The 72,089-nt window shown below is 40.2% G+C and overlaps 4 protein-coding genes across 4 annotated transcripts; 1 reads left to right on the top strand and 3 right to left on the bottom strand.

Moving 5' to 3' along the window:
* Positions 1–16,426: 16,426 nt before the first annotated feature.
* On the bottom strand, positions 16,427–20,208 carry LOC138309463 (uncharacterized). Its single transcript, XM_069250664.1, has 3 exons — positions 19,969–20,208; positions 18,547–18,795; positions 16,427–17,373 (listed from the first exon to the last, which is right to left on the bottom strand). Exons 1-3 carry the CDS (start codon positions 20,191–20,193, stop codon positions 17,083–17,085), a joined length of 765 nt encoding a protein of 254 aa, XP_069106765.1. The 5' UTR covers positions 20,194–20,208; the 3' UTR covers positions 16,427–17,082.
* A 5,643-nt stretch (positions 20,209–25,851) lies between these two features.
* LOC138309758 (uncharacterized) lies at positions 25,852–28,743 on the bottom strand. Its single transcript, XM_069250971.1, has 2 exons — positions 28,514–28,743; positions 25,852–27,340 (listed from the first exon to the last, which is right to left on the bottom strand). The coding sequence occupies exons 1-2, from the start codon at positions 28,736–28,738 to the stop codon at positions 27,050–27,052; spliced, it is 516 nt and encodes a 171-aa protein (XP_069107072.1). The 5' UTR covers positions 28,739–28,743; the 3' UTR covers positions 25,852–27,049.
* Positions 28,744–40,014: 11,271 nt separating this feature from the next.
* LOC138308758 (leucine-rich repeat and coiled-coil domain-containing protein PF3D7_0703800-like) lies at positions 40,015–40,629 on the top strand. The gene has a single exon (XM_069249781.1). It carries the CDS (start codon positions 40,015–40,017, stop codon positions 40,627–40,629), a length of 615 nt encoding a protein of 204 aa, XP_069105882.1.
* A 23,219-nt stretch (positions 40,630–63,848) lies between these two features.
* LOC138308757 (E3 SUMO-protein ligase ZBED1-like) lies at positions 63,849–64,895 on the bottom strand. The gene has a single exon (XM_069249780.1). It carries the CDS (start codon positions 64,893–64,895, stop codon positions 63,849–63,851), a length of 1,047 nt encoding a protein of 348 aa, XP_069105881.1.
* Positions 64,896–72,089: the final 7,194 nt, after the last annotated feature.

Below are 72,089 nucleotides of genomic sequence, written 5' to 3'. Positions count from 1 at the left end.
CGGGGGCGTCTTAAATTAAGACTCCCACCTATTTTTCCGTTTACTGAATGACAGATTTGAGTTATTAACAAGAGATCCCAGAGGGATCTTGGCGCCCACCAAAGAATGATCTATATCTGACAAAGGAAAGATGGATCTTTTCTCTACTTTTTAAACTTTTACAAACATACTACATATAAAATTTGAGACAGATCGCTTCAGTAACTTTTGAGAAATAGCGGTAACAAACTTTGAATAAAACAAAATCCAAGACTGCCTGGCAGCCATCTTGTTGACCGAATGATCCCAAAATGCTATATGCACAACAAGGTCCCTAGGGAAACCTACATATGAAATTTGAGACAGATCCCTTAAGTACTATCTGAGAAAAAGCGGCCATCTTGTTTTTCCGATCAGCCTCAAAATCTGTATGGCACAACTAGAGACCAAGGGTAACCTCCATGTGAAGTTTGAACAAAATCCCTTCAGTAGTTCTCAAGAAATATCGATAACAAACTTCAACTGCCAAAATCAAAGATGGCTGCCTGGCGCAGAAAATCACGCATTGAATAAATCTCCGAAGTTTCTCTTCACTATCAGACGGTGTACTCGGACTTGAGAAAGTTTGTTTCAGCATGGAGTATAGAGAAAAGAGACTCTTAACTCATCACCAATTTCAGCAATCTAACCAAATTTGTCGGTAAAGATCTGCTACGACGACTACTACAATATAATGACATCAAACTTTCAATTCAGTCAGCCATCAAACTTTGTTAGCAACAAAGGTGGTCTACCGAAACAAATAATAAAGTGTTTAAAATGCACTTCATCCTAAACTTTCCAGTCGGAGTGACCGCAGAGAGGAAGTCCTTCATGCTATGTATGTGATTCTTCTATCACAGTGGAGCACATTTTAGTGCACTGTATTGATTTGAAATACATACGAGATAAGTATTACGATGTCCCCGACATGTATTCTTTGTTCCATGTTGTGAGACATTATCGTATCTTCAACTATCTCAAAGAAATCGGCATTTCAAACAAAATACGAACGTTTTCTGATCATACCATCGCACAAACTCAACATTTCATCGTTTCATCAACATTGTGCACGAGTTCTCTAATGTGTTTTAGCCAAAATTCTTTTATCCCATGTTTTTTTTTTTTTTTTTTTTTAATAAAATCAACATTTACAATCTGTTTAAGTTCTTTCTTGCCTTTTCTTATCCTGATCTTAGGATGCAATCATTATTTATATCGAGATATCCATGCCCGACTTACAGTTTGGCCCTAAATGACCTCGGTTGTCGATAGGCTATAAAACTAAATTTCAAACAAACAAACAAACCATAACAATCTGATTAAAAGACGGATCCTTATCATTTGATGTTGTGATAATAAGGATATATATTTTAATCAGACTGTTTCCATAAGCTGCCCCGTTTTTGTTAAAAAATTCAGTGCCTGGTGGTTATTGAGTTTAGCACAGTAGCAACATTCCAAACGTGAAGGAATATATACAGTGTAATGTCCAAACTGATCAGGATATTTGTCTCTAACTTTCCAAACACAACAGCTTGGACTCGCTCAAATATTCCTACACAAAAGCCTTCCTTGTTGCTAAAGAAGACACTACATGGATATACCGCAGTCTCCCAAAACACGCACCTCTCACAACATACACGCAACACACCGCATGCATGGGAGGCCGTCCTTACATGACCATAGGACGTTAATTATTCAAACAAACAAATGTTGCTTAAGTATGAATTGTGTGTAGGGAGCATGATGGCTGGCTTCATTGAAGTCGTTTAGTTCATCTACACCAAGGAACCATTTCTAAAGATTTTTTGTTTGTCTTAAGAGCCGTGCTAGGGCTAAAATAAAATACGGGTGTATCGAGATCCTAAATTGACACGAGTGAAGTAATACCATTGATTAGTCCCACCTTCTGACCGATGATTATGACATCACTAAATTCACATCAAAAGACGACATAACAATCACAGGAAGGTGAGACTAATCAACGTTAGTTGTCGCTTGCCTAAAACCTGTCATCAACGAAAGATGGGTGTTGTATCTTTTTTCTGCTGTTTAATCAATGTACTAATCGGAAAAAAAAGAATTTAAGATACAAATATAATGAAGAGAGTAGATATCGGGTATACGACGACGAATTGCCTTTTTATCTATTTTGAAATGTCACATTCCCATACAACAAGCAAAATAAGCATTTTCTCCTAATTACCTGGATGTATATTCTGATATCTTAGAACGATGACAACACAAAACAGACCTTTTGTCATCACTATTAGCATCGCTGTCATCGTCGGTGATTCGCTCATTATCGTCACTTTTTTGTTGTTTAATCAATGTACTAATCGAAAAAAAGAATTTAAGATACAAATATAATAAAGAGAGTAGATACAAGGTATACGACGACGAATTGCCTTTTTATCTATTTTGAAATGTCACATTCCCATGCAACAAGCAAATTATGCATTTTCTCCAAATTACCTGGATGTATATTCTGATATATTAGAACGATGACAACACAAAACAGACCTTCTGTCATCACTATTAGCATCGCTGTCATCGTCGGTGATTCTCTCATTATCGTCACTTTGATGATGACATCGTCTGTTATAAAAAGATTCAGTGTTCTAGAAAAGGGCAAGCAAAATATGTGTATCCTTTTCCACGGTTTTATGGGCCACTCTAAAAGGAATCTGGCTTGCAGTTTGTGAGATATTATTACCCGCGTTCCCCACATAAGATATCCCTGGTGTTCAGGGAGGTCTGTTGTTCCTACAAATTATGGTTTTAGATTTGGATATGACAGTTCTTGTCTCAGCCATTCATTATGTGCTATAGTACCAATCAGAGGATCAGGAGTCGTCATTTCATCGTTTCATCAACATTGTGCATGAGGTTTTCCATGTGATTTAGTCAAAAATATTATCCAATGCAATTTTCCAATGCAATTTTTATTTTATTAAATCAACATTTACAATCTGTGTTTTAGTTCTTACTTGCCTTGTCTTATCCTGATCTTTTAGATGCAATCGTTATTAATGCCTTACTTGTAGTTTGGCCCTAAATGACCTTAGTTGTAGAACGGCCGTAAAACTCTAAGCATAGGCAGCTTTGATAGAATATCCACGTCAACACACGCACGAATAGCGATATGATGCTTCTTTCTGAACTCGCAGAATGAGATAGCCCACTTAATATGAAATGGTCGTCTTAAATGAATGTATTGTTGAACTTGTTTATTGATAGGGTTGACGACACTTGTCATGGAAGAGATACCCTACAGTCGACTTCGCCGCCATTAATTGAAATGTGAAATGGTATGTTAAGAATTTTGATAGATCCCTGTGATATCGGTATAAGTGGTAATTTGCCAAATTTTATATCCGATATCAAGATTCAGAAACAATAAACCATTTTAATGCATTTAAAAAACCAGAGGGCCTGTATCGCTCACCTGGTTTTTTGTTAGTAATTATCACAAGACTCTGACAATTAGAAAAATAAGCAAAATTGACTCCCAAAGTTTAATTTTGAATCACAACCATACAATGGTGCTATTGATACCATACAAATATGCTATCCAATACATAGATTCAGAGACAAAGTAATTTATATGAAAATAGTAGCCTAATTGACCTTTTGACCTCGCATCTATTGCCGTCTAAGGCCCCGGGGGTCAGCCCTATCATTTGTACAATTTCAAATCCCAACCCTATAAGGATGCTACCATTGCACTATAAGTGCTCTTCCATTCTTAGTTGCAGAGAAGAAGTCGTTTATATGGAAATAGCTAAATTGACCCCTTTTGACCCCACCCTTCAGGCCCCCGGAGGGTCAGCCCAATCATTTGCAAAATTTTGAATCCAAACCCTATAAGGATGTAACCATTGCATTATGAGCGTAATCCCATGTTAAGTTGCAGAGAAAAAGTCATATATATATGGAAATTGACCACTTTTGACCCCGCCCCTCAGGCCCCCGGGGGGTCAGCCCTATCATTTGCACAATTTTGAATCCCCACACTATAAGGATACTACCATTGTATTATGGGTGCTATACCGTGCTTAGTTTCAGAGAAGAAGTCGTTTAAATGGAAATAGCCAAATTGGCCACTTTCGACCCCGCCCCTCAGGCCCCCTGGGGGACAGCCCCATCATTTGCACAATTTTGAATCCCCACCCTATAAAGATGCCACCATTGCATTATGGGTGCTATACCATGCTTAGTTTCAGAGAAGAAGTCGTTTATATGGAAATAGCCAAATTGGCCCCTTTTGACCCCGCCCCTCAGGCCCCCCGGGGGTCAGCCCCATCATTTGTACAATTTTGAATCCCCACCCTATAAGGATGCTACCATTGCATTATGGGTGCTATCCCATGCTTGGTTTCAGAGAAGAAGTCGTTTATATGGAAATAGCCAAATTGACCCCTTTTGACCCCGCCCCTGAGGCCCCCGGGGGGTCAGCCACATCATTTGTACAATTTTTTATCCCCACCCTATAACGATACTACCATTGCATTATGAGTGCTATCTCATGCTTAGTTTCAGAGAAGAAGTCGTTTATATGGAAATAGCCAAATTGACCCCATTTGACCCCGCCCCTCCGGCCCCCGGGGGGTCAGCCCCATCATTTGTACAATTTTGAATCCCCACCCTATAAGGATGCTACCATTGCATTATGGATGCTATCCCATGCTTGGTTTCAGAGAAATAGTCATATATATATGGAAATTGACCACTTTTGACCCCGCCCCTCAGGCCCCCGGGGGGTCAGCCCTTTCATTTGCACAATTTTGAATCCCCACACTATAAGGATACTACCATTGTATTATGGGTGCTATACCGTGCTTAGTTTCAGAGAAGAAGTCGTTTTAAATGGAAATAGCCAAATTGGCCACTTTCGACCCCGCCCCTCAGGCCCCCTGGGGGACAGCCCCATCATTTGCACAATTTTGAATCCCCACCCTATAAAGATGCCACCATTGCATTATGGGTGCTATACCATGCTTAGTTTCAGAGAAGAAGTCGTTTATATGGAAATAGCCAAATTGGCCCCTTTTGACCCCGCCCCTCAGGCCCCCCGGGGGTCAGCCATATCATTTGTACAGTTTTGAATCCCCAACCTATAAAGATACTACCATTGCATTATGAGTGCTATCTCATGCTTTAGTTTCAGAGAAGAAGTCGTTTATATGGAAATAGCCAAATTGACCCCGCCCCTCAGGCCCCCGGGGGGTCAGCCCCATCATTTGTACAATTTTGAATCCCCACCCTATAAGGATGCTACCATTGCATTATGGGTGCTATCCCATGCTTGGTTTCAGAGAAGAAGTCGTTTATATGGAAATAGCCAAATTGACCCCTTTTGACCCCGCCCCTCAGGCCCCCGGGGGGTCAGCCACATCATTTGTACAATTTTTTATCCCCACCCTATAACGATACTACCATTGCATTATGAGTGCTATCTCATGCTTAGTTTCAGAGAAGAAGTCGTTTATATGGAAATAGCCAAATTGACCCCATTTGACCCCGCCCCTCCGGCCCCCGGGGGGTCAGCCCCATCATTTGTACAATTTTGAATCCCCACCCTATAAGGATGCTACCATTGCATTATGGATGCTATCCCATGCTTGGTTTCAGAGAAATAGTCATATATATATGGAAATTGACCACTTTTGACCCCGCCCCTCAGGCCCCCGGGGGGTCAGCCCTATCATTTGCACAATTTTGAATCCCCACACTATAAGGATACTACCATTGTATTATGGGTGCTATACCGTGCTTAGTTTCAGAGAAGAAGTCGTTTAAATGGAAATAGCCAAATTGGCCACTTTCGACCCCGCCCCTCAGGCCCCCTGGGGGACAGCCCCATCATTTGCACAATTTTGAATCCCCACCCTATAAAGATGCCACCATTGCATTATGGGTGCTATACCATGCTTAGTTTCAGAGAAGAAGTCGTTTATATGGAAATAGCCAAATTGACCCCATTTGACCCCGCCCCTCAGGCCCCCGGGGGGTCAGCCCCATCATTTGTACAATTTTGAATCCCCACCCTATAAGGATGCTACCATTGCATTATGGGTGCTATCCCATGCTTGGTTTCAGAGAAGAAGTCGTTTATATGGAAATAGCCAAATTGACCCCTTTTGACCCCGCCCCTCAGGCCCCCGGGGGGTCAGCCACATCATTTGTACAATTTTTTATCCCCACCCTATAACGATACTACCATTGCATTATGAGTGCTATCTCATGCTTAGTTTCAGAGAAGAAGTCGTTTATATGGAAATAGCCAAATTGACCCCATTTGACCCCGCCCCTCCGGCCCCCGGGGGGTCAGCCCCATCATTTGTACAATTTTGAATCCCCACCCTATAAGGATGCTACCATTGCATTATGGATGCTATCCCATGCTTGGTTTCAGAGAAATAGTCATATATATATGGAAATTGACCACTTTGACCCCGCCCCTCAGGCCCCCGGGGGGTCAGCCCTATCATTTGCACAATTTTGAATCCCCCACACTATAAGGATACTACCATTGTATTATGGGTGCTATACCGTGCTTAGTTTCAGAGAAGAAGTCGTTTAAATGGAAATAGCCAAATTGGCCACTTTCGACCCCGCCCCTCAGGCCCCCGGGGGACAGCCCCATCATTTGCACAATTTTGAATCCCCACCCTATAAAGATGCCACCATTGCATTATGGGTGCTATACCATGCTTAGTTTCAGAGAAGAAGTCGATATATAAGGATACTAGGCGCCGTCAGGCCCATTTGTACAATTTTGAATCCCCACCCTATAAGGATGCTACCATTGCATTATGGGTGCTATCCCATGCTTGGTTTCAGAGAAGAAGTCGTTTATATGGAAATAGCCAAATTGACCCCTTTTGACCCCGCCCCTCAGGCCCCCGGGGGGTCAGCCACATCATTTGTACAATTTTTTATCCCCACCTATAACGATACTACCATTGCATTATGAGTGCTATCTCATGCTTAGTTTCAGAGAAGAAGTCGTTTATATGGAAATAGCCAAATTGACCCCATTTGACCCCGCCCCTCCGGCCCCCGGGGGGTCAGCCCCATCATTTGTACAATTTTGAATCCCCACCCTATAAGGATGCTACCATTGCATTATGGATGCTATCCCATGCTTGGTTTCAGAGAAATAGTCATATATATATGGAAATTGACCACTTTTGACCCCGCCCCTCAGGCCCCCGGGGGGTCAGCCCTATCATTTGCACAATTTTGAATCCCCACACTATAAGGATACTACCATTGTATTATGGGTGCTATACCGTGCTTAGTTTCAGAGAAGAAGTCGTTTAAATGGAAATAGCCAAATTGGCCACTTTCGACCCCGCCCCTCAGGCCTCCTGGGGGACAGCCCCATCATTTGCACAATTTTGAATCCCCACCCTATAAAGATGCCACCATTGCATTATGGGTGCATATACCATGCTTAGTTTCAGAGAAGAAGTCGTTTATATGGAAATAGCCAAATTGGCCCCTTTTGACCCCGCCCCTCAGGCCCCCCGGGGGTCAGCCATATCATTTGTACAGTTTTGAATCCCCAACCTATAAAGATACTACCATTGCATTATGAGTGCTATCTCATGCTTAGTTTCAGAGAAGAAGTCGTTTATATGGAAATAGCCAAATTGACCCCATTTGACCCCGCCCCTCAGGCCCCCGGGGGGTCAGCCCCATCATTTGTACAATTTTGAATCCCCACCCTATAAGGATGCTACCATTGCATTATGGATGCTATCCCATGCTTGGTTTCAGAGAAGAAGTCGTTTATATGGAAATAGCCAAATTGACCCCTTTTGGCCCCGCCCCTCAGGTCCCTGGGGGGTCAGCCATATCATTTGTACAATTTTGAATCCCCACCCTATAAGGATGCTACCATTGCATTATGGGTGCTATCCCATGCTTGGTTTCAGAGAAGAAGTCGTTTATATGGAAATAGCCAAATTGACCCCTTTTGGCCCCGCCCCTCAGGCCCCTGGGGGGTCAGCCCCATCATTTGTACAATTTTCAGTTAGTAGCCCATAAGGATGCTACCAGCCAAATTTTGTTGAAATCAGACCAGCGGTTATGGAGAAGAAGTCGATTGTTGACGGACGGACGGACGGACGGACGACGGACGACGGACGCCGGACGCCGGACGCCACGGTATGGCATAAGCTCACCTTGGTCCTTCGGACCAGGTGAGCTAAAAATTAGTATATTTCCTGGCTTTATCTGCCTCCGTGGTTTCCCACGAATTCCATGGTGTTTTTTTTTAAATTTGTATATTAATCAGCCTAAAAACCATGCGATTATATGTAAGTATATTCTTTTCATTTTATTACCTTTATATATGTTTTTCTTCTATCTTATCTTTGAAATCCTCATATAAATTAAGTTTAATTTAATATGTGGCATATCAAATATTCATTGACATACTTACTTCCATCCTGAATATGTGAGCGATCCATTTTGTTCCTTGGATACATATTTCCACATCAGGTTCACCTCTTCGATAAAAGTACAATTGCATTTCCCCTGGCAAATTGTATTGCAAAATGTTTTCTGAGTCACTTCGATTAGTGCCATCTTGTCCAAGCCTTGCCATTGCATAGCCTCCCTTGTATAGTTTCCATCTACCAAAGCAACAATAACGAAGTTAGTGGGGCGGGGTATACTGAAATCATCTTGTGGGTCTGTCTGTCTGTTCCTATTGCATGATCGTAAAAGGCGACTAAATTTAGGATCTTATCTTTTCTCTTCTTTCTAACTGACTTTATCTTTACTAATGCCCTAGTGTAAAATGAACATATTTGCAATAATAACATGAATAACAACATGAATATACCGCAGTCTCCCAAAACACGCACCTCCCACAGCATACACGCAACACATCTCATACATGGGAGGCCGTCCTTACATGACCATAGCTGTTTATAGGACGTTAATTAATCAAACAATCAATCAAAAAGTGTTGATTGGAAAATGAACCTAGACTTAAAATGTATGTACCACTTTTCATAACAGATTGAACAATACATTTCAATTAATCAGAAACTCCTTGTTACGTTGATGCTGTATTACACCTTTTAGAAACAAGAGATCCCAGAGGGATCTTGGCGCCCACCAAAGAAAGATCTATGTCTGACAATGGAAAGAGGGATCTTTTCCCTGCTTTTCAAACTTTTTCAAACACATGACATATAAAATTTGAGACAGATCGCTATAGTACTTCCTAAGAAATAGTGGTAACAAACTTCAACAATGAAATCTAAGATGGCGGCCGGTTGGCCATCTTGTTTACCGATCAGTCCCGAAAGGCATTATGCATCAGTCCTAAAAGGTAGTATGCACAACTAGGGTAGAAGGGGAACCTACGCATAAAATTTGAGAAAGATCCCTTCAGTACTTTCTGAGAAATAGCGGTAACAAACTTTAACAATCAAAATCCAATATGGCCGTCGGTCGGCCATCTTGTTTACCGATCGGTCCCAATTAACAATATGCACAACTAGGGTCCTTGGGGAACCTTCATATAAAATTTGTAAACGATACCTTCAGTACTTTTGGAGAAATAAGTACTGAAGGTATCGTTAACAAACTTTAACTATCAAAATCCAAGTCATCTTGTTGACCGATCGGTTCCAAAATGCAATATGCACAACTAGGGCCCTAGGGAAACCTATATATGAAATTTGAGAAAGATTCCGAAGCCCGGGAAGGGTGCTACTGATGCCAATAACTATCGTCCTATCTCACTGACGAGCTGCATTTGTAAAACTCTAGAACGTATGATAAATACTAGATTAGTTTGGTTCCTGGAATCTTTAGAAACCGCAGGGGAACGGTAGACCATTTAGTTAGACTGGAAACATTTTATACGAGAAGCCTTTGCCAAGAAAGAACATCTTGTGGCCGTATTCTTTGACCTTGAAAAGGCATACGACACAACTTGGCAATATGGAATCATGAACGATCTTCACGATATCGGCATACGTGGTAATTTGCCAAAGTTTATATCAAATTTTATATCTGACAGGCATTTCAAAGTTCGAACGGGTTCAACTTATTCAGAAACAGAAACACAGGAGATGGGCGTCCCTCAGGGTGGTATCTTGTCCGTCACACTTTTTGGACTAAAAATTAACAGCATAACCAAATGTCTTGGCCAATCTACGGAAGGGTCTCTATTTGTGGATGATTTCTTGATCTGTTACAGATCAAAAAAACATGCACACTATAGAACGACAACTACAACAATGTTTAGGCAAATTACAAAATTGGGCTGACGAAAATGGCTTTAGATTTTCAAGATCAAAAACTGTCTGTATGCACTTCTGTCAAAAACGAAAACCACACAATGATCCTGACCTCACACTCAATGGAATTAAAATTCCAGTAGTTGAACAAACTAAATTTCTTGGACTCATATTTGATTCGAAACTGTCCTTTGTTCCACATATAAAACATCTGAAGGATAAGTGCTCGAAGGCGCTGAACATTCTACGTGTTCTGTCCCATTCAGATTGGGGTGCAGACCGTGAAATGCTTCTGCGTATCTACCGTGCACTTATTAGATCAAAACTTGACTACGGCTCGATTGTCTATGGATCAGCTCGCAGCTCCTATCTACAGATGCTTGACCCTATCCAGAATCAGGGGACTGCGTCTGGCACTTGGAGCTTTTCGAACAACACCTGTGAAGAGTCTCCATGTGGAAGCTAATGAGCCATCTCTAGACGATCGACGTAAGAAATTATCCTTACAGTAAGCTGCTCAACTGAAATCCAATCCCAAAAACCCCGCATTCGATCTTGTATTTAATCCACAACACCAGGACATATTCGGACAAAATCAAAAGCTCATACCAACATTTGGCATAAGAATTTCAAAGTTTTTGCAGTATCTATATATAAATTTCGACACCATTGACGAGTACACCATATCGGATGTACCACCATGGCTCATTCAAACACCGAATATCAGTTTATCTTTGCATGAGAGGGCAAAGTCCAGTGCATTACCCGAAGAACATAAATCCTCCTTTCGGGAGTGCATCAGGACTTTCCCTGATCATGTTAAGATCTACACTGACGGCTCAAAAGATGGTGATAAAGTTGCGGCAGCATGCTGTACATCTAATCACTGTTCCTCTATCCGACTTCCAGATGTTGCCTCCATTTTCTCTGCGGAAGCTTGTGCTATCGGTCTGGCTCTTGACCACATCGAAGAACACCGCATTGAAAAGGCAATCATCTGTTCAGACTCTCTTTCGGTTCTTAAGGCTTTGAAATCAAGAAACCCTAGAAATACTCTAATCCAAAATCTTTAATCCGAACCTTTCGATTATCTTCTAAAACTCAAATTACTTATCTCTGGATTTCCAGTCATGTGGGTATAAAGGGGAATGAACAGGCTGATAAAGCAGCTAAGACTGCTCTTCGCCTAGCACAAACAGATTTGAAACTACCATACACCGACATCAAACCTTCAATTCAGTCAGCCATCAAACACCATTGGCAACAAAGGTGGTCTACCGAAACAAACAATAAACTGTTTAAAATTCAACCTACACTTAATCCTAAACTGTCCAGTCGGAGAGGCCGCAGAGAGGAAGTTGTTCTCTCTCGGCTCCGAACTGGACACACATATTTTACACATTCCTATCTATTGAGAGGGGAGGATCCTCCTACATGCCATGCATGTGATTCTCCTCTCACAGTGGAGCATATTTTATTGCATTGTATTGATTTTAAACACATACGAGATAAATACTACGATGTCTCCGACATGTACACTTTGTTTCATGCCGTGAGACATAATCGTATTTTAAAATATCTCAAAGAGATCGGTGTTTTGGGCAAAATATGAACGTTTTCTCATCATACATCGTATCAACTCAACATTTCATCGTTTCATCAACATTGTGCATGAGTTTTCTCATGTGTTTTAGCCAAATTTATTTTATCCCATGCAAACCTTTTTTATCAAATTAACGTTTACAATCTGTGTTTTAGTCCTTACTTGCTTTTTCTTACCCTGAACTTTTATCCTGATATTAATGCATGACTTGTAGTTTGGCCCTAAATGACCTTAGTTGTCGATGGGCCGTAAAACTCAAACAAACAAACAAACAAACACAACATACACGCAACACACCGCATACATGGGAGGCCGTCCTTACATGACCATAGCTGTTAATAGGACGTTAATAAATCAAACAAACAAACAAACAAAAATGTTAGACGAACCTAGTTGAAATAAAGTTTAAAGGAAATAACATAATAAAAGGAACTTCAGAATCAGATTAGAATTCATGAGGGAATAACCATGAAGATAGATACTTTACCACAGTTGCTGAAAACTGTCTTAAGCTTGTAGCCGACACTGGCTTCCTCCAGCAGACCAGCCGAAACATCCTTTCCAAATCCTGGCAAATAGTCGAGCTGGTCATGGACCGTCCACTACTTGCAAGGAAGAAGTTTTTCGCTTTGCTGGCTGGTCGCCAGCGAAGGAATTTCTCGAGGAACAGGCATAACTCATCCGATGCCACGATGAGGGCATCCCCATACATGGATGAAGTTTTGTGGCTCTTCACCTTCAAAATGAACATATTTGCAATAACAAGAACATAATAGATTTAGGATTTTATCTTTTCTCTTCTTCGTAACTGACTTTATCTTCCCTAATGCCTCCCTTGGCACCACCTCACTTTTGGCCTCGAGTTGAGCGTTCGCCCCTGTGAGGAAGGCTCTGGGTTCTGTCCCCTAGCCGAGACACACCAAAGTCTTTAAAAGTGGTAGTTTCTACTCCTGCTTAGCGCTCAGCATACAGGGATAGGGACGACTGGTTGGCCCGTTGTCAGTATAATGTGACCGGGTGGGGTGTGTTGCTTGGTGTCTTCGGCGGCATGCTTCAGTGGTATAGCACTATAAAAAGGGCAACAGTTCCACTATACAAGAAGACACTACATGAATATACCGCAGTCTCCAAAAACACGCACCTCGCACAACATGCACGCAACACACTGCATAAAAGGGGAGGCCGTCCTTACATGACCATAGCTGTTAATAGGACGTTAATTAATCAAACAAACAAACAAACAAAGATTATTTCATAGATGTAAATTTATACTTTATTAAGGTGCCTCAGAGAACAACGGATTACCATGCAGTGTTTCCATCGTCCATTATACTCGACAATACGTTCACTACTTTTCCTATCGTGAGTACGTCTGTGAGGAATGCTCTGGGTTCTGTCCCCTGGCCGAGACAGACCAAAGTCTATAAAAGTGGTAGTTTCTGCTCCTGCTTAGCGTTCAGCATACAGGGATAGGGACGACTGGTTGGCCCGTTGTCAGTATAATGTGACCGGGTTGAGTGTGTTGCTTTGTGTCTTCAGTTGCATGCTTCAGTGATATAGCACTTTAAAAAGGGCAACAGTTCCACTATACAAGAAGACACAACATGAATATACCGCAGTTCTCCCAAAACACGCACCTCCCACAGCATACACGCAACACACATCTCATACATGGGAGGCCGTCCTTACATGACCATAGCTGTTTATAGGACGTTAATTAATCAAACAAACAATCAAAAATTGTTGAATTGGAAAATGAACCTAGACTTAAAATGTATGTACCACTTTTCATAAGAGATTGAACAATACATATTTCAATTAATCAGAAACTCCTTGTTACGTTCATGCTGTATTACACCTTTTAGAAAAAATACACTGGTAAAAAAATGCAGCTGGTTTGACATAAAGAAAAAACACAAAATCTGAAGGATGTTTATCCCTATCGTATATGTTGCTCTCCTAAAATGTCACCATGGTGCAGCAATATATTAAGAAAGTATGAGGAATAGATAACGGACCAACCACGCAGATTTCCGAATAAAGCCTTTTGTATTACTGTTCATTTCACTAAATATGGTTAGCAACGACATTACTTATTTAATCTATCGTAGAGAAAGGTGGCGTTGACCTATATTATGATAATGGTGGAAAGTAGCAGTTTTCGAAATATCTCTATTCATTAAATCCAATTTTAAAAGCAAACGGTAAAAGTGGACTGTGACAGTTTTTCACGTCTCAATATCGAGGAGTGCTACTGCATCTAGGCCCACTTTTATGTTAGACGAACCTAGTTGAAATAAAGTTTAAAGGGAATAACATGATAAAAGGAACTTCAGAATAAGATTAGAATTCATGAGGGAATAACCATGAAGATAGATACTTTACCACAGTTGCTGAAAACTGTCTTAGGCTTGTAGCCGACACTGGCTTCCTCCAGCAGACCAGCCGAAACATCCTTTCCAAATCCTGGCAAATATACGAGCTGGTCATGGACCGTCCACTACTTGCAAGGAAGAAGTTTTTCGCTTTGCTGGCTGGTCGCCACCGAAGGAATTTCTCCAGGAGAAGGCATAACTCATCCGATGCCACGAGGAGGGCATCCCCATACATGGATGAAGTTTTGTGGCTCTTCACCTTCAAAATGAACATATTTGCAATAATAAGAACATAATAGATTATTTCATAGATGTAAATTTATACTTTATTAAGGTGCCTCAGAGAACAACGGATTACCATGCAGTGTTTCCATCGTCCATTATACTCGACAATACGTTCACTACTTTTCCTATCGTGAGTACGTCTGTGAGGAATGCTCTGGGTTCTGTCCCCTGGCCGAGACAGACCAAAGTCTATAAAAGTGGTAGTTTCTGCTCCTGCTTAGCGTTCAGCGTACAGGGATAGGGACGACTGGTTCGCCCGTTGTCAGTATAATGTGACCGGGTTGAGTGTGTTGCTTTGTGTCTTCAGTTGCATGCTTCAGTGATATAGCACTTTAAAAAGGGCAACAGTTCCACTATACAAGAAGACACAACATGAATATACCGCAGTCTCCCAAAACACGCACCTCCCACAACATACACGCAACACATCTCATACATGGGAGGCCGTCCTTACATGACCATAGCTGTTTATAGGACGTTAATTAATCAAACAAACAATCAAAAATTGTTGAATTGGAAAATGAACATAGACTTAAAATGTATGTACCACTTTTCATAACAGATTGAACAATACATTTCAATTAATCAGAAACTCCTTGTTACGTTCATGCTGTATTACACCTTTTAGAAAAAATACACTGGTAAAAAAATGCAGCTGGTTTTACATAAAGAAAAAACACAAATCTGAAGGATGTTTATCCCTATCGTATATGTTGCTCTCCTAAAATGTCACCATGGTGCAGCAATATATTAAGAAAGTATAAGGAATAAATAACGGACCAACCACGCAGATTTCCGAATAAAGCCTTTTGTATTACTGTTCATTTCACTAAATATGGTTAGCAATGACATAACTTATTTAATCTATCGTAGAGAAAGGTGGTGTTGACCTATTTTATGGTAATGGTGGAAAGTAGCAGTTTTGGAAATATCTCTATTCATTAAATCCAATTTTAACAGCAAACAGTAAAAGTGGACTGTGACAGTTTTTCACGTCTCAATATCGAGGAGTGCTACTGCATCTAGGCCCAGTTTTATGTTAGACGAACCTAGTTGAAATAAAGTTTAAAGGGAATAACATGATAAAAGGAACTTCAGAATAAGATTAGAATTCATGAGGGAATAACCATGAAGATAGATACTTTACCACAGTTGCTGAAAACTGTCTTAGGCTTGTAGCCGACACTGGCTTCCTCCAGCAGACCAGCCGAAACATCCTTTCCAAATCCTGGCATATAGTCGAGCTGGTCATGGACCGTCCACTACTTGCAAGGAAGAAGTTTTTCGCTTTGATGGCTGGTCGCCAGCGAAGGAATTTCTCCAGGAACAGGCATAACTCATCCGATGCCACGATGAGGGCATCCCCATACATGGATGAAGTTTTGTGGCTCTTCACCTTCAAAATGAACATATTTGCAATAACAAGAACATAATAGATTATTTCATAGATGTAAATTTATACTTTATTAAGGTGCCTCAGAGAACAACGGATTACCATGCAGTGTTTCCATCGTCCATTATACTCGACAATACGTTCACTACTTTTCCTATCGTGAGTACGTCTGTGAGGAATGCTCTGGGTTCTGTCCCCTGGCCGAGACAGACCAAAGTCTATAAAAGTGGTAGTTTCTGCTCCTGCTTAGCGTTCAGCGTACAGGGATAGGGACGACTGGTTCGCCCGTTGTCAGTATAATGTGACCGGGTTGAGTGTGTTGCTTTGTGTCTTCAGTTGCATGCTTCAGTGATATAGCACTTTAAAAAGGGCAACAGTTCCACTATACAAGAAGACACAACATGAATATACCGCAGTCTCCCAAAACACGCACCTCGCACAACATACACGCAACACATCGCATACATGGGAGGCCGTCCTTACATGACCATAGCTGTTTATAGGACGTTAATTAATCAAACAAACAATCAAAAATTGTTGAATTGGAAAATGAACATAGACTTAAAATGTATGTACCACTTTTCATAACAGATTGAACAATACATTTCAATTAATCAGAAACTCCTTGTTACGTTCATGCTGTATTACACCTTTTAGAAAAAATACACTGGTAAAAAAATGCAGCTGGTTTTACATAAAGAAAAAACACAAATCTGAAGGATGTTTATCCCTATCGTATATGTTGCTCTCCTAAAATGTCACCATGGTGCAGCAATATATTAAGAAAGTATAAGGAATAAATAACGGACCAACCACGCAGATTTCCGAATAAAGCCTTTTGTATTACTGTTCATTTCACTAAATATGGTTAGCAATGACATAACTTATTTAATATATCGTAGAGAAAGGTGGTGTTGACCTATTTTATGGTAATGGTGGAAAGTAGCAGTTTTGGAAATATCTCTATTCATTAAATCCAATTTTAACAGCAAACAGTAAAAGTGGACTGTGACAGTTTTTCACGTCTCAATATCGAGGAGTGCTACTGCATCTAGGCCCAGTTTTATGTTAGACGAACCTAGTTGAAATAAAGTTTAAAGGGAATAACATGATAAAAGGAACTTCAGAATAAGATTAGAATTCATGAGGGAATAACCATGAAGATAGATACTTTACCACAGTTGCTGAAAACTGTCTTAGGCTTGTAGCCGACACTGGCTTCCTCCAGCAGACAAGCCGAAACATCCTTTCCAAATCCTGGCATATAGTCGAGCTGGTCATGGACCGTCCACTACTTGCAAGGAAGAAGTTTTTCGCTTTGATGGCTGGTCGCCAGCGAAGGAATTTCTCCAGGAACAGGCATAACTCATCCGATGCCACGATGAGGGCATCCCCATACATGGATGAAGTTTTGTGGCTCTTCACCTTCAAAATGAACATATTTGCAATAACAAGAACATAATAGATTATTTCATAGATGTAAATTTATACTTTATTAAGGTGCCTCAGAGAACAACGGATTACCATGCAGTGTTTCCATCGTCCATTATACTCGACAATACGTTCACTACTTTTCCTATCGTGAGTACGTCTGTGAGGAATGCTCTGGGTTCTGTCCCCTGGCCGAGACAGACCAAAGTCTATAAAAGTGGTAGTTTCTGCTCCTGCTTAGCGTTCAGCGTACAGGGATAGGGACGACTGGTTCGCCCGTTGTCAGTATAATGTGACCGGGTTGAGTGTGTTGCTTTGTGTCTTCAGTTGCATGCTTCAGTGATATAGCACTTTAAAAAGGGCAACAGTTCCACTATACAAGAAGACACAACATGAATATACCGCAGTCTCCCAAAACACGCACCTCCCACAGCATACACGCAACACATCTCATACATGGGAGGCCGTCCTTACATGACCATAGCTGTTTATAGGACGTTAATTAATCAAACAAACAATCAAAAATTGTTGAATTGGAAAATGAACATAGACTTAAAATGTATGTACCACTTTTCATAACAGATTGAACAATACATTTCAATTAATCAGAAACTCCTTGTTACGTTCATGCTGTATTACACCTTTTAGAAAAAATACACTGGTAAAAAAATGCAGTTGGTTTTACATAAAGAAAAAACGCAAATCTGAAGGATGTTTATCCCTATCGTATATGTTGCTCTCCTAAAATGTCACCATGGTGCAGCAATATATTAAGAAAGTATAAGGAATAAATAACGGACCAACCACGCAGATTTCCGAATAAAGCCTTTTGTATTACTGTTCATTTCACTAAATATGGTTAGCAATGACATAACTTATTTAATCTATCGTAGAGAAAGGTGGTGTTGACCTATTTTATGGTAATGGTGGAAAGTAGCAGTTTTGGAAATATCTCTATTCATTAAATCCAATTTTAACAGCAAACAGTAAAAGTGGACTGTGACAGTTTTTCACGTCTCAATATCGAGGAGTGCTACTGCATCTAGGCCCAGTTTTATGTTAGACGAACCTAGTTGAAATAAAGTTTAAAGGGAATAACATGATAAAAGGAACTTCAGAATAAGATTAGAATTCATGAGGGAATAACCATGAAGATAGATACTTTACCACAGTTGCTGAAAACTGTCTTAGGCTTGTAGCCGACACTGGCTTCCTCCAGCAGACCAGCCGAAACATCCTTTCCAAATCCTGGCATATAGTCGAGCTGGTCATGGACCGTCCACTACTTGCAAGGAAGAAGTTTTTCGCTTTGCTGGCTGGTCGCCAGCGAAGGAATTTCTCCAGGAACAGGCATAACTCATCCGATGCCACGATGAGGGCATCCCCATACATGGATGAAGTTTTGTGGCTCTTCACCTTCAAAATGAACATATTTGCAATAACAAGAACATAATAGATTATTTCATAGATGTAAATTTATACTTTATTAAGGTGCCTCAGAGAACAACGGATTACCATGCAGTGTTTCCATCGTCCATTATACTCGACAATACGTTCACTACTTTTCCTATCGTGAGTACGTCTGTGAGGAATGCTCTGGGTTCTGTCCCCTGGCCGAGACAGACCAAAGTCTATAAAAGTGGTAGTTTCTGCTCCTGCTTAGCGTTCAGCGTACAGGGATAGGGACGACTGGTTCGCCCGTTGTCAGTATAATGTGACCGGGTTGAGTGTGTTGCTTTGTGTCTTCAGTTGCATGCTTCAGTGATATAGCACTTTAAAAAGGGCAACAGTTCCACTATACAAGAAGACACAACATGAATATACCGCAGTCTCCCAAAACACGCACCTCCCACAGCATACACGCAACACATCTCATACATGGGAGGCCGTCCTTACATGACCATAGCTGTTTATAGGACGTTAATTAATCAAACAAACAATCAAAAATTGTTGAATTGGAAAATGAACATAGACTTAAAATGTATGTACCACTTTTCATAACAGATTGAACAATACATTTCAATTAATCAGAAACTCCTTGTTACGTTCATGCTGTATTACACCTTTTAGAAAAAATACACTGGTAAAAAAATGCAGTTGGTTTTACATAAAGAAAAAACACAAATCTGAAGGATGTTTATCCCTATCGTATATGTTGCTCTCCTAAAATGTCACCATGGTGCAGCAATATATTAAGAAAGTATAAGGAATAAATAACGGACCAACCACGCAGATTTCCGAATAAAGCCTTTTGTATTACTGTTCATTTCACTAAATATGGTTAGCAATGACATAACTTATTTAATCTATCGTAGAGAAAGGTGGTGTTGACCTATTTTATGGTAATGGTGGAAAGTAGCAGTTTTGGAAATATCTCTATTCATTAAATCCAATTTTAACAGCAAACAGTAAAAGTGGACTGTGACAGTTTTTCACGTCTCAATATCGAGGAGTGCTACTGCATCTAGGCCCAGTTTTATGTTAGACGAACCTAGTTGAAATAAAGTTTAAAGGGAATAACATGATAAAAGGAACTTCAGAATAAGATTAGAATTCATGAGGGAATAACCATGAAGATAGATACTTTACCACAGTTGCTGAAAACTGTCTTAGGCTTGTAGCCGACACTGGCTTCCTCCAGCAGACCAGCCGAAACATCCTTTCCAAATCCTGGCATATAGTCGAGCTGGTCATGGACCGTCCACTACTTGCAAGGAAGAAGTTTTTCGCTTTGCTGGCTGGTCGCCAGCGAAGGAATTTCTCCAGGAACAGGCATAACTCATCCGATGCCACGATGAGGGCATCCCCATACATGGATGAAGTTTTGTGGCTCTTCACCTTCAAAATGAACATATTTGCAATAACAAGAACATAATAGATTATTTCATAGATGTAAATTTTATACTTTATTAAGGTGCCTCAGAGAACAACGGATTACCATGCAGTGTTTCCATCGTCCATTATACTCGACAATACGTTCACTACTTTTCCTATCGTGAGTACGTCTGTGAGGAATGCTCTGGGTTCTGTCCCCTGGCCGAGACAGACCAAAGTCTATAAAAGTGGTAGTTTCTGCTCCTGCTTAGCGTTCAGCGTACAGGGATAGGGACGACTGGTTCGCCCGTTGTCAGTATAATGTGACCGGGTTGAGTGTGTTGCTTTGTGTCTTCAGTTGCATGCTTCAGTGATATAGCACTTTAAAAAGGGCAAACAAACAAACAAACTATACAAGAAGACACAACATGAATATACCGCAGTCTCCCAAAACACGCACCTCCCACAGCATACACGCAACACATCTCATACATGGGAGGCCGTCCTTACATGACCATAGCTGTTTATAGGACGTTAATTAATCAAACAAACAATCAAAAATTGTTGAATTGGAAAATGAACATAGACTTAAAATGTATGTACCACTTTTCATAACAGATTGAACAATACATTTCAATTAATCAGAAACTCCTTGTTACGTTCATGCTGTATTACACCTTTTAGAAAAAATACACTGGTAAAAAAATGCAGCTGGTTTTACATAAAGAAAAAACACAAATCTGAAGGATGTTTATCCCTATCGTATATGTTGCTCTCCTAAAATGTCACCATGGTGCAGCAATATATTAAGAAAGTATAAGGAATAAATAACGGACCAACCACGCAGATTTCCGAATAAAGCCTTTTGTATTACTGTTCATTTCACTAAATATGGTTAGCAATGACATAACTTATTTAATATATCGTAGAGAAAGGTGGTGTTGACCTATTTTATGGTAATGGTGGAAAGTAGCAGTTTTGGAAATATCTCTATTCATTAAATCCAATTTTAACAGCAAACAGTAAAAGTGGACTGTGACAGTTTTTCACGTCTCAATATCGAGGAGTGCTACTGCATCTAGGCCCAGTTTTATGTTAGACGAACCTAGTTGAAATAAAGTTTAAAGGGAATAACATGATAAAAGGAACTTCAGAATAAGATTAGAATTCATGAGGGAATAACCATGAAGATAGATACTTTACCACAGTTGCTGAAAACTGTCTTAGGCTTGTAGCCGACACTGGCTTCCTCCAGCAGACAAGCCGAAACATCCTTTCCAAATCCTGGCATATAGTCGAGCTGGTCATGGACCGTCCACTACTTGCAAGGAAGAAGTTTTTCGCTTTGATGGCTGGTCGCCAGCGAAGGAATTTCTCAGAGAACAGGCATAACTCATCCGATGCCACGATGAGGGCATCCCCATACATGGATGAAGTTTTGTGGCTCTTCACCTTCAAAATGAACATATTTGCAATAACAAGAACATAATAGATTATTTCATAGATGTAAATTTATACTTTATTAAGGTGCCTCAGAGAACAACGGATTACCATGCAGTGTTTCCATCGTCCATTATACTCGACAATACGTTCACTACTTTTCCTATCGTGAGTACGTCTGTGAGGAATGCTCTGGGTTCTGTCCCCTGGCCGAGACAGACCAAAGTCTATAAAAGTGGTAGTTTCTGCTCCTGCTTAGCGTTCAGGGAATAACATGATAAAAGGAACTTTGGTTCGCCCGTTGTCAGTATAATGTGACCGGGTTGAGTGTGTTGCTTTGTGTCTTCAGTTGCATGCTTCAGTGATATAGCACTTTAAAAAGGGCAACAGTTCCACTATACAAGAAGACACAACATGAATATACCGCAGTCTCCCAAAACACGCACCTCCCACAGCATACACGCAACACATCTCATACATGGGAGGCCGTCCTTACATGACCATAGCTTGTTTATAGGACGTTAATTAATCAAACAAACAATCAAAAATTGTTGAATTGGAAAATGAACATAGACTTAAAATGTATGTACCACTTTTCATAACAGATTGAACAATACATTTCAATTAATCAGAAACTCCTTGTTACGTTCATGCTGTATTACACCTTTTAGAAAAAATACACTGGTAAAAAAATGCAGTTGGTTTTACATAAAGAAAAAACGCAAATCTGAAGGATGTTTATCCCTATCGTATATGTTGCTCTCCTAAAATGTCACCATGGTGCAGCAATATATTAAGAAAGTATAAGGAATAAATAACGGACCAACCACGCAGATTTCCGAATAAAGCCTTTTGTATTACTGTTCATTTCACTAAATATGGTTAGCAATGACATAACTTATTTAATCTATCGTAGAGAAAGGTGGTGTTGACCTATTTTATGGTAATGGTGGAAAGTAGCAGTTTTGGAAATATCTCTATTCATTAAATCCAATTTTAACAGCAAACAGTAAAAGTGGACTGTGACAGTTTTTCACGTCTCAATATCGAGGAGTGCTACTGCATCTAGGCCCAGTTTTATGTTAGACGAACCTAGTTGAAATAAAGTTTAAAGGGAATAACATGATAAAAGGAACTTCAGAATAAGATTAGAATTCATGAGGGAATAACCATGAAGATAGATACTTTACCACAGTTGCTGAAAACTGTCTTAGGCTTGTAGCCGACACTGGCTTCCTCCAGCAGACAAGCCGAAACATCCTTTCCAAATCCTGGCATATAGTCGAGCTGGTCATGGACCGTCCACTACTTGCAAGGAAGAAGTTTTTTCGCTTTGATGGCTGGTCGCCAGCGAAGGAATTTCTCCAGGAACAGGCATAACTCATCCGATGCCACGATGAGGGCATCCCCATACATGGATGAAGTTTTCTGGCTCTTCACCTTCAAAATGAACATATTTGCAATAACAAGAACATAATAGATTATTTCATAGATGTAAATTTATACTTTATTAAGGTGCCTCAGAGAACAACGGATTACCATGCAGTGTTTCCATCGTCCATTATACTCGACAATACGTTCACTACTTTTCCTATCGTGAGTACGTCTGTGAGGAATGCTCTGGGTTCTGTCCCCTGGCCGAGACAGACCAAAGTCTATAAAAGTGGTAGTTTCTGCTCCTGCTTAGCGTTCAGCGTACAGGGATAGGGACGACTGGTTCGCCCGTTGTCAGTATAATGTGACCGGGTTGAGTGTGTTGCTTTGTGTCTTCAGTTGCATGCTTCAGTGATATAGCACTTTAAAAAGGGCAACAGTTCCACTATACAAGAAGACACAACATGAATATACCGCAGTCTCCCAAAACACGCACCTCCCACAGCATACACGCAACACATCTCATACATGGGAGGCCGTCCTTACATGACCATAGCTGTTTATAGGACGTTAATTAATCAAACAAACAATCAAAAATTGTTGAATTGGAAAATGAACATAGACTTAAAATGTATGTACCACTTTTCATAACAGATTGAACAATACATTTCAATTAATCAGAAACTCCTTGTTACGTTCATGCTGTATTACACCTTTTAGAAAAAATACACTGGTAAAAAAATGCAGTTGGTTTTACATAAAGAAAAAACGCAAATCTGAAGGATGTTTATCCCTATCGTATATGTTGCTCTCCTAAAATGTCACCATGGTGCAGCAATATATTAAGAAAGTATAAGGAATAAATAACGGACCAACCACGCAGATTTCCGAATAAAGCCTTTTGTATTACTGTTCATTTCACTAAATATGGTTAGCAATGACATAACTTATTTAATATATCGTAGAGAAAGGTGGTGTTGACCTATTTTATGGTAATGGTGGAAAGTAGCAGTTTTGGAAATATCTCTATTCATTAAATCCAATTTTAACAGCAAACAGTAAAAGTGGACTGTGACAGTTTTTCACGTCTCAATATCGAGGAGTGCTACTGCATCTAGGCCCAGTTTTATGTTAGACGAACCTAGTTGAAATAAAGTTTAAAGGGAATAACATGATAAAAGGAACTTCAGAATAAGATTAGAATTCATGAGGGAATAACCATGAAGATAGATACTTTACCACAGTTGCTGAAAACTGTCTTAGGCTTGTAGCCGACACTGGCTTCCTCCAGCAGACAAGCCGAAACATCCTTTCCAAATCCTGGCATATAGTCGAGCTGGTCATGGACCGTCCACTACTTGCAAGGAAGAAGTTTTTCGCTTTGATGGCTGGTCGCCAGCGAAGGAATTTCTCCAGGAACAGGCATAACTCATCCGATGCCACGATGAGGGCATCCCCATACATGGATGAAGTTTTGTGGCTCTTCACCTTCAAAATGAACATATTTGCAATAACAAGAACATAATAGATTATTTCATAGATGTAAATTTATACTTTATTAAGGTGCCTCAGAGAACAACGGATTACCATGCAGTGTTTCCATCGTCCATTATACTCGACAATACGTTCACTACTTTTCCTATCGTGAGTACGTCTGTGAGGAATGCTCTGGGTTCTGTCCCCTGGCCGAGACAGACCAAAGTCTATAAAAGTGGTAGTTTCTGCTCCTGCTTAGCGTTCAGCGTACAGGGATAGGGACGACTGGTTCGCCCGTTGTCAGTATAATGTGACCGGGTTGAGTGTGTTGCTTTGTGTCTTCAGTTGCATGCTTCAGTGATATAGCACTTTAAAAAGGGCAACAGTTCCACTATACAAGAAGACACAACATGAATATACCGCAGTCTCCCAAAACACGCACCTCCCACAGCATACACGCAACACATCTCATACATGGGAGGCCGTCCTTACATGACCATAGCTGTTTATAGGACGTTAATTAATCAAACAAACAATCAAAAATTGTTGAATTGGAAAATGAACATAGACTTAAAATGTATGTACCACTTTTCATAACAGATTGAACAATACATTTCAATTAATCAGAAACTCCTTGTTACGTTCATGCTGTATTACACCTTTTAGAAAAAATACACTGGTAAAAAAATGCAGCTGGTTTTACATAAAGAAAAAAACACAAATCTGAAGGATGTTTATCCCTATCGTATATGTTGCTCTCCTAAAATGTCACCATGGTGCAGCAATATATTAAGAAAGTATAAGGAATAAATAACGGACCAACCACGCAGATTTCCGAATAAAGCCTTTTGTATTACTGTTCATTTCACTAAATATGGTTAGCAATGACATAACTTATTTAATCTATCGTAGAGAAAGGTGGTGTTGACCTATTTTATGGTAATGGTGGAAAGTAGCAGTTTTGGAAATATCTCTATTCATTAAATCCAATTTTAACAGCAAACAGTAAAAGTGGACTGTGACAGTTTTTCACGTCTCAATATCGAGGAGTGCTACTGCATCTAGGCCCAGTTTTATGTTAGACGAACCTAGTTGAAATAAAGTTTAAAGGGAATAACATGATAAAAGGAACTTCAGAATAAGATTAGAATTCATGAGGGAATAACCATGAAGATAGATACTTTACCACAGTTGCTGAAAACTGTCTTAGGCTTGTAGCCGACACTGGCTTCCTCCAGCAGACAGCCGAAACATCCTTTCCAAATCCTGGCATATAGTCGAGCTGGTCATGGACCGTCCACTACTTGCAAGGAAGAAGTTTTTCGCTTTGATGGCTGGTCGCCAGCGAAGGAATTTCTCCCAGGAACAGGCATAACTCATCCGATGCCACGATGAGGGCATCCCCATACATGGATGAAGTTTTGTGGCTCTTCACCTTCAAAATGAACATATTTGCAATAACAAGAACATAATAGATTATTTCATAGATGTAAATTTATACTTTATTAAGGTGCCTCAGAGAACAACGGATTACCATGCAGTGTTTCCATCGTCCATTATACTCGACAATACGTTCACTACTTTTCCTATCGTGAGTACGTCTGTGAGGAATGCTCTGGGTTCTGTCCCCTGGCCGAGACAGACCAAAGTCTATAAAAGTGGTAGTTTCTGCTCCTGCTTAGCGTTCAGCGTACAGGGATAGGGACGACTGGTTCGCCCGTTGTCAGTATAATGTGACCGGGTTGAGTGTGTTGCTTTGTGTCTTCAGTTGCATGCTTCAGTGATATAGCACTTTAAAAAGGGCAACAGTTCCACTATACAAGAAGACACAACATGAATATACCGCAGTCTCCCAAAACACGCACCTCCCACAGCATACACGCAACACATCTCATACATGGGAGGCCGTCCTTACATGACCATAGCTGTTTATAGGACGTTAATTAATCAAACAAACAATCAAAAATTGTTGAATTGGAAAATGAACATAGACTTAAAATGTATGTACCACTTTTCATAACAGATTGAACAATACATTTCAATTAATCAGAAACTCCTTGTTACGTTCATGCTGTATTACACCTTTTAGAAAAAATACACTGGTAAAAAAATGCAGCTGGTTTTACATAAAGAAAAAACACAAATCTGAAGGATGTTTATCCCTATCGTATATGTTGCTCTCCTAAAATGTCACCATGGTGCAGCAATATATTAAGAAAGTATAAGGAATAAATAACGGACCAACCACGCAGATTTCCGAATAAAGCCTTTTGTATTACTGTTCATTTCACTAAATATGGTTAGCAATGACATAACTTATTTAATATATCGTAGAGAAAGGTGGTGTTGACCTATTTTATGGTAATGGTGGAAAGTAGCAGTTTTGGAAATATCTCTATTCATTAAATCCAATTTTAACAGCAAACAGTAAAAGTGGACTGTGACAGTTTTTCACGTCTCAATATCGAGGAGTGCTACTGCATCTAGGCCCAGTTTTATGTTAGACGAACCTAGTTGAAATAAAGTTTAAAGGGAATAACATGATAAAAGGAACTTCAGAATAAGATTAGAATTCATGAGGGAATAACCATGAAGATAGATACTTTACCACAGTTGCTGAAAACTGTCTTAGGCTTGTAGCCGACACTGGCTTCCTCCAGCAGACAAGCCGAAACATCCTTTCCAAATCCTGGCATATAGTCGAGCTGGTCATGGACCGTCCACTACTTGCAAGGAAGAAGTTTTTCGCTTTGATGGCTGGTCGCCAGCGAAGGAATTTCTCCAGGAACAGGCATAACTCATCCGATGCCACGATGAGGGCATCCCCATACATGGATGAAGTTTTGTGGCTCTTCACCTTCAAAATGAACATATTTGCAATAACAAGAACATAATAGATTATTTCATAGATGTAAATTTATACTTTATTAAGGTGCCTCAGAGAACAACGGATTACCATGCAGTGTTTCCATCGTCCATTATACTCGACAATACGTTCACTACTTTTCCTATCGTGAGTACGTCTGTGAGGAATGCTCTGGGTTCTGTCCCCTGGCCGAGACAGACCAAAGTCTATAAAAGTGGTAGTTTCTGCTCCTGCTTAGCGTTCAGCGTACAGGGATAGGGACGACTGGTTCGCCCGTTGTCAGTATAATGTGACCGGGTTGAGTGTGTTGCTTTGTGTCTTCAGTTGCATGCTTCAGTGATATAGCACTTTAAAAAGGGCAACAGTTCCACTATACAAGAAGACACAACATGAATATACCGCAGTCTCCCAAAACACGCACCTCCCACAGCATACACGCAACACATCTCATACATGGGAGGCCGTCCTTACATGACCATAGCTGTTTATAGGACGTTAATTAATCAAACAAACAATCAAAAATTGTTGAATTGGAAAATGAACATAGACTTAAAATGTATGTACCACTTTTCATAACAGATTGAACAATACATTTCAATTAATCAGAAACTCCTTGTTACGTTCATGCTGTATTACACCTTTTAGAAAAAATACACTGGTAAAAAAATGCAGTTGGTTTTACATAAAGAAAAAACGCAAATCTGAAGGATGTTTATCCCTATCGTATATGTTGCTCTCCTAAAATGTCACCATGGTGCAGCAATATATTAAGAAAGTATAAGGAATAAATAACGGACCAACCACGCAGATTTCCGAATAAAGCCTTTTGTATTACTGTTCATTTCACTAAATATGGTTAGCAATGACATAACTTATTTAATCTATCGTAGAGAAAGGTGGTGTTGACCTATTTTATGGTAATGGTGGAAAGTAGCAGTTTTGGAAATATCTCTATTCATTAAATCCAATTTGAACAGCAAACAGTAAAAGTGGACTGTGACAGTTTTTCACGTCTCAATATCGAGGAGTGCTACTGCATCTAGGCCCAGTTTTATGTTAGACGAACCTAGTTGAAATAAAGTTTAAAGGGAATAACATGATAAAAGGAACTTCAGAATAAGATTAGAATTCATGAGGGAATAACCATGAAGATAGATACTTTACCACAGTTGCTGAAAACTGTCTTAGGCTTGTAGCCGACACTGGCTTCCTCCAGCAGACCAGCCGAAACATCCTTTCCAAATCCTGGCATATAGTCGAGCTGGTCATGGACCGTCCACTACTTGCAAGGAAGAAGTTTTTCGCTTTGCTGGCTGGTCGCCAGCGAAGGAATTTCTCCAGGAACAGGCATAACTCATCCGATGCCACGATGAGGGCATCCCCATACATGGATGAAGTTTTCTGGCTCTTCACCTTCAAAATGAACATATTTGCAATAACAAGAACATAATAGATTATTTCATAGATGTAAATTTATACTTTATTAAGGTGCCTCAGAGAACAACGGATTACCATGCAGTGTTTCCATCGTCCATTATACTCGACAATACGTTCACTACTTTTCCTATCGTGAGTACGTCTGTGAGGAATGCTCTGGGTTCTGTCCCCTGGCCGAGACAGACCAAAGTCTATAAAAGTGGTAGTTTCTGCTCCTGCTTAGCGTTCAGCGTACAGGGATAGGGACGACTGGTTCGCCCGTTGTCAGTATAATGTGACCGGGTTGAGTGTGTTGCTTTGTGTCTTCAGTTGCATGCTTCAGTGATATAGCACTTTAAAAAGGGCAACAGTTCCACTATACAAGAAGACACAACATGAATATACCGCAGTCTCCCAAAACACGCACCTCCCACAGCATACACGCAACACATCTCATACATGGGAGGCCGTCCTTACATGACCATAGCTGTTTATAGGACGTTAATTAATCAAACAAACAATCAAAAATTGTTGAATTGGAAAATGAACATAGACTTAAAATGTATGTACCACTTTTCATAACAGATTGAACAATACATTTCAATTAATCAGAAACTCCTTGTTACGTTCATGCTGTATTACACCTTTTAGAAACAAGAGATCCCAGAGGGATCTTGGCGCCCACCAAAGAAAGATCTATGTCTGACAATGGAAAGAGGGATCTTTTCCCTCCCTGCTTTTCAAACTTTTTCAAACACATGACATATAAAATTTGAGACAGATCGCTATAGTACTTCCTAAGAAATAGTGGTAACAAACTTCAACAATGAAATCTAAGATGGCGGCCGGTTGGCCATCTTGTTTACCGATCAGTCCCGAAAGGCATTATGCATCAGTCCTAAAAGGTAGTATGCACAACTAGGGTAGAAGGGGAACCTACGCATAAAATTTGAGAAAGATCCCTTCAGTACTTTCTGAGAAATAGCGGTAACAAACTTTAACAATAAAAATTCAATATGGCCGTCGGTCGGCCATCTTGTTTACCGATCGGTCCCAATTAACAATATGCACAACTAGGGTCCTTGGGGAACCTTCATATAAAATTTGTAAACGATACCTTCAGTACTTTTTAAGAAATAAGTACTGAAGGTATCGTTAACAAACTTTAACTATCAAAATCCAAGTCATCTTGTTGACCGATCGGTTCCAAAATGCAATATGCACAACTAGGGCCCTAGGGAAACCTATATATGAAATTTGAGAAAGATTCCGAAGCCCGGGAAGGGTGCTACTGATGCCAATAACTATCGTCCTATCTCACTGACGAGCTGCATTTGTAAAACTCTAGAACGTATGATAAATACTAGATTAGTTTGGTTCCTGGAATCAAACAATATTTTTAAGTCCTTTGCAAAGCGGCTTTAGAAACCGCAGGGGAACGGTAGACCATTTAGTTAGACTGGAAACATTTATACGAGAAGCCTTTGCCAAGAAAGAACATCTTGTGGCCGTATTCTTTGACCTTGAAAAGGCATACGACACAACTTGGCAATATGGAATCATGAACGATCTTCACGATATCGGCATACGTGGTAATTTGCCAAAGTTTATATCAAATTTTATATCTGACAGGCATTTCAAAGTTCGAACGGGTTCAACTTATTCAGAAACAGAAACACAGGAGATGGGCGTCCCTCAGGGTGGTATCTTGTCCGTCACACTTTTTGGACTAAAAATTAACAGCATAACCAAATGTCTTGGCCAATCTACGGAAGGGTCTCTATTTGTGGATGATTTCTTGATCTGTTACAGATCAAAAAACATGCACACTATAGAACGGCAACTACAACAATGTTTAGGCAAATTACAAAATTGGGCTGACGAAAATGGCTTAAGATTTTCAAGATCAAAAACTGTCTGTATGCACTTCTGTCAAAAACGAAAACCACACAATGATCCTGACCTCACACTCAATGGAATTAAAATTCCAGTAGTTGAACAAACTAAATTTCTTGGACTAATATTTGATTCGAAACTGTCCTTTGTTCCACACATAAAACATCTGAAGGATAAGTGCTCGAAGGCGCTGAACATTCTACGTGTTCTGTCCCATTCAGATTGGGGTGCAGACCGTGAAATGCTTCTGCGTATCTACCGTGCACTTATTAGATCAAAACTTGACTACGGCTCGATTGTCTATGGATCAGCTCGCAGCTCCTATCTACAGATGCTTGACCCTATCCAGAATCAGGGACTGCGTCTGGCACTTGGAGCTTTTCGAACAACACCTGTGAAGAGTCTCCATGTGGAAGCTAATGAGCCATCTCTAGACGATCGACGTAAGAAATTATCCTTACAGTAAGCTGCTCAACTGAAATCCAATCCCAAAAACCCCGCATTCGATCTTGTATTTAATCCACAACACCAGGACATATTCGGACAAAATCAAAAGCTCATACCAACATTTGGCATAAGAATTTCAAAGTTTTTGCAGTATCTAAATATAAATTTCGACACCATTGACGAGTACACCATATCGGATGTACCACCATGGCTCATTCAAACACCGGATATCAGTTTATCTTTGCATGAGAGGGCAAAGTCCAGTGCATTACCCGAAGAACATAAATCCTCCTTTCGGGAGTGCATCAGGACTTTCCCTGATCATGTTAAGATCTACACTGACGGCTCAAAAGATGGTGATAAAGTTGCGGCAGCATGCTGTACATCTAATCACTGTTCCTCTATCCGACTTCCAGATGTTGCCTCCATTTTCTCTGCGGAAGCTTGTGCTATCTGTCTGGCTCTTGACCACATCGAAGAACACCGCATCGAAAAGGCAATCATCTGTTCAGACTCTCTTTCGGTTCTTCAGGCTTTGAAATCAAGAAACCCTAGAAATACTCTAATCCAAAATCTTTTAATCCGAACCTTTCGATTATCTTCTAAAACTCAAATTACTTATCTCTGGATTCCCAGTCATGTGGGTATAAAGGGGAATGAACAGGCTGATAAAGCAGCTAAGACTGCTCTTCGCCTAGCACAAACAGATTTGAAACTACCATACACCGACATCAAACCTTCAATTCAGTCAGCCATCAAACACCATTGGCAACAAAGGTGGTCTACCGAAACAAACAATAAACTGTTTAAAATTCAACCTACACTTAATCCTAAACTGTCCAGTCGGAGAGGCCGCAGAGAGGAAGTTGTTCTCTCTCGGCTCCGAACTGGACACACATATTTTACACATTCCTATCTATTGAGAGGGGAGGATCCTCCCATATGCCATGCATGTGATTCTCCTCTCACAGTGGAACATATTTTAGTGCACTGTATTGATTTTAAGCACATACGAGATAAGTACTACGATGTCTCATACATGAACACTTTGTTTCATGCCGTGAGACATAATCGTATTTTTAATTATCTCAAAGAAATCGGTATTTTAAACAAAATATAAACGTTTTCTCATCATATCAACTCAACATTTCATCGTTTCATCAACTTTGTGCATAAGTTTTCTCATGTGTTTTAGCCAAAACTATTTTATCCAATGCAAACCTTTTTTTTTATCAAATAAACGTTTACAATCTGTGTTTTAGTCCTTACCTGCCTTTTCTTACCCTGATCTTTTATCCTGATATTAATGCATGACTTGTAGTTTGGCCCTAAATGACCTTAGTTGTCGATGGGCCGTAAAACTTAAACAAACAAACAAACAAAGAGAAAGATCCCTTCAGTACTTTTTTAGTAATAGCGGTAACAAACTTTAACTGTCAAAATCCAAGATGGCCACCTGTCGGCCATCTTGTTGACCGATCGGTCCCAAAATGCAATATGCACAAACAAGGGTCCTAGGGGAACCTACATATGAAATTTGAGAAAGATCCCTTCAGCACTTTTTGAGAAATAGCGGTAACAAACTTTAACTATCAAAATCCAAGATGGCCACCTGTCGGCCATCTTGTTGACCGATCGGTCCCAAAATGCAATATGCACAACTAGAGTCCTAGGGGAACCTACATATGAAATTTGAGAAAGATCCCTTCAGCACTTTTTGAGAAATAGCGGTAACAAACTTTAACTATCAAAATCCAAGATGGCCGCCTGTCGGCCATCTTGTTGACCGATCGGTCCCAAAATGCAATATGCACAACTAGAGTCCTAGGGAAACCTACATATGAAATTTGAGAAAGATCCCTTCAGCACTTTCTGAGAATTAGCGGTAACAAGAATTGTTAACGGACGGACGGACGGACGGAAGGACGGACGGACCACCATCTGATGATGGTGGGCTAAAAATACACTGGTAAAAAATGCAGTTGGTTTTACATAAAGAAAAAACACAAATCTGAAGGATGTTTATCCCTATCGTATATGTTGCTCTCCTAAAATGTCACCATGGTGCAGCAATATATTAAGAAAGTATGAGGAATAGATAACGGACCAACCACGCAGATTTCCGAATAAAGCCTTTTGTATTACTGTTCATTTCACTAAATATGGTTAGCAACGACATTACTTATTTAATCTATCGTAGAGAAAGGTGGCGTTGACCTATATTATGATAATGGTGGAAAGTAGCAGTTTTCGAAATATCTCTATTCATTAAATCCAATTTTAACAGCAAACGGTAAAAGTGGACTGTGACAGTTTTTCACGTCTCAATATCGAGGAGTGCTACTGCATCTAGGCCCAGTTTTATGTTAGACGAGCCTAGTTGAAATAAAGTTTAAAGGGAATAACACAATAAAAGGAACTTCAGAATAATATTAGAATCATTGAGGGAATATCCATGAAGATAGATACTTTACCACAGTTGCTGAAAACTGTCTTAGGCACGACACTGGCTTCCTCCAGATCAAAACTTGACTACGGCTCGATTGTCTATGGATCGGCTCGCAGCTCCTATCTACAGATGCTTGACCCTATCCAGAATCAGGGACTGCGTCTGGCACTTGGAGCTTTTCGAACAACACCTGTGAAGAGTCTCCATGTGGAAGCTAATGAGCCATCTCTAGACGATCGACGAAAGAAATTATCCTTACAGTATGCTGCCCAACTGAAATCCAATCCCAAAAACCCCGCATTCGATCTTGTATTTAATCCACAACACCAGGACATATTCAGACAAAATCAAAAGCTCATACCAACATTTGGCATCAGAATTTCAAAGCTTTTGCAGGAACTAAATATAAATTTCGACGCCATTGACGAGTACACCATATCGGATGTACCACCATGGCTCATTCAAACACCTGATATCAATTTATCTTTGCATGAGAGGGCAAAGTCCAGTGCATTACCCGAAGAACATAAATCCTCCTTTCGGGAGTGCATCAGTGCTTTCCCTGATCATGTTAAGATCTACACTGACGGCTCAAAAGATGGTGATAAAGTTGCGGCAGCATGCTGTACATCTAATCACTGTTCCTCTATCCGACTTCCAGATGTTGCCTCCATTTTCTCTGCGGAATCTTGTGCAATCGGTCTGGCTCTTGACCACATCGAAGAACACCGCATTGAAAAGGCAATCATCTGTTCAGACTCTCTTTCGGTTCTGCAGGCTTTGAAATCAAGATGTCCTAGAAATACTCTAATCCAAAATCTTTTAATCCGAACATTTCGATTTAGGAAGGCTCTGGGTTCTGTCCCCTGGCCGAGACACACCAAAGTCTATAAAAGTGGTAGTTTCTGCTCCTGCTTAGCGTTCAGCATACAGGGAGTGGGACGACTGGTTCGCCCGTTGTCAGTATAATGTGACCGGGTGGGGTGTGTTGCTTGGTGTCTTCGGCGGCATGCTTCAGTGATATAGCACTATAAAAAGGGCAACAGTTCCACTATACAAGAAGACACAACACAAACATACCGCAGTCTCCCAGTACACTCACCTCGCACAACATACACGCAACACACTGCATACATGGGAGGCCGTCCTTACATGACCATAGCTGTTAATAGGACGTTAATAAATCAAACAAACAAACAAATTATCCTCTAAAACTCAAATTACTTATCTCTGGATTCCCAGTCACGTGGGTATAAAAGGGAATGAACAGGCTGATAAAGCAGCTAAGACTGCTCTTCGACTAGCACAAACAGATTTGAAACTACCATACACCGACATCAAACCTTCAATTCAGTCAGCCATCAAACACCATTGGCAACAAAGGTGGTCTACCGAAACAAACAATAAACTGTTTAAAATTCAACCTACACTTAATCCTAAACTGTCCAGTCTGAGAGACCGCAGAGAGGAAGTTGTTCTCTCTCGGCTCCGAACTGGACACACATATTTTACACATTCCTATCTATTGAGAGGGGAGGATCCTCCCACATGCCATGCATGTGATTCTCCTCTCACAGTGGAGCATATTTTAGTGCACTGTATTGATTTTAAGCACATACGAGATAAGCACTACGATGTCTCCGACATGTACACTTTGTTTCATGCCGTGAGACATAATCGTATTTTTAATTATCTCAAAGAAATCGGTATTTTAGATAAAATATGAACGTTTTTCTCATCATATCATCGTACCAGCTCAACATTTCATCGTTACATCAACATTTTGCATGAGTTTTCTCGTGTGTTTTAGCCAAAACTATTTTATCCCAAATAAAACCACATTTTTAGCTCACCTGGCCCGAAGGGCCGGTGAGCTTATGCCATGGCGCGGCGTCCGTCGTCCGTCGTCCGTCCGTCCGTCCGTCCGTCCGTCTGTCTGTCCGTCAACATTTCCTTTAAATCGCTACTAGTCATAGAGTTCTGCATGGATTGTGACCAAATTTGGCCACAAACATCCTTGGGGGAAGGGGAACAGAACTTGTATAAATTTTGGCTCTGAGCCCCTGGGGGCAGGAGGGGCGGGGCCCAATTGGGGAAATAAAGGTAAATCCTATAAATCGCTACAAGTCATAGAGTTCTGCATGGATTGTAACCAAATTTGGCCACAAGCATCCTTGGGGGAAGGGGAACAGAACTTGTATAAATTTTGGCTCTGAGCCCCCGGGGGCAGGAGGGGCGGGGCCCAATAGGGGAAATAAAGGTAAATCCTATAAATCGCTACTTGTCCTAGAGTTCTGCATGGATTGTGACCAAATTTGGCCACAAACATCCTTAGGAGAAGGGGAACAGAACTTGTATAAATTTTGGCTCTGACCCCCTGGGGGCAGGAGGGGCGGGGCCCAATATAGGAAATAAAGGTAAATCCTATAAATCGCTACTAGTCATAGAGTTCTTCATGGATTGTAACCAAATTTGGCCACAAACATTCTTTGGGGAAGGGGAACAGAACTTGTATAAATTTTGGCTCTGACCCCCCGGGGGCAGGAGGGGCGGGGCCCAATAGGGGAAATAAAGGTAAATCCTATAAATCACTATTTGTCCTAGAGTTCTGCATGGATTGTAACCAAATTTGGCCACAAACATCCTTGGGGGAAGGGGAACAGAACTTGTATAAATTTTGGCTCTGAGCCCCTGGGGGCAGGAGGGGCGGAGCCCAATAGGGGAAATAAAGGTAAATCCTATAAATCACTACTAGTCATAGAGTTCTGCATGGATTGTAACCAAATTTGACCACAAACATTCTTTGGGGAAGAGGAACAGAACCTGTATAAATTTTGACTCTGACCCCACGGGGGCAGGAGGGGCGGGGCCCAATATGGGAAATAAAGGTAAATCCTATAAATCGCTACTTGTCCTAGAGTTCTGCATGGATTGTGACCAAATTTGGCCACAAACATCCTTTGGAGAAGGGGAACAGAACTTGTATAAATTTTGGCTCTGACCCCCCGGGGGCAGGAGGGGCGGGGCCCAATAGGGGAAATAAAGGTAAATCCTATAAATCGCTACTAGTCATAGAGTTCTGCATGGATTGTAACCAAATTTGGCCACAAACATTCTTTGGGGAAGGGGAACAGAACTTGTATAAATTTTGGCTCTGACCCCCCGGGGGCAGGAGGGGCGGGGCCCAATAGGGGAAATAAAGGTAAATCCTATAAATCGCTACTTGTCCTAGAGTTCTGCATGGATTGTGACCAAATTTGGCCACAAACATCCTTGGGAGAAGGGGAACAGAACTTGTATAAATTTTGGCTCTGACCCCCTGGGGGTAGGAGGGGCGGGGCCCAATAGGGGAAATAAAGGTAAATCCTATAAATCGCTACTAGTCATAGAGTTCTGCATGGATTATAACCAAATTTGGCCACAAACATCCTTGGGGGAAGGGGAACAGAGCTTGTATAAATTTTGGCTCTGACCCCCAGGGGGCAGGAATGGTGGGGCCCAATAGGGGAATTAGAGGTAAATATTCAAATTTCTTCAGAAAATAAACAATGAACCTGTATCCAGAATATTACTTGGCATTACAAACCAGGTGAGCGATACAGGCCCTCTGGGCCTCTTGTTTATCAAATAAACGTATACAATCTGTGTTTTAATCCTTACTTGCCTTTTCTTACCCTGATCTTTTATCCTGATATTAATGCATGAATTGTAGTTTGGCCCTAAATGACCTTAGCTGTCGATGGGCCGTAAAACTCAAACAAACAAACAAACAAACAAACTTCCTCCAGCCGACCAGCCGAAACATCCTTTCCAAATCCTGGCAAATAGTCGAGCTGGTCATGGACCGTCCACTACTTGTAAGGAAGAAGTTTTTCGCTTCGCTAGCTGGTCGCCAGCAAAGGAAATTCTCTAGTAACAGGCACAATTCATCCGATGCCACGAGGTGGGCATCCCCATACGTGGATGAAGTTTTGTGGCTCTTCACCTTCAAAATGAACATATTTGCAATAACAAGAACATAATAGATTATTTCATAGATGTAAACTTATACTTTATCAAGGTGCCTCAGAGAACAACGGATTACCATGCAGTGTTTCCATCGTCCATTATATTCGATGATACATTCACTATTCCTATCGTGAGTACATCGTGCTGACATCGTTGTGCGATCAAACAATAAAACGATTGGCTTTAACAGTTTTATACCGAGCTCTTTTTCCAAGACATATTTTCCAATTCGGATTTAAACGTGAACACAAGGAACAGTGATGCCATTCTTTGAAAGATTACTTCCTCGTTATAAAAACGATACGATGAGGAATACTAAGGTCACGCTATGGCACAGTAATACGCAAGTTGATTGAATGACTTCTTCATCAGTTGATTTAAATCCTTCACAATGTTTGTTTGTTTGATTTTTACGGCCCATCGACAACTAAGGTCATTTAGGGCCAAACTACAAGTCAAGCATTATTATCAGGGTAAAAGTAAAGGTTTGCATGGGATAAAATAGTTTTGGCTAAAACACACGAGAAAACTCGTGCAAAATGTTGATGAAACGATGAAATGTTGAGTTGATACGATGATATGATGAGAAAAACGTTCATATTTTATCTAAAATACCAATTTCTTTGAGATAATTAAAAATACGATTATGTCTCACGGCATGAAACAAAGTGTATATGTCGGAGACATCGTAGTGCTCATCTCGTATGTGCTTAAAATCAATACAGTGCACTAAAATATGCTCCACTGTGAGAGGAGAATCACATGCATGGCATGTGGGAGGATCCTCCCCTCTCAATAGATAGGAATGGGTAAAATATGTGTGTCCAGTTCGGAGCCGAGAGAGAACAACTTCCTCTCTGCGGTCTCTCCGACTGGACAGTTTAGGATTAAGTGTAGGTTGAATTTTAAACAGTTTATTGTTTGTTTCGGTAGACCACCTTTGTTGCCAATGGTGTTTGATGGCTGAGTGAATTGAAGGTTTGATATCGGTGTATGGTAGTTTCAAATCTGTTTGTGCTAGGCGTTATGCTGTTAATTTTTAAGCCAAAAAGTGTGACAGACAGGATACCACCCTGAGGGACACCCATCTCCTGTTTTTGTGTTTCTGAATAAGTTGAACCCGTTCGAACTTTGAAATGCCTGTCAGATAAAAAATTTGAAATAAACTTTGGCAAATTACCACGTATACCGATATCATGAAGATCGTTCATGATTCCATATTGCCAAGTTGTGTCGTATGCCTTTTCAAGGTCAAAGAATACGGCCACAAGATGTTCTTTCTTGGCAAATGCTTCTCGTATAAATGTTTCTAGTCTAACTAAGTGGTCTATTTTACCCATTCCTATCTATTGAGAGGGGAGGATCCTCCCACATGCCATGCATGTGATTCTCTTCTCACAGTGGAGCATATTTTAGTGCACTGTATTGATTTTAAGCACATACGAGATAAGCACTACGATGTCTCCGACATGTACACTTTGTTTCATGCCGTGAGACATAATCGTATTTTTAATTATCTCAAAGAAATCGGTATTTTAGATAAAATATGAACGTTTTTCTCATCATATCATCGTATCAACTCAACATTTCATCGTTTCATCAACATTTTGCACGAGTTTTCTCGTGTGTTTTAGCCAAAACTATTTTATCCCATGCAAACCTTTTTTTATCAAATACACGTTTACAAGGTGTTTTAATCCTTACTTGGTTTTTTTACCCTGATCTTTTATCCTGGTAATAATGCATGACTTGTAGTTTGGCCCTAAATGACCTTAGTTGTCGATGGGCCGTAAAACTCAAACAAACAAACGAAATGCATTGGATCGACACGAGGGACCACTACCTACAAGGTTTCCGTTGGAGGAAAGTGACCCACGCCAGTTGAAGAGGACAATAGCAGAGGTGTCCCCAATTCCTACAAAGGAACTGGTCCTCCTAAAGAAGTCCAGATTCCAGGACTAATCATGCAGAATTGTTCTTAAATGAATTCAGTGTTTAGATAAAATCTGAACTATGTGTTGAACAGAGATATCAAATGATGATAACAATTATGAGAAAAGACTAGTTATTTCATAATTATCAGAATGCTGATAATGTGATAAGGGTATTTAGTATGCATTTCTGTTGATAGAAATTATGATATGGTGATGATGAAAGACATAGTGTCATCATGATATAGCGAGGATAAATGACATGGTGATGATGAATGACAAGGTGGTGATGAATGACAAGGTGATGATGAATGACAAGGTGGTGATGAATGACAAGGTGGTGATGAATGACAAGGTGGTGATGAATGACAAGGTGATGATGAATGACAAGGTGATGGTGAATGACAAGGTGGTGATGAATGACAAGGTGGATGATGAAGTGATGGTGAATGAACAAGGTGATGATGAATGACAAGGTGATGATGAATGACAATGTGATGATGAATGACAAGGTGGTGATGAATGACAATGTGATGATGATGAATGACAATGTGATGATGAATGACAAGGTGGTGATGAATGACAAGGTGATGATGAATGACAATGTGATGATGAATGACAATGTGATGATGAATGACAATGTGATGATGAATGACAAGGTGATGATGAATGACAATGTGATGATGAATGACAATGTGATGATGAATGACAAGGTGGTGATGAATGACAATGTGATGATGAATGACAATGTGATGATGAATGACAATGTGATGATGAATGACAATGTGATGATGAATGACAAGGTGGTGATGAATGACAATGTGATGATGAATGACAAGGTGGTGATGAATGACAAGGTGATGATGAATGACAAGGTGATGATGAATGACAAGGTGGTGATGAATGACAAGGTGATGATGAATGACAAGGTGATGATGAATGACAAGGTGATGATGAATGACAAGGTGGTGATGAATGACAAGGTGGTGATGAATGACAAGGTGGTGATGAATGACAAGGTGATGGTGAATGACAAGGTGGTGATGAATGACAAGGTGGTGATGAATGACTTGGTGTGTCATCATGACATACTGAGGATGAATGACGTGGTGAGGATGAGGATCATGATATGATCAGATTCACAAGATATGAATCATGATAGGATGATATGATGATGCTGAGGATGATATAATAATGAAGATATGAAGAGTATTATGTGATGTGGATAAGGATGATATCATAGTTTGACTGTGTGTAATGATAGATTTAAAAATGTATCTGCAAAAAAAATGCTTCTGAAGATTAAATTATTGTGGGTTTTTTTTGGGTGTTTTTTTTGGACAATAAATGAACTTTTATTCCTAGCTGCTAGCTTCAGATTACCTGGTTCATGATAAATGCCTTGACCATTTGAATGAAGTACATTTCAAAAAGAGGAACCTAAATAAACAGACGAAATGATAATGGTGGACAAAAATTAAAATAAGAGTCTCTAAATAAAAAACTGTATATAAATATATAACATCAAATTTGATGCAAGTATGTGAGGTAAATATCCTGTGTAGGTTCCTGTTGTTGAAGGAAATTCCGCACTGATCTTCCAGATACAGCAACTGGGGATAACTCTTCGGACTCCTCGTCCCAGTCGCCCATGTCTCCACAATGTAAAATTGCGATAAGCACTGTGCCTCATGGCCTTATTATTGTCCTCCACACGGATCCTGTGCCTTCCCAACATGTCCCTATGATATGTGTTCCCAATGGCTAGCACTTGTGGGTCTAATATCAACGCCTCCATTTGCTGTTGATAAAAAGTCATTTTATATATTAGCTAGTTCAACTAGCTATAAATACATAATGTCAAACTCTACATTATTTGGGTTTTGTTTTTGTCATGGATGATATAATATCTGTGGACCAATGTTGGTATACCTGAACCAGATTGCCTCATCATAATGAGATTGCCTCATCCCTCACATAATTAACAAAATTAACATAGGTAATATCATTTCATGTTGCTATTCATAATATATCTGGGTTTGTAAATTACACTCAGCAAAATAAGTTAAGGGTCACAACTTTGGGGTAATAAAAATTAATAAAATATATAAAGGGAATATATCTACTTGATATAACTTTTTCAAGCGTTCATTTGACCATGATTTACACGTGAGTAAAAAGGTGAAGGTCAGGCCACGTAGGCAGTACACTCGGCCGAGTACAGGTACCCCGATATACAGTTTGGTAGCCGAATGGGACAGTGATTGTGACATGTGGGTAAATCATTGGAATTGCAGTTTTTGCATTTTTTGAACACTAAACGTTATTCAAAGTGATATTAACACCAAATGCCTCAAAGACGTCACTTGAGTGAACAAGATTCAGGTACTGCTATAGGTATGCTCCAGTCTGGAATGACTCGACGAATTGTTGCTCAAAATTTCAATGTGAGTCAAAGTGTCATCGGGAGATTGTGGCAACGCTTCCAGGCAACTGGTTCGGTACGTCAGCGACCCAGAAGTGGAAGACCACGATGTACGACAGCCCGTGAGGACCGTACCATTGTCCTACAAGCAAAACGTAATCGGTTTTCGTCTGGTGTTGAGCTGAATACAGACCTGCGCAACCACCAGGGACTGCGTATTTCCTCTCAAACCTACAGAAATCGTCTCCACGAAGCTAACCTTCGGGCTCGTCGGCCAGCTGTGAGGCCCATTTTGACCGCGAGACACAGAGCAGCAAGACTTGATTTTTACACAAACCATGTTCACTGGCAACTAATACTGTTCACCGACGAGTCGAAATTTTGTGTGGACTTTCACGATGGTAAGAGGCGAGTGTGGCGAGAGAAAAACGAACGATATCGCGACTGCTGTGTGACGCAGCACAATCGTTTTGGTGGAGGTTCAGTAATGGTTTGGGGTGGCATCTCTCTCGACGGAAAAACGGAGCTGTATATCATTCGGAACGGAACGCTGACTGGACAACGTTATAGGGACGAAATCCTAGACCCTATTGTGCGACCATTCGCGGGTGCATTAGGTCCCGATTTTGTACTCATGGATGATAATGCGCGTCCTCATCGTGCTAGGATCGTAAATGTGTACCTTGAAACGGAAACTATCGAGCGCATGGACTGGCCCGCGGTTTCTCCCGACTTAAATCCTATAGAACACATCTGGGATGTCCTTCAGAGACAGATTCAGAAGCGGGCCGTTCAACCGGCGTCAATTCCTGAACTGGAAATCGCACTGTTAGAGGAATGGCGTAACCTGGCACAATAGACCATCCGTAGACTCATCCGCAGCTTCAGCAGGCGTTGTCGTGCCGTTATTCAGGCCAGAGGAGGTCACACTAAGTACTGATAATCGAATGAACTCCCCAGAATGAAATTGACTTTTCATCACCATATGTGATTTCACTTTGAAAATAGGGGTATGCCTTGTCGGATGCCTGTAGTTTGAAAAAATGTCTTGTTTTCCCCCGCCAAAAATCGTTTCCAATGAATGAATGAAATGTTAATGATAATAAATTAATATAAAAATCATGTTCTAAGTGTTTGGTAAAAAAATACTATACTCAAAACTTTTGACCCTTAACATTATTTGTTGAGTATACAAATACATGTATGTAAAAGGAACTACAGTACATTGTACATTTATTAAAAATATATTAGTAAATCTAAATACTTACTGGTCTCAACGAAACACAGTTGATTGGCAAGCAGCCACAACACTTCTTTTCCATGTCTGTCGGCATCTCTCTACATTTGCCACATCTACACCAACTTGGGATCTCATCACCTGCGGATGGATCATCATGTTGCTCTGGTCCTCCAGATCCTGATGCCTCTTGGCATACTGATGCCTCTTGGCCTGGCCCTGCAGGTAGGCGTTAGAATTGTACCTGCTGCCCCCCTATTGCATGATCGTAAAAGTCGACTAAATTTAGGATCTTATCTTTTCTCTTCTTCCTAACTGACTTTATCTTTCCTAATGCCTCCCTTGGCACCGCCTCACTTTTGGCCTTGAGTTGAGCGTTCGCCCCTGTGAGGAAGGCTCTGGGTTCTGTCCCCTGGCCGAGACACACCAAAGTCTATAAAAGTGGTAGTTTCTGCTCCTGCTTAGCGCTCAGCATACAGGGAGTGGGACGACTGGTTCGCCCGTTGTCAGTATAATGTGACCGGGTGGTGTGTGTTGCTTGGTGTCTTCGGCGGCATGCTTCAGTGATATAGCACTATAAAAAGGGCAACAGTTCCACTATACAAGAAGACACAACATAAATATACCGCAGTCTCCCAAAACACGCACCTCGCACAACATACATGCAATACACCGCATGCATGGGAGGCCGTCCTTACATGACCATCCTTGGGGGAAGGGGAACAGAACTTGTATAAATTTTGGCTCTGACCCCCCGGGGGCAGGAGGGGCGGGGCCCAATAGGGGAAATAGAGGTAAATCCTATAAATCGCTACTAGTCATAGAGTTCTACATGGATTGTAACCAAAATTAGCCACAAACATCCTTTTGAAAAGGGGAACATAACTTGTATAAATTTTGGCTCTGACCCCCCGGGGGCAGGAGGGGCGGGGCGCAATAGAGGATTTAGAGGTTAATATAAAAATTCCTTCAGAAAAGAAACAATGAACCTATATTCAGAACATTACTTGGCATTACAAACCAGGTGAGCGATACAGGCCCTCTGGGCCTCTTGTTTTCGGGTAACTTTACGATTGACACAATATCAGCAATTACCTGATCAGTTACGTAGTACAGCGGTTAAGTATTAACCTACAAATCGTTCAGCCAACGTTCGGCCCTTTCTCTGCAGCGTTTTTTCGCAAATTTGTCCGTGCCTTCTTGGCCTTCTCATTCACTCGACTTTTACGTCCAGACTTTAATTGTTTATATATATCAGCTATCATTGCAAAAGTAAGCAACATGGCTACTCCATCCAAAGTTCCAAAGCTCGAGATGAGTGATAACCAGTTAGCAAATGTGACTGGTTTTCTGGGTTCGTCATGTCCGTTCTCGGAATCGTCTGTTATTGATTCTGGTGCTTAAAAATAAAAGAGAGTCAAAATGTATATTACACAAATAAACTTAAACGATCCGGTTCCTGTTACGCCAGATTAAAAAAACCTCCTGTACAGAAACTATAATTTCTTTCGCCTAGATAATGTTATGAATGGACGACGGAACATTTATCTGATTTTTTTTTATTTCCTTAAATTTTTACTCTAGGTAACTCTTCATTTGGTTTTACATTCTATTTAAGGCTTTATCTAAGTTATGCAGTTGATATATGATTATAATTATAAATATTAAATATGTATTCATTGAATTCGTAATTTGATATCTGCTGTTTAAAGGAACTTAATTCTACAGGTAAAGGATAAATAGTTTTAAAATTAGATCAGTGTTTTTGCCTCACAGTTTATAAGAATGGTACTATTCGTGTTCCTATTTCAACTATCATTCAAACTAATGCATGACACCATTAACAGACATTTCAACTCCAAATGGAGTAATGATATAAGTCAACCCTCGTCAACAACCATCTATTTTCTCATGCATTAAATTTTTTCCCTAATTTGTTGATTCGTGTATTTTGGGAATGCTTCCCCAGCCTTTCCTCGAATCTCTGACATTCGTAAACTAGCTCCGACAGAGAACCCAAAATAGCTCTTAGACGACTCTCCTCTTCTCGAGTCCACCCGGCCCTCCTTTTGTCGGCTGTACAAAAACAATTTTTTTCGGGTAACTTTATGATTGACACAATATAAGCAATTACCTGATCAGTTACGTAGTACAGCGGTTAAGTATTAACCTACAAATCGTTCAGCCAACGTTCGGCCCTTTCTCTGCAGCGTTTTTTTGCTAATTTGTCTGTGTCTTCTTGGCCTTCTCATTCGCTCGACTTTTACGTCCAGACTTCAATTGTTTATGTATATGCATCATAAATAATCATAAGGGCAGTATTATGTTGCATCACATTTCTGTGACAGAAATTACGGAACAATTCCATGTTAAGATATAGTTTTTCCAACAATAATATGTCTCAAGTCATGCAGGTACGTCTCTAAAATAAGAGTCTATTTAAAATTAGGTTATACCCTGACACTCATTCCATAATATACCGCAGTCTCCCAAAACATGCACCTCGCGCTACACACAGGCTACACACCGCATGCATGGGAGGCCGTCCTTACATGACGATAGCTGTTAATAGGACGTTAATTATTCAAACAAACAAACCATAAACAAAAACAATGTTTCCGTTATCGTCTTTTGGCTCGATTTGCTCAGGTAACACACCTTCATGCCTAGTTTTGTTCCACGTTCCGCATGTAATTATTGAACATATATATATAATCAAATTAACGAATCTGTGACGTCATTTTTATCATATCATATAATATATGGTGAACAGAAATCCCTTTTTTTTTCAAAAATGTTTATGGCATGAATACGGTGCGGAATAAGAGATATATATATATGAAAATCATTATGATTGTAAGAAGGAACGTAATATGCCTCTGCTGTACGTTCACACATGTTGATATCAGTGCATATCACGCTTTTATGTGTAAGCATCAATCCGAAATTTCTAACCAGCGACAAGCATATCATATTTGATTTCTTTGATCTTAGATCATAACAAGTAATTCGTTTAATTAGTGAAAAATAGAGGAAAATAAGGATGAAATATTATGAAACAAGAGGCCCAGAGGGCCTGTATCGCTCACCTGGTTTGTAATGCCAAGTCAGCCCTGCAGGTAGGGCGTTAGAATTGTACCTGCAGCCCCTATTGCATGATCGTAAAAGGGCGACTAAATTTAGGATCTTATCTTTTCTTCTCTTCCTTCCTAACTGACATTTATCTTTCCTAATGCCTCCCTTGGCACCGCCTCACTTTGGCCTTGAGTTGAGCGTACGCCCCTGTAGGAAGGCTCTGGGTTCTGTCCCCTGGCCGAGAACACACCAAAGTATATAAAAGTGGTAGTATTTTCTGCTTCCTGCTTACGTTCAGCATACAGGGAAGTGGGACGACTGGTTCGCCCGTTGTTCATATAATGTGACCGGGTGGGTGTGTGTTGCTTGTGTTCTTCGGCGGCATGGCTTTCAGTGATATAGCACTTATAAAAAGGGCAACAGTTCCACTAAACAAGAAGACACAACACGAACATACCGCAGTCTCCCAGTACAACTCACCTCACACAACATACACGCAACACACCGCGCAATACATGGAGGCCGTCCTTACATGACCATAGCTGTTCATTGTTTCTTTTCTGAAGGAATTCGAATATTTACCTCTAATTCACCTACTGGGCCCTACCCATCCTACCCCAGGGGGGTCAGAGCCAACATTTATAGAAGTTCTGTTCCCTTCCCCCATGGATGTTTGTGGCCAAATTTGGTCACAATCCATGCAGAACTCTAGGACAAAGAGATCGGTATTTTTAAGCAAAATATGAACGTTTCTCATCATACATCGTATCAACTCAACATTTCATCGTTTCATCAACATTGTGCATGAGTTTTCTCATGTGTTTTAGCCAAATTTATTTTATCCCATGCAAACCTCCTTTTTGTTTTATCAAAAATTAACGTTTACAATCTGCGTTTTAGTCCTTACTTGCTTTTTCTTACCCTGATAAGGGGAATGAACACGCTGATAAAGCAGCTAAGACTGCTCTTCGCCTAGCACAAACACATTTGAAACTACCATACACGGACATCAAACCTTCAATTCAGTCAGCCATCAAACACCATTGGCAACAAAGGTGGTCTACCGAAACAAACAATAAACTGTTTAAAAATTCAACCTACACTTAATCCTAAACTGTCCAGTCGGAGAGACCGCAGAGAGGAAGTTGTTCTCTCTCGGCTCCGAACTGGACACACATATTTTACACATTCCTATCTATTGAGAGGGGAGGATCCTCCTACATGCCATGCATGTGATACTCCTCTCACAGTGGAGCATATTTTATTGCATTGTATTGATTTTAAACACATACGAGATAAATACTACGATGTCTCCGACATGTACACTTTGTTTCATGCCGTGAGACATAATCGTATTTTTAATTATCTCAAAGAGATTGGTATTTTAAGCAAAATATGAACGTTTTCTCATCATCATACATCGTATCAACTCAATATTTCATCGTTTCATCAACATTGTGCATGAGTTTTCTCATGTGTTTTAGCCAAAACTATTTTATCCCATGCAAAACTGTTTTTTTTTTTTTTTTATCAAATAAACGTTTACAATATGTGTTTTAGTCCTTACTTGCCTTTTCTTACCGTGATCTTTTATCCTGATATTAATGCATGACTTGTAGTTTGGCCCTAAATGACCTTAGTTGTCGATGGGCCGTAAAACTCAAACAAACAAAACAAAAAAAAAACTCTTACCCTGAACTTTTATCCTGATATTAATGCATGACTTGTAGTTTGGCCCTAAATGACCTTAGTTGTCGATGGGCCGTAAAACTCAAACAAACAAACAAACAAACAAACTCTAGGACAAGTAGCAATTTATAGGATTTACCTCTATTTCCACTATTGGGCCCCGCCCCTCCTGCCCCCGGGGGGGGGGGGGGGGTCAGAGCCAAACTTTATACAAGTTCTGTTCCCCTTCCCCCAAGGATGTTTGTTGCCAAATTTGGTTACAATCCATGCAGAACTCTAGGACAAGTAGCGATTTATAGGATTTACATCTATTTCCCCTATTGGGCCCCGCCCCTCCTGCCCCCGGGGGGTCAGAGCCAACATTTATAGAAGTTCTGTTCCCCTTTCCCCAAGGATGTTTGTGGCCAAATTTGGTCACAATCCATGCAGAACCCTAGGACAAGTAGCGATTTATAGGATTTACCTCTATTTCCCCTATTGGGCCCCCGCCCCTCCAGCCCCCGGGGGTTAGAGCCTAACTTTATACAAGTTCTGTTCCCCTTCTCCCAAAGATGTTTGTGGCCAAATTTTAATCACAATCCATGCAGAACTCTAGAACAACTAGCGGTTTATAGGATTTACCTCTATTTCCCCTATTGGGCCCCCGCCCCTCCTGCCCACGGGGGGTCAGAGCCAAACTTTATACAAGTTCTGTTCCCCTTCCCCCAAGGATTGTTTGTGGCCAAATTTGGTTACAATCCATGCAGAACTCTAGGACAAGTAGCGATTTATAGGATTTACCTCTATTTCCCCTATTGGGCCCGCCCCTCCTGCCCCCGGGGGTCAGAGCCTAACTTTATACATGTTCTTTTCCCCTACCCCCAAGGATGTTTGTGGCCAAATTTGGTTACCATCCATGCAGAACTCTAGGACAAGTAGCGATTTATAGGATTTACCTCTATTTCCCCTATTGGGCCCGCCCCTCCTGCACCCGGGGGGTCAGAGCCAAACTTTATACAAGTTCTGTTCCCTTTCCCCCAAGGATGTTTGTGGCCAAATTTGGTTACAATCCATGCAGAACTCTATGACTAGTAGCGATTTAAAAGGAAATGTTGACGGACGGACGACGGACGGACGACGGACGCCGCGCCATGACATAAGCTCACCGGCCCTTCGGGCCAGGTGAGCTAAAAAACTGGTCGGAAGAATTGGTAATTTTGGCTCTGACTAAAACAACTGCCCCACAGGCCATCACGCTCCCCGCGCGGGGCGTCCAGTCAGTGTTTGTCTTGATCAATAGTGATAAGAAACTTATTCACTTAACAGCTGTACTACTTGTAGTAGAATTATAAATAGTGCTTCACGAAATTCGTAGTGATGGGCAATCGGTTGAAAATAGCAACCGATCATCGGTTGGAATTGCATGATCCCAACCGATTGATTAATCGATTATGTGATCGGTTTTACAATTACAATAATTTGTGCTTTTACACATTGCAATTTCTTGTCTAAATTTGATATCATGTAACTGGCTTAAACCATATGGATATGACTATTTTAATATCAAACAAGATAAATAAAGATTGATTTTACCTTAAATTTGTTTGGTTTTTTTTTGTGTGCTTGTATACTGTACTGTGTATGTGCATGTCTATACAGATATCAGGATCGAGACCTGTTGAAAACTGTAAGATGGATATTTCAGCATTACATTGCCATTGATATGAAAATAAATTAGCAACAGAGACATCCCTTTTTATTTTTTATTGAAATTCAGTACAGTCATACCACATGTTTTTATTTAAAAATAGAAACATGTCAACATTTTCATGATTTAGCCTACTTCTCTTCTTGCTGACAATCTCGCCACACAGACTGAAAACTCTTTCTGAGGGAACAGACGATGCTTGGCATGGAATAACATCCCTTGCAACTGCAGAAATATGAGGAAAAAACATGGCATTATTAGCCCACAACTGTAGAACTGTTACTTGCTCCTTCACTGTGCTGCCCAAATACCGAGATATTTCTGCTTGCATTTGATCCTCTTTCTGAATAATGTAACTTCCTGTACATATGACATCATCTAACCAATCCTCTGTTTCAGCAGACTTTACTTTTGTTTGTTTGTGGTTCTTGTTCAGTAGATTCACTTATTGTCAGTTCAGAGTCAGCAGTTTGAATGTTGGACTCTTCCGAAAGATCACGCTGATCAGCATGCATGTCAGAGTTTTCAGCAGGTAATACCAGAGGTATCGGCGAAAGCCGGCAATGTGGGTAATTGAGGTAGTGCAGGCATTAAATCTACATCCATAGCTTCATTGGGTTCCTTTTTTATTTTGACTTGAATGACCTCTACACCAGACACATACCTTCTAAGCACATTTTCTGCTTGTGATTTCTTTTCAAGGAGAAAGTTGAAGTCCTTGGTGTAGGGATTAAGTATACATCCAAGCAGTACCAACTCTTCATCTTCCAGTAGCCTCAAGCCAATTTCCTTTTGCATCTTGGCCTTTATAGCCAATATAATGGGAGGATCGTCAGCTCCTTCCACTATAACTTGGTAACTTTACAATAAACGGCAGAACTTCGGTCATAGTTGGGGACATTTCCCCACAAACAATTTCTGTAGCTTTCAAGAAAGGCTTCAACAGGGTAACCAGTCTCTCAACTATTGCTGTTTCTTCAACAGTATTTTGATGATGGTGGGCTATTCAAATCGCCTTTCGTCCGTGGTCCGTCGTCCGTCCGTCCGTCCGTCTTTCCATCCGTCCGTTAACAATTCTTGTTACCGCTATTTCTCAGAAAGAGCTGAAGGAATCTTTCTCAAATTTCATATGTAGATTCCCCTAGGGCCCTAGTTGTGCATATTGCATTTTGGGGACTGATCGGTCAACAAGATGGCCGACTGGCGGCCATCTTGGATTTTGATATTTAGAGTTTGATACCGCTATTTCTCAGAAAGTCCTGAAGGAATCTTTCTCAAATTTCATATGTAAGTTTCCCTAGGGCCCTAGTTGTGCATATTGCATTTTGGGACCAATCAGTCAACAAAATGGCCGAACGGCAGCCATCTTGGATTTTGATAGTTAAAGTTTGTTACCGCTATTTCTCAGAAAGTACTGAAGGGATCTCTCTCAAATTTCATATACATGTTCCCCTTGAACCCTAGTTGTGCATATTGCATTTTGGGAGCGATCGGTCAACAAAATGGCCTAACGGCGGCCATCTTGGATTTTGATAGTTAAAGTTTGTTACCGCTATTTCTCAGAAAGTACTGAAGGGATCGTTCTCAAATTTCATATGTAGGTTCCCCTAGGACCCTTAAAGTTGTGCATATTGCATTTTTGGACCTATCAGTCAACAAGATGGCCGAACGGTGGCCATCTTGGATTTTGATAGTTTAAGTTTGTTACCGCTATTTCTCAGAAAGTACTGAAGGGATCTTTCTCAAATTTCTTTTGCAGGTTTCTTTAGGGGTCCAGTGCATTTTCGGACTTATTGGTCAGCAAAATGATCGACAGGTAGTCATCTTGGATTTTGATAATTGAAGTTTGTTACTGCTACATATCTCAGAAAGTACTGAAAGGATCTTTCTCAAGTTTCATATATAGTATGTAGTAAAAGTTTGAAAAGCAGGGAAAAGATCCCTCATGCATAGACCATTCTTTGGTGGGCGCCAAGATCCCTCCGGGATCTCTTGTTTAATGTAGTCTTTGCTGACTTGCTAATTTTCTCATCCACAGCAACTGCCATCAAAGCAGGAGCTAAGTACTAAGTTTTGTGCTGCAGCCAAAACCCTTTGCTGTCATGGCAGTAGTCATTGTTGGCAAAGTTGGTTGATTCACTTGTACTTTAGCCTTTTTAGCTCACCTGGCCCGAAGGGCCGGTGAGCTTATGTCATGGCGCGGCGTCCGTCGTCCGTCCGTCCGTCCGTCCGTCAACATTTCCTTTAAATCGCTACTAGTCATAGAGTTCTGCATGGATTGTAACCAAATTTGGCCACAAGCATCCTTGGGGGAGGGGGAACAGAACTTGTATAAATTTTGGCTCTGAACCCCGGCGGCAGGACGGGTGTGGCCCAATAGGGGAAATAAAGGTAAATCCTATAAATCGCTACTTGTCCTAGAGTTTTGCTTGTATTGTGACCAAATTTGGCCATAAACATCCTTTGGGGAAGGAGAACAGAACTTTGGCTCTGACCCCCTGGGGGCAGGAGGGGTGGGGCCCAATAGGGGACTTAGAGGTTAATATTAACATTCCTTCAGAAAAGAAACAATGAACCTGTATTCAGAACATTACTTGGCATTACAAACCAGGTGAGCGATACAGGCCCTCTGGGCCTCTTGTTTTTATCGCAATGAAGCGTATAGGCCATGGGCTAGGAGGGTCCTACATGCAACACCCCCCCCCCAAACTAATATTTTTCTGAACCCTTATGACCAACTGGGGCAGGGGGGCGGGGCCCAATAGGGGAAATAGAGGTAAATCCTTTAAATCGCTACTTGTCCTAGAGTTCTGCATGGATTGTAACCAAAATTAGCCACAAACATTCTTGGGGGAGGGGGAACAGAACTTGTATAAATTTTGGCTCTGACCGTCTGGGGCCAGGAGGGGCGGGGCCCAATAGGGGAAATAGAGGTAAATCCTTTAAATCGCTTCTAGTCATAGAGTTCTGCACGTATTGTAACCAAATTTGGCCACAAACATCCTTGGGGGAAGGGAAACAGAACTTGTATAAATTTTGGCTCTGATCCCCCGGGGACAGGAGGGGCGGGGCCCAATAGGGGAAATAGAGGTAAATCCTTTAAATCGCTACTTGTCATAGAGATCTGCACGTATTGTAACCAAATTTGGCCACAAACACCCTGGGTGGAAGGGGAACAGAACTTGTATAAATTTTTGCTCTGACACCCTGGGGGCAGGAGAGGTGGGCCCAATAGAGGAAATAGAGGTAAATCCTTTAAATCGCTACTAGTCTTAGATTTCTGCATGGAATGTAACCAAATTTGGCCACAAACATCCTTGGGGGAAGGGGAACAGAACTTGTATAAATTTTGGCTCTGAACCCCGGCGGCAGGACGGGTGTGGCCCAATAGGGGAAATAAAGGTAAATCCTATAAATCGCTACTTGTCCTAGAGTTTTGCTTGTATTGTGACCAAATTTGGCCATAAACATCCTTTGGGGAAGGAGAACAGAACTTTGGCTCTGACCCCCTGGGGGCAGGAGGGGTGGGGCCCAATAGGGGACTTAGAGGTTAATATTAACATTCCTTCAGAAAAGAAACAATGAACCTGTATTCAGAGCATTACAAACCAGGCGAGCGATACAGGCCCTCTGGGCCTCTTGTTTTTATCGCAATGAAGCGTATAGGCCATGGGCTAGGAGGGTCCTACATGCCCCCCCCCCAACCTCCGAACCAATATTTTTCTGAACCCTTATGACCAACTGATCACAAATCAAAATGTTAACATTGCATAACTTGGGATGAACTTCCGGTTATGACGTCAAGATGGCCGCCATCTCGAATTTGACTGAAAATTGAAAAATAGTCATAACACTGACATTTTTCAACCGAAGTAGACAAATGAGGTATCAAAATGATCACAATAGGACAACAAAAACATATCAGGACCAAAAAACCCAATATATGTAGTGATTTATTACGCAGGAATGAAAAAATCTGATATTAAGCTCAAAAATGGTGATTTTTCAGCAAATTTTTCATACTTGGTTTGACGCAGCAAAAAAGTTTCCCAACAACAAAATATTACTCGTAATCAGTTATTTAAACTCCTATCAATCAGTAAAAACATCAACAAATCAACAAAAATATATAGAAAATGCAAAAAAAATAATTATCACAGCACAACGCCCACTGATAGCGTAACAAATGTAACCTAAGCTAACATTAACAGTTTCCAAAACGTTTGTGTCTTTGAAAATGAGCAGATTCATTGTTTATTTCCTATGCATAGCATAAGCAAAATGTCGGATGGTTACTACAGTGTCACATTTGTCTTTCACTGGTTCTCAATGATAACAATTATTATTGTGCGTGCTTTCTCGTCTCACTGCACTTTCCACTGAAGAGACTCGACATATCTGGTAGCTGGCACATGCAGTCAGAATCAGAGTAATCAAGATATCAGTGTCCAATTCGTTGAAAGTCAGAGCGTCGTCTTCGATGTCGATGAGCTGAAGTGACACCATATTGCCAGTGTTGTTCTAACCCGTCATCTTTTATGACCCATCCATGGCCAGAGTTCATATCAGGAACAACAGGTTCAGGGATGTGGGATCTCTTTCAGATTCTAACATTTTTGTTTTGTTTGTTTGTTTGATTAATTAACGTCCTATTAACAGCTATGGTCATGTAAGGACGGCCTCCCATGTATGCGGTGTGTTGCGTGTATGTTGTGCGAGGTGCGTGTTTCGGGAGACTGCGGTATATTCATGTTGTGTCTTCTTGTATAGTGGAACTGTTGCCCTTTTTATAGTGCTATATCACTGAAGCATGCCGCTGAAGACACCAAGCAACACACCCCACCCGGTCACATTATACTGACAACGGGTGAACCAGTCGTCCCACTCCCTTTTTGCTGAGCGCTAAGCAGGAGCAGAAACTACCACTTTTACAGACTTTGGTGTGTCTCGGCCAGGGGACAGAACCCAGAGCCTTCCTCACAGAGGCGAACGCTCAACTCAAGGCCAAAAGGAAGGATAAAGTCAGTTAGGAAGAATAGAAAAGATAAGATCCTAAATTTAGTCGCCTTTTACGATCATGCAATAGGGGCAGCAGGTACAATTCTAACGCCCTACCTGCAGGGCACAGACTCTAACATATCGTACATATATGCCAATTCCGCCATTGGAAGAATGTGGATCTGGTGTTATTTCCATTTTGCCGGAGAAGTCTGAAACAGCATATATGTATAGATTCTAACATATCGTACATATATGCTGTTTCAGACTTCTCCGGCAAAATGGAAATAACACCAGATCCACATTCTTCCAATGGCGGAATTGGTTCTCCTTAGCGCATAGCTCCATAATTTGTATGAAGTACTATTCATCAATCTTGTGGACCCTCGTGCAACCATAAATGGCACAGGTGATATCATCGAGGTCACGAATGAGGCCATTAATGTTAAATGGTTTTCATTGGTTTGACTTTTTCCACTCCCTTAAAGGTGCTGGTTGTGTCACATCTGGTGTATGCGTGATGAGACCATTGAAGACTCTCCAGTAAAAAGTTCTCTACAGTGCTTTCCAGACTTGGCAAAGAGTGAAACTTCACTGCAGACCTCATCGATGACCTCAAAGAATCCACCTGTGCCACCTATGGTCACTGAGGTTCACAAGAATGAGGAATTGTGCTTCATACGAATTAAGGAGAACCAACCCTACCATCCGCAGAATGTGCATCTGGTGTCTTTTCCATAATGCCGGGGGAAAGTCTGAAAAAATCATATACGATATGTAAATCTAGGTGAAACTAGGTTGGAAACAGGAAGAACTCCAACATCCCTGAATTCGATGTTTCTGATGTTAAATCATGGACGGTTGACAAGTTAGAACCACGATGGTAACCCGGTAATGTAATGTCACATCAGGTCATCGAAGTCGACGACGACACTCTTGCGAGAAAGCACGGACAATGAAAATGATTATCATTAAGAACTAGTGAAATTAATATGTGACACTGTAGTAACCATCTTATATTTCCTTACGTTATACACAGAATTGCTCGAGTCCCTTGAGAAATCAAGGGACTCGGCAGCTGGACCAGACGAAATTCCATATATGTTTTTAAAACAATTACCAGAATCTTCACTAAAATGTCTTTTAACTATATTTAACCAAGTTTACTCTTCTGGCAAAATTCCCGAGTCTTGGAAGGAATCTACTATTATACCCCTTCCGAAGCCCGGGAAAGATGCTACTGATGCCAATAACTATCGTCCTATTTCATTGACGAGTTGTATTTGTAAAACTCTAGAACGTATGATAAATACTAGACTAGTTTGGTTCCTGGAATCAAACAATATTTTAAGTCCTTTGCAAAGCGGCTTTAGAAACCGCAGGGGAACGGTAGACCACTAGTTAGACTAGAAACATTTATACGAGAAGCATTTGCCAAGAAAGAACATCTTGTGGCCGTATTCTTTGACCTTGAAAAGGCATACGACACAACTTGGCAATATGGAATCATGAACGATCTTCATGATATCGGTATACGTGGTAATTTGCCAAAGTTTATTTCAAATTTTTTATCTGACAGGCATTTCAAAGTTCGAACGGGTTCAACTTATTCAGAAACACAAAAACAGGAGATGGGTGTCCCTCAGGGTGGTATCCTGTCTGTCACACATTTTGGCTTAAAAATTAACAGCATAACCAAATGTCTTGGTCAATCTACAGAAGGGTCTCTATTTGTGGATGGTTTCTTGATCTGTTACAGATCAAAAAACATGCACACTATAGAACGACAACTACAACAATGTTTAGGCAAATTACAAAATTGGGCTGACGAAAATGGCTTTAGATTTTCAAGATCAAAAACTGTCTGCATGCATTTCTGTCAAAAACGAAAACCACACAACGATCCAGACCTCACACACTCAATGGAATTATAAATTCCAGAAGTTGAACAAACTAAATTTCTTGGATTAATATTTTTGATTCGAAACTGTCCTTTGTTCCACACATAAAACACCTGAAGGATAAGTGCTCGAAGGCGCTGACACATTCTACGTGTTCTGTCCCATTCTGATTGGGGTGCAGACCGTGAAATGCTTATCTACGTATCTACCGGGGACTTATTAGATCAAAACTTGACCTACGGCTCGATTGTTTATGGATCGGCTCGCAGCTCCTATCTACAGATGCTTGACCCTATCCACAGAATCAGGGACTGCGTCTGGCACTTGGAGCTTTTCGAACAACACCTGTGAAGAGTCTCCATGTGGAAGCTAATGAGCCATCTCTAGACGATCGACGAAAGAAATTATCCTTACAGTATGCTGATCCCAACTGAATCATCTAAAATCCCATCCAAAATCCCGAATTTAACCGCTGTTTCTACAACGCCAAACTACATCAACGACAATATCTTTACACAAATCCAAAAGCTCAAACCATACTATTTGGCATCAGATTTCCAAAATTGGTGGCTGGAACTAAATACTATATTTCGATCACCAACTGACGAGTACACCGGATCGGAATGTACCACCTCATGGAGCCTCATTCAAACATCTGATATCTATTTATCTCTACCATAGAGAGGGCACAAATCCCAGTGCATTACCCACAGAAACATACAAAAAATCCTCCTTTTCGGGAGTGTATATTAGCGCTTTTTTCCCCACCCACAAAACATCATCCCTGACCATGGTCAGATCTTCACTGACGGATCAAAGAGAGATTGTGATAATGTTTCGAACTGATTGCTGTACATCTAAATCCACTTGTACTCACTATCCGTCTCCCTGATGTTGCCTCCATTTTCTATGCGGAAGCATGTGCTATCGGTCTGGCGCTTGACCACATCGAAGAACACCGCATTGAAAAGGCAATCATCTGTTCAGACTCTCTTTCGGTTCTTCAGGCTTTGAAATCAAGAAGCCCTAGAAATACTCTAATCCAAAATCTTTTAATCCGAACATTTCAATTATCTTCTAAAACTCAAATTACTTATCTCTGGATTCCCAGTCATGTGGGTATAAAGGGGAATGAACAGGCTGATAAAGCAGCTAAGACTGCTCTTCGCCTAGCACAAACATATTTGAAACTACCATACACCGACATCAAACCTTCAATTCAGTCAGCCGTCAAACACCATTGGCAACAAAGGTGGTCTACCGAAACAAACAATAAACTGTTTAAAATTCAACCTACACTTAATCCTAAACTGTCCAGTCGGAGAGACCGCAGAGAGGAAGTTGTTCTCTCTCGGCTCCGAACTGGACACACATATTTTACACACTTCCTATCTATTGAGAGGGGAGGATCCTCCTACATGCCATGCATGTGATTCTCCTCTCACAGTGGAGCATATTTTATTGCATTGTATTGATTTTAAACACATACGAGATAACTACTACGATGTCTCCGACATGTACACTTTGTTACATGCAGTGAGACATAATCGTATTTTCAATTATCTCAAAGAGATCGGTATTTTAAGCAAAATATGAACGTTTTCTCATCATACATCGTATCAACTCAACATTTCATCGTTTCATCAACATTGTGCATGAGTTTTCTCATGTGTTTTAGCCAAATTTATTTTATCCCATGCAAAACTTTTTTTTATCAAATAAACGTTTACAATCTGTGTTTTAGTCCTTACAGCTTGCTTTTTCATGTAGACCCTGAAACTTTTATCCTGATAAGACTAATGCTATGACTTGTAGTTTGGCCGCTAAATGACCCTATTTGTCGATGGCCCTGGGGCGCGTAAATACACAAATCGAAACAAACAGAACACACAGGAAATGATACAATGGATGTAGCTCATTCTAAAAAGACACGAACACGTTGTCGAGAAAGTGTCATGGTATTTACGAGAATTTTAATTTGATACCCAGTTTAGCTATTAGTTGGCGTTTTGCTGTGATAAGTTCAGTTTGAGAGGGTCTAACTGTAGCTGCTACAATATTTCTAGAAATGAAAAATGGATTTATTATGAAGTCGTTACTTAGTATTCAGGGCCAACCACTTTGACTTCAAATTTTGTTAGATATAAATCGTCACTAGCTTAATGTTATATTCAGGAAGATTCCAAGACGACTAGGGAAACTGTAGTGTTCAGTGGTTTGGGAAAAAAAAATAACAATCATATGCCGCATCCGGTGATGTTTTGTAAACCAAATGATGGTATAACAACAATTCTCTTTTGCATTTCTATATATTTTTTGTTGTTGTTTTTGTTGTCGTTGTTGTTTTAACTGATTGATATGAGGTCAAATAACTGATTACGAATAATAATTTGTTGTTTGGAAACAATTTTGCTGCGTCAAGCCAAATATGAAAAAAATGCTGAAAAATTACCATTTTTTAGCTTAAAATCGTATTTTTTAATTTCCTGCTTTCAAATCGCTACATATATTGGATTATTTGGTCCTGACATGTATTTGTTTTTCTATTGTGGTCATTTTAAACCTCATTTGTCTAGTTCAGTTGAAAAATATTAATGTTATGACTATTTTTCATTTTTCAGTGAAATTCGAGATGGTGGCCATCTTGATGACGTCATAACCGGAACTTAAACGATGTTAACATTGGTTTTTGTTGTTTTTGTTGCTTAAACTGATTGATTAGTGGTCAAAAAACTTATTAGAAATAAAAGTTTGCTGTTGGGAAACATTTTTGCTGCGTCAAGCCAAATATGAAAAATTTGCTGAAAAATCACTATTTATGAGCATAATATCAGATATTTTTTCATTTCCTACGTAGAAATCACTACATATATTGGATTTTTTGGTCTTGATATGTATTTGTGTCGAATTTTGTGGTCATTTTGATACCTCATTTGTCTACTTCGGTTGAAAAATGTCAATGTTATGACTATTTTTCAATTTTCAGTCAATTTCGAGATGGCGGCCATCTTTATGACGTCATAACCGGAAGTTCATCCCAAGTTACGCAATGTTAACATTTTGATTTGTGATCAGTGGGTCATAAGGGTTCAGAAAAATATTGGTTCGGAGTTTTGGGGGGGGGGGGGGGGGCATGTGGGACCCTCCTAGCCCATGGCCTAGTATGCTCGCTGTCTATGTGGCCTGTATTGCTCACCTGGTTTTTGTTTTTTTGTTTTTTGTAATTTATCACAAAGAATCGTACAATTAGAAAAATTTGTAAAATTGACTCCAAAATTTGTTAATTTCGAATCCCAACCATATAATGATGCTATACATACCATACAAATATGTTATCCAATACAAAGGTTCAGAGAGGAATTATTTATATGAAAAAATAGCCTAATTGACCTTTTTGGCCCCGCGTCTAATGCCCCAGCGAGACAGCCCTATACTTTGTACAATTTTAAATCCCCATCCTATAAGGATGCTTCTATTGCATTACGAGTGCTCTTCCATGTTGACTCCTTTTGACCCCACCCCTCAGGCTCCCGGGGGATCAGCCCCATCATTTGCACAATTTTGAATACCCACCCTATAAGGATGCTACCATTGCGAGCTGCATTTGTAAAACTCTTGAACGCATGATAAATACTAGATTAGTTTGGTTCCTGGAATCAAACAAGGAACCAAACAATATTTTAAGTCCTTTGCAAAGCGGCGTTAGTTACAGTTATTGCACGGAAACGAAGTGTTACAGACAGATGGACAGATAGACAGACACTAATTAAATATAACACACAAGGTTCCTGTGTAAAAATTATGTTAATAGAGTTGTATATATGGCATAGAAACTTAAGATGTCCGATAACTAGGTAGTTCTTTCTTAATAATACACATATATAACATGTATGAAAATTGTTAGCATTGGGAGTGCTATATATGCTGGCTATTAGGTGATAATAATTACTTAGTGTAGTGCCGAGACTACTTCTATATTTATACATACACCGTATTCCAGTAATTAGATGATCCAGAACAGGAAGGAATTAAAGATGTTTAAGTAAATATACTAGCAACAACAAATTAAAAAAAAAAAAAAACTGATGCAAACTTATGGCTAAGGTTAACTATAATGGAATGTTTAAAAACATCTTAAAGTAAAACAATATTTATTTTACTCATAGTTTATTTTGCTTATAATTCTGAAATATATTTTCATTTACACCATTACCACAATTGAAAAGTTTGAGGTTCTTACAGCGAAAACAATTTATTAAAATTAATTATTAATTTATTGTTCAAAGAACGGTGGAGCATCTTTAAATGTGAGAAAATTTTATAAAATTAAGTCATAAGATTCTAACAAGTACGTGTTGTGAAGATTATGAGTATATTAAGATACATGTTAAATTGTAATTTGTAATGCGATAATTATACAAGTGTGTAAATAGCTATTCATAAATTCTGGGAGGAGACATTACAGTAGATTTTGCCGAATCCTTTGTTTCCAGTAATTTCAATAATGTGATTAAATACGTTCTTTGAAATTTATGAATATGCAAATCATATTTATCAATTTAAAGGGTAGGTCACATACTTTATATTGTGATCAGCGAAACGCATTTTAATTAAAAGTACGCAGAAAAACGCATCATTATTACCGCAACGTGACAATAAGTAAACAGAGTGGTCTGAACAAAACCGGAATTATAAAGGTGTCATCCAGGTTTGTCGATAGCTCATACAACATCTAGTCCTACTTTAATAGCTAGCCTACATATTCGGATCCCGTTACTTGTAAATATCAAATAAAACTAAGACATGCTTTGTTGATCAATCTTCTCAGCTAAACTATCAAACTCGATTCTCATAATTTCACACCAGAATACCAGTCGTATTTCACAGCAGCAGTAGAAATAGTTCAAGACGAAGTGGAATTTATTTTATATTACCTGTGACGACGTGTCGGTTACAACTCCACCCATGCATAACTGTGTAGATAACATGACTTATATACGGGTGGTTTGAAGGTCATGGTCGCCGTCATACACTGTATAACATAAAACATGAGTAATGCTATGTTTTCTCATTAGATTAGTATTTCATGTTCATTTATCATGATGAAGAGAGTAGTTTTTAATTACCACGAAGCATCGGCGGTCATTATTTTATGACTATTTTTATAAATAGAGTTATATCAGTTATATATCACCGAAAATCTATTTTTAGTTTCGTATCTTGATTTAGGTATATAACAATGACATGGACTCAATAAACACTCTTTGCTTTTCCGTGTATTATGTTGTAAATGTTACAAAAAATATGCCTTCACAAACAGTGAACAATGGTTTATATACATACTGAATTGACTTAGGATAGTATAAACACGTGTGTATATTTAGGCTGTCGGCTAAACTCTACGTGACCACGTCCGCATCCATCGGTAACGTGAACGAATATACAATGATTATGGGGATATCGTGAATTGACTACCAGATATTTTCAACTATATCTAATTACCCATACCAAATACAATGAATTATAACACTGCTTATTTGTCTAAAATTCACATTTTCAAAAACAAATTAATAGTAGTTATATAAGGGGTAGCGAATTAACATCATGAGAACAATTCTTTGGAAATGTCATATAAATATTCAGAACTAAACTAAGGTATTTGTGGGAATTATATTGATCTCGTACTACACTGGTAGGATATAAATACTTAGCATCGTGTGTACTGAATCGGCATAGCTATTTTTAAATTCATTCAAAACCCGTTAAACCTCCTGACTGACTTCGGTCATTTCATTCACAACAAAGGGTCGTGGGTAATTAGAGCAGAACCGACGGCCCCTGGACGAACTTACCGTGTACCTGTTTATATGTGATGACACGCCTAGTCATAAACAATACACAGGCTAAGCTACAGGTAGAATGTAGACATTTCATGTAATTATCAAACATGCACTGTGATGATAACACGCTTATTCTTTAAAAGTGGTAGTTTCTGCTCCTGCTTAGCGCTCAGCAAACAGGGAGTGGGACAACTGGTTCGCCCGTTGTCAGTATAATTTGACAGGGTGGTAAGTGTTGCTTGGTGACTTCGGCGGCATGCTTCAGTGATATAGCACTATAAAAAGGGCAAAAGTTCCACTATACAAGAAGACACAACATGAATATACCGCAGTCTCCCAAAACACGCACCTCGCACAACATTTCTTGGAATAGGTTTTATTCTCATTTTTTTTAATTTATTACGAAATAGACAAAAGGTCTACTTCATCGAAGACAAATTTTGATCGAATTCATATATTAATTCCCTCTTCCCGCCTCCTCCGTTTGCTGTTGAGGGGATCTCTCTATAAGGATGATGGCGTATTACCTGTGATAAAAAATAAATGTGTATAAGCACACGGTTATTTATAATCATATTATATATATTGACAATGGACTCACGTCTTCCTGCAGCTGTCTCCCCCTTCTATAGATCTGTCTCTTGTTTCTGTGAGGAAATTGATGTTTTTAACAACTGTCTTTATGAAGGTTTTACATATTGAGGTGTATGATGGAACAAATAAATTGAAATGATGTAGATTATGTATATAACAGTGCATGATATATAAATAATATCATTATACTTACTTCTAAATAATGAAGCTTCTCTTGTATTTTTTGCCTCGCATACGTCAGCTGCTGATACTCCTCCAATGTTAAAGTTAATAGTCGGGCAAAGGAAACCAGTCTAAATGCATTCTTTGTAGTGTTGGGAATCACTTCATAAATTCACAATCGATCATCATCCTTTTAAAACGATCGATCATCGACTAATGATCGATTAATTTTGTTTGCTCTGTCGGGCTTGCATGTTACAAAAATCAAAGTTCTTGTTTGCTTTTTTCTTTTCTTTTTCAAATTGTTGGGTGTTACGTATACGGTTGCCAATATGTATTCTTTTATACCATTTTGTATCCGATAATTTGTATGTGCTTTGTTTTTTTTTATTTTATAATGAATTAATGATTCATTGAATAAATTGTTTTCAAAATATTTCAAGATATTTGTGTTAATTATTTTACTATGAATGTGTTGACAAATTGACATAACAAGATCAACTCTAAAGAAAGTTAATGACTTGTCATTTTAATGACATAAAACAAAATTAAATAAACTGATCAACAACTGAAAACTAAATATTCAGAGTACTTGACTGACTAGAAACAAGAGCACAGTATTTGTTTAGGCATATTCATATCATCAATTCATCATGTTGCACAGACTATACTAGTACTATTGACAATGTCCATGTAGATCTCACCTCAGATTAGAGTAAGAATAAAGTACAGACCTAAGAAACCTTAAGCTTTTGAGTTTTTGTGCAGAAAAATCATTTTATCAACATTTTCGGGGCTCAATTGAGATCTCTTTTTACGAACAATGTTACCGGCAAGACTAAATACTCGTTCGGAAGGCACAGATGATGCAGGGATTGCTAAGAATTTTTTTGCCACTTTTGCCACTCTTGGATAAAATATTTCTTTTTCTTTCCACCAGTCCAGACCAGTATTACCACCAGCATCCTCTACTAGATATCTTTGAACTTCCTGTTCAGTAAGAACATCTTCAGGGATGTGACCAGCTTCTTTATAGTCCCCAACGATAATATCATCGAGCCAGTCGCATTCAACCTTTCTCTTTTTAGAAGCTTGCACCGGATCAGAATCTTGTTTATTTCCAGGCCTTTCCTCTTGATCATTTAGAGATTCTGGGTCATCTGAGAGTTCAGGTAAATTAGGCACAGGTTTATTAGATGTAGCATCTTGATTCTCCTCATCTTTCTCTTTCTTGATAACAACACAACCAGTAACTCTGTCTTTCTTTGCTTCAACTAAAAGTAGTGCATGTGCTTTTTCTCTTTCTTCTGTGGACAGAAAGGAAAGATGTTTCGTTTTTGGGTGAAGAAGTGATGCAATCAGTGCTACATCTATTTCAGGACCAAACCTGTCTTCTAGCTGACTTTTCATTTCCTTTTTGACCTTCTTGACAATACTGATATCATTCTCTTCTATCAGTATTCCCTGACAAAGTTTCTTCATGACAGGAAGGATCAGGTGATGTGATGGTGTTTTTTCAGGAGAAAGCATTTCTGTAGCTGTTTTGAATCCTTCCAGTACTTCCACCAAGTGCCCAACTATAACCATTTCTTCATAAAGATTTCTCTGAAGTTCTGAGGCTCTTTTTGATAGGGATTTGTCCAAAAGAGTGGCTTGAAGTGCAGCGGATTGCTCCAAGAGTCTTTTCAACATATCCAGAGACGAATTCCATCTTGTTGGTACATCTTGTATAAGTTTGTGACCTTGTGCTGGAACTTTCCAACAACAGTTTTTGCTTTTGCTGAAGGACATCGGATGCAAGGGGGCTCTGATGGAAGAAAGTTACAATGGACCTTCCTCTGCTTAAGATTTTGTTGATCTCTGGTAGGTTTTAAACTGTTCTTAACAATTAAATTTATTTTGTGACCATAACAACCCACTCTTGTTAGATTCATTATTTGAAATGCCTTTTTTTCATTGGCCGCATTGTCTGTGACACATATAGGGTCTTTGATTCCCCATGTCTCCAGAGTGGTTTGCAGGTGACGGGCAATGTTATCTGCAGTATGTGACCCAGGGAAAAGTTTTGTCTGTAAAACAGCAGACTTTAGTTTCCATTCACTGTTGATATAATGTACTGTAACTGTATCGTATGATTCTGTATTAAGAGATGTCCATGCATCATGAGTGATAGAAACACCATAGAGACATTTGTTTAGGTCATCAACAAGTGCAATCCTCATATTCTCATACTTCTCATCAAGTTTCTTGGTAATGGCTTTCCTCCCAGGTGGTGTGTATCTTTCATCTAATTCACAGCAGAAACGTTTTAATGAGTCACTTTCAACAAAATTCAGTGGTAACAATTTGTCAATAATCATATCACACAGTTTCTCATCAATTTTGCGTTTTTTATCTGCAGTAAGTGGTCTACCATCTTCCTTGACTTGTCTTTTAAACATTGTGGGAATGCTTGACTGTTTGCTAGTACTCTGTTCGATGTGATTCTCTGCAATCCATCCCCTATGCTGATGGTCGAGATGAAATTGCATATTTGTTGTGTTTTCTGAAAAAAGATAAAGCAATGAGGAAAATTGTTCTTTATCTCAAAGACAAGTTCAACTTATTGTCAATTTATTTTACTGAAATTTACATTAACTGTTTTCACAATAAAATTTTAATATTTTTTCAGTGAGTTTAAGACTTATGACCTTATGACTGATTTAACAGATATTACTTCGTTTTACGTATCTAAATTTAATGTTTATTGTTATCATCGTGCTATCACGATGTTATAATATATAAAACTAAAAGCGATGCTAGTTAGCCACCGAAAACGACAACGTGGTTCTACTTTCATTTTCCTTAATCTTAATATAGGATATTTACGATGTCACTGAAGTTCACCACTAGACCGCAAAATTATTGACTATTTTGTGAAGAATACAGAATTTCTGCAATAAATTAACATGTTTTAAAATTTCAAATATAGATCTACAGTAATTATAAAAACTCCGGGAAAAACACGTTCCGACGATTCTACTTACTATTGAATTTGTATTTGTTTCCACACTTTTTGCAGAAGACAAATTCCATGTCTAGTTTCGGAGGACAGCTGTCCTTTATTCTTTTGAATCCAAAAAAATTCCACACACGGGAACGTTTTGCCCCCGGATGATCGTATAGTTCGTCTGTCGTATTTGTCGCCATGTTCATTCATCGTATGTTGCTACTGGAAGCTGAAGCGCTTGCAGCGACACCGGAAACGTATCCAGTAACCAATCAGAAACCGCGTTACATCATGTTACAGATACATTGTAAACACTATATTGCTGCACACCGGAAAGCGGCGTGCCTCGAAGTCTTTCTCATCTTATATCTGTACCTCGTATTTTTTTTCGTTTTAGTCATTTTGAAATCGATTACAGAAATCATTGATCGATTAATCGATTTTCCAGAGCAAACGAGGCGACGTCGACTAAATCGATTAATCGGAACACCACTAATTCTTTGGCCTTCCAAAAGTCATTGCATACCATAATGATGGTCAAGTTCTGCTTACGGTGTCCAGTTTTGACCTTTGAAATTTTGGGGAAGCCCCATGTAAATTTAGCACATTTCTAAATATAAATTCGCCAAACTCTTTGAAAACGAGGCTGCGTGGAAATGTCAACACGGACATGTGTTTCTCAGTCGTGTCGGTTTCGTTTCGTGTGATAAACCACTAATGCGGTTTGTATATTGTTGTTTTGAGATGATACATTTGATGCAAATGAAGTATTCTTACATTAATAACAATGCATTGTAATCATTTTTAGCTCACCTGGCCCGAAGGGCCGGTGAGCTTATGTCATGGCGCGGCGTCCGTCGTCCGTCCGTCCGACAACATTTCCTTTAAATCGCTACTAGTCATAGAGTTCTGCATGGATTGTAACCAAATTTGGCCACAAACATCCTTGGGGGAGGGGGAACAGAACTTGTATAAATTTTGGCTCTGTCCCCCCCCCGGGGCAGGAGGGGCGGGGCCCAATAGGGGAAATAGAGGTAAATCCTATAAATCGCTACTTGTCCTAGAGTTCTGCATGGATTGTAACCAAATTTGGCCACAAACATACTTGGGGGAGGGGAAACAGAACTTATATAAATTTTGGCTCTGGTCCCCCAGTGGCAGGAGGGGCGGGGCCCAATAGGGGTAATAGAGGTAAATCCTTTAAATTGCTACTTGTCCTAGAGTTCTGCATGGATTGTAACCAAAATTAGCCACAAACATCCTTGGGGGAAGGGGAACAGAACTTGTGTAAATTTTGACTCTGGTCCCCCGGGGGCAGGAGGGGCGGGGCCCAATAGGGGAAATAGAGGTAAATCCTTTAAATCGCTACTTGTCATAGAGTTCTGAATGGAATGTAACCAAATTTGGCCACAAACATCCTTGGGGGAAGGGGAACAGAACTTGTATAAATTTTGGCTCTGGTCCCCCGGGGGCAGGAGGGGCGGGGCCCAATAGGGGTAATAGAGGTAAATCCTTTAAATCGCTACTAGTCATAGAGTTTTGAATGGAATGTAACCAAATTTGGCCACAAACATCCTTGGGGGAGGGGGAACAGACCTTGTATAAATTTTGGCTCTGACCCCCCGGGGGCAGGAGGGGCGGGGCCAAATAGGGGAAATAGAGGTAAATCCTTTAAATCTCTACTTGTCCTAGAGCTCTACATGAATTGTAACCAAATTTGGCCACAAACATCCTTGGGGGAAGGGGAACAGAACTTGTATAAATTTTGGCTCTGGTCCCCCGGGGGCAGGAGGGGCGGGGCCCAATAGGGGTAATAGAGGTAAATCCTTTAAATCGCTAGTAGTCATAGAGTATTGAATGGAATGTAACCAAATTTGGCCACACGCATCCTTTGGTGAAGGGGAACAGAACTTGTATAAATTTTGGCTCTGACCCCCCGGGGGCAGGAGGGGCGGGGCCCAATAGGGGAAATAGAGGTAAATCCTTTAAATCGCTACTAGTCATAGAGTTCTGCATAGATTGTAACCAAATTTGGCCACAAACATCCTTGGGGGAAGGGGAACAGAACTTGTATAAATTTTGACTCTGGCCCCCCGAGGGCAGGACGGTGGGGCCAAATAGGGGAAATAGAGGTAAATCCTATAAATCACTTCTTGTCCTAGAGTTTTGCTTGGATTGTGACCAAATTTGGCCATAAACATCCTTGGGGGAAGGGGAACAGAACTTGTATAAATTTTGGCTCTGACCCCCTGGGGGCGGGAGGGGTGGGGCCCAATAGGGGATTTAGAGGTTAATATTAAAATTCCTTCAGAAAAGAAACAATGAACCTGTATTCAGAACATTACTTGGCATTACAAACCAGGTGAGCGATACAGGCCCTCTGGGCCTCTTGTTCGATAAAAGCATCTTTAGACATGGAAATCGACACAAATATTCGGCCGATGCAGAGATGGGGCCCGGCAAGGGGCAATTATTGCCGCATCCCAATCGTCGTATTTCACATCAACCGAATCAAGAAGTTTAATAAATAAACTAACGTAATTTCCCATTTAAAACCACACAAAAACTTTCCATTCAACGTCCATGCATGTAGCTATTAAAGATGTGAAAATAAATTAGCTCACACATAAACATTATACATGTACAATATGTACATTACATATTCCATTCACATGTGTTCAATTATTCTGTATAGTTTTTTGCAGAGATTTAATTCAAATATCTATGTCTCTGTTTTTTGTAAACAATTTGTGAGTTCTGTTGAGAGATGACAGGAATGTTTAGCCGGAAGGCAAGAAACTTTTATAATGTATATGTATTGTACAATGTACATGTAAACGTTAACGTACATTTCATGTAGCAGCTATAGAACTAGAAAATTCACTCAAACATTGATAATATTTAATCTTCACATTCATGTAGGCCTATGCTATCATATATATTTAAAGAAAGCATATAGGCCTATATGTATATTGCTTTCCTTTTGTGTTGTTTCTTGTTCTTTTGTGTTCTGGAGAAAAATATGATTCAGTTGGAAGGAAATTAATTAATTAAGAGAAATGTGTACAACAGTACTTTTTCTGTAGCTGAGGGGTTCTACACTGTTTTAATAGTCCAATATCATATAAGTAATAATTAAACTGAAAATTTCAAAATTAAGATGAAATAGTAAATTCCATTTTTGAATGAAGCAGTTCCCCTCAGAGAGTACACAGTGTGTATACCCTTTTTGGTTTTTAAGAATAATACCTAAATAGGAACCTGAAATAACAAGACAATCAATCAGGTATGTGTGTGTGTGTAGGGGGGGGGGGTGCTGAAAGACCGAAGAATCATGAGGTTGGGAAGTTGTAACTTGGGTGGGGATGAAATTCAGAAGAAATAGCTACAGATAAATGGAAGTGGACGGATGCATTATCACTGATCTGGGCATTGCATATTTGGGGTTTACATGACTTTTTTAGCTCACCTGGCCCGAAGGGCCGGTGAGCTTATGTCATGGCGCGGCGTCCGTCGTCCGTCCGTCGTCCGTCCGTCCGTCTGTCCGTCAACATTTCCTTTAAATCGCTACTAGTCATAGAGTTCTGCATGGATTGTAACCAAATTTGGCCACAAACATCCTTGGGGGAGGGGGAACAGAACTTGTATAAATTTTGGCTCTGACACCCCGGGGGCAGGAGGGGCGGGGCCCAATAGGGGAAATATAGGTAAATCCTTTAAATCGCTACTTGTCATAGAGTTCTACATGGATTGTAACCAAATTTGGCCACAAACATCCTTGGGGGAAGGGGAACAGAACTTGTATAAATTTTGGCTCTGACACCCCGGGGGCAGGAGGGGCGGGGCCCAATAGGGGAAATAGAGGTAAATCCTTTAAATCGCTACTTGTCATAGAGTTCTGAATGGAATGTAACAAAATTTGGCCACAAACATCCTTGGGGGAAGGGGAACAGAACTTGTATAAATTTTGGCTCTGACCCCCCGGGGGCAGGAGGGGCGGGGCCCAATAGTGGAAATAGAGGTAAATCCTTTAAATCGCTACTAGTCATAGAGTTCTACATGGATTGTAACTAAATTTGGCCACAAACATCCTTGGGGGAAGGGGAACAGAACTTGTATAAATTTTGGCTCTGACCCCCCCGGGGGCAGGAGGGGCGGGGCCCAATAGGGGAAATAGAGGTAAATCCTATAAATCGCTACTAGTCGTAGAGTTCTGCATGGATTGTAACCAAATTTGGCCACAAACATCCTTGGGGGAAGGGGAACAGAACTTGTATAAATTTTGGCTCTGGCCCCCCGGGGCTGGAGGGGTGGGGCCCAATAGGGGAAATAGAGGTAAATCCTTTAATTCGCTACTAGTCATAGAGTTCTGCATGGAATGTAACCAAATTTGGCCAGAAATATCCTTGGGGGAATAAGAACTGAGTTTGTATAAATTTTGGCTCTGACCCCCCGGGGGCAGGAGGGGCGGGGCCCAATAGGGGAAAAAGAGGTAAATCCTTTAAATCGCTACTAGTCATAGAGTTCTACATGGATTGTAACTAAATTTTGCAACAAACATCCTTGGGGGAAGGGGAACAGAACTTGTATAAATTTTGGCTCTGACCCCCCGGGGGCAGGAGGGGCGGGGCCCAATAGGGGAAATAGAGGTAAATTCTTTAAATCGCTACTTGTCATAGAGTTCTACATGGATTGTAACCAAATTTGGCCACAAACATCCTTGGGGAAAGGGGAACAGAACTTGTATAAATATTTGCTCTGACCACCCGGGGGCAGGAGGGGCGGGGCCCAATAGGGGAAATATAGGTAAATCCTTTTAATCGCTACTTGTCATAGAGTTCTGAATGGAATGTAACAAAATTTGGCCACAAACATCCTTGGGGGAAGGGGAACAGAACTTGTATAAAATTTTGGCTCTGACCCCCCGGGGGCAGGAGGGGCGGGGCCCAATAGTGGAAATAGAGGTAAATCCTTTAAATCGCTACTAGTCATAGAGTTCTACATGGATTGTAACTAAATTTGGCCACAAACATCCTTGGGGGAAGGGGAACAGAACTTGTATAAATTTTGGCTCTGACCCCCCCCCCGGGGGCAGGAGGGGCGGGGCCCAATAGGGGAAATAGAGGTAAATCCTATAAATTGCTACTAGTCGTAGAGTTCTGCATGGATTGTAACCAAATTTGGCCAGAAACATCCTTGGGGGAAGGGGAACAGAACTTGTATAAATTTTGGCTCTGGCCCCCCCGGGGCTGGAGGGGTGGGGCCCAATAGGGGAAATAGAGGTAAATCCTTTAATTCGCTACTAGTCATAGAGTTCTGCATGGAATGTAACCAAATTTGGCCAGAAATATCCTTGGGAGAATAAGAACTGAGTTTGTATAAATTTTGGCTCTGGTCCCCGGGGCAGGAGGGGCGGGGCCCAATAGGGGAATTATAGGTAAATTCTATAAATTGCTACTTAATTGTCCTAGAGTTTTGTATGGATTGTAACTAAATTTGGCCACAAACATCCTTGGGGGTAGGAGAACAGAACTTGTATAAATTTTGGCTCTGACCCTCAGGGGGCAGGAGGGGCGGGGCCCAATAGGGGAAATAGAGGTAAATTCTATCAATCGCTACTTGTCCTAGAGTTCTGCATGGATTGTAACCAAATTTGGCCACAAACATCCTTGGGGAAAGAGGAACAGAACTTGTATAAATTTTGGCTCTGATCCCCTGGGGGTAGGAGAGGTGGGCCCCAATAGGGGAAATAGAGGTCAATCCTTTAAATCGCTACTTCTCATAGAGTTCTGCATGGATTGTAACCAAATTTGGCCAGAAACATCCTTTGTGGAAGGGGAACAGAACTTGTATAAATTTTGGCTCTGAACTTCTCATAGAGTTCTGCATGGATTGTAACCAAATTTGGCCAGAAACATCCTTTGTGGAAGGGGAACAGAACTTGTATAAATTTTGGCTCTGACCCCCAGGGGGCAGGAGGGGTGGGGCCCAATAGG

This window comes from Argopecten irradians, chromosome 15 (assembly GCF_041381155.1).
Source record: "Argopecten irradians isolate NY chromosome 15, Ai_NY, whole genome shotgun sequence".
NCBI classification, from domain to species: Eukaryota; Metazoa; Mollusca; class Bivalvia; order Pectinida; family Pectinidae; genus Argopecten; species Argopecten irradians.
This window is presented reverse-complemented; position numbering and strand designations above follow the sequence as displayed.

Coding starts and splice junctions, on each gene's coding strand:
- LOC138309463 (XM_069250664.1), bottom strand. CDS start 20,193: ATGTATGGGGATGCCCTCATCGTGGCATCGGATGAGTTATGCCTGTTC. Junction 18,796..19,968: donor GACAGTTTTCAGCAACTGTG/GTAAAGTATCTA, acceptor TTCATTTTGAAG/GTGAAGAGCCACAAAACTTC. Junction 17,374..18,546: donor GACAGTTTTCAGCAACTGTG/GTAAAGTATCTA, acceptor TTCATTTTGAAG/GTGAAGAGCCACAAAACTTC.
- LOC138309758 (XM_069250971.1), bottom strand. CDS start 28,738: ATGTATGGGGATGCCCTCATCGTGGCATCGGATGAGTTATGCCTGTTC. Junction 27,341..28,513: donor GACAGTTTTCAGCAACTGTG/GTAAAGTATCTA, acceptor TTCATTTTGAAG/GTGAAGAGCCACAAAACTTC.
- LOC138308758 (XM_069249781.1), top strand. CDS start 40,015: ATGAATGACAATGTGATGATGATGAATGACAATGTGATGATGAATGAC.
- LOC138308757 (XM_069249780.1), bottom strand. CDS start 64,895: ATGTCCTTCAGCAAAAGCAAAAACTGTTGTTGGAAAGTTCCAGCACAA.